Source organism: Numida meleagris, chromosome 1 (assembly GCF_002078875.1).
Source record: "Numida meleagris isolate 19003 breed g44 Domestic line chromosome 1, NumMel1.0, whole genome shotgun sequence".
NCBI lineage: Eukaryota > Metazoa > Chordata > Aves > Galliformes > Numididae > Numida > Numida meleagris.
The window spans coordinates 39,001,936-39,074,024 of record NC_034409.1 but is presented as its reverse complement, the minus strand read 5'-3'; the positions used below and the strand labels follow the sequence as shown (position 1 = coordinate 39,074,024).

The following is a 72,089-nucleotide window of genomic DNA, read 5'->3' as shown; positions in this document are numbered from 1 at the left end:
GACTTGGACAGATTTTTGGTAGGACAAAAATTTCATGTTTGACACATGGCTATCATATTTTAAATTCCTTAAAATGAAACAACATTAGGGTTATTTTAACATCCAAAACAATATGATTTTCCCTCATTTCTCAACTGTAACTTTTAAGAAACATCCTAAGCTAGAATTTGGCTAAATTATACCTCAATAGTGTTTAACTGTTTCTTGAGTATCTGGATGCCTGGTGGCTTGATAACATGTAAAGCTACCTGCCTCACTGCTCTAATGAGGAGTATTCTGCCTTCAGTGTCTTGTCAATTTTTCCTTTTTCCCCCTACTCATTTAAAGTTCAAAAGAGAAGATATGCTGTCCGCAGCAGGAAACATGTTGAACCAGCTATTAGATTCTAAGTAGGAATGTAAAGATGTTATACTAGTTTCACACATTCGTTTATCAATATCTGTCTAGCAGCAACAGCTGTAAGGGAAGAGCACAAACATCAACAGTTTAAAAAGCTGAAATCTCACTATTTCAGTATACATATATATGTATAGATATAATTCACATCAAACAAACTTGGAAACGAAGGCCTTGTATTTTGGTGTATTTAAAATACATACGCCTTTCAGACTATTGCTAGTAAAAATGACAAGTGAGATACTCTTTTAAACAGAAACCCAACAACAGATGAAAACCTAACAACAACAACAACCACAGGTGAAGGACATCTTAGTGGTTCTTGAATCCCAAAAGACTTCACATTTGAATGTATTGGTGTACTGAAAGTTTAATCATTCTGTATTTACAAAGAGTATTTAAAAACAGTTCCACTTTCCCAAATTTTTATGTGAAGAAATACCTTGTGATGAATATCTAAATAGGCAAGCAGAAAACAGGAAACTGAAAGGTGCTGTATTTCAACACTAAGTCAGAAATCAAGCTATTCAAAAATTAAATTGAACTGACTAAACATGCTGAGACTGACATGAGGAGGAGATATTGCATGAAATTACCGAGCTAAGAAATGCATGGATTTTATTCTGGTGGTTATCAGATTCATAGAGCTTTCATGATGAAGAATCATTTACTGGTGAATGAAGGGAAATGAAAAAGACATGTCCTGTACATTTGTTCCAATGGCCTACATTTGTTTTAAAATCTTACTGAATCACCAAATCATTGAAGGGTCCTCTGTTGATCATCTGTTCTATTTCCCTGCCCAAAGCAGGATGACTTACAGCAAAGTTGTTCAGGGCCGTGTGCAGCTGGATTTTGAAGATCTCTGAGGATGAAGACTCCAAAACCTCTTTGGACAACCTGTTCTATTGCTGGATGCTCACACTATAAAATGTTACTTTATATTTATATGGAGTTAAAAGAAGTGTAACTGATGCAATTTATCGTGGTTATTGACTGTGTTTTGGACATCTTCATATCTACCAGAAGCAAAGACTCTTAAAATAGCAGAATTTCAGACAATTATTGGACAACGCCAAAAGCCACTGTTGTTATATACTCACATAGGATATGTGCACATACAATTAACAGCAAATGATCTTTTGGACTCGGATCATACCAATAAAAATGAAGATTTTCTGAATAAATTTTATTCTGTTTAATGGATTTTCTTTTTGGCAGCAAAAAAATCCAGTAGCTCCTCATTGGCAGTAGTTTTTCCTATGACTAGAATTGATGTAGCAGTCTAGTGAACTTCCAAGGTTTCATTCCTTTCATTCCAGCCTTTGTAGAAGTGAACTTAAAATTTTACATAACAGTAAAAACCAAACAAACAACAACAACAAAAAATGGTAAGACTGAATTTTAAACAAACAAACAAAATATCATGTGAATTTAGTGCAGGAATTGAATTTTAACTGAATGCTGCGTATAAATAAAACAAGAGGGGGACATTTCATTAACATCCAGGGGATATACCGTGGCTAAACTTCATCTTTCCTTATCCAAAGGCAAAGTAATTGCTCCATAATCAACTCTGAGGCCACATTTTCAGTTCAGTTTTTTGCTGCCTGTAGACTGTAATAGTGGCTGTTACCGCTCAGTAGGCAAACCGTATCAACATATTCTTGTTAACAACTAGGCATGTCTGTAATTTTTCCCAGCATGCTGGCTAAATCAAAGCCAGCACGGACCCACAGGTTGCCATACTCCTATGGATGCAGATGTTCCTTTCAGAATAAACCATGCTCAGTTCAGAAAATTCTGTGTGCAGGGAAAGCTGATGAAAACATTTTCTCTACTAAAGCTTTAACATCTGAAAATATAGTTTTATTTAAGTCAAAATTTTAAGGATGATATAATTGTTGCTGAAAATATTTGATTTTATGAGAAATGCATTTGATTTATGAGAAATGCAGCTTCGTTTCACACTTTCAGTTAAAATGCAAAATCATTGTATGGAAGGTAAATTCAAAATAACTAATTATATTCTTAATGAAAAATGAGGCAAGCTGTGTTTTAAAAAATAGTAAAACAAAATCCAAGATTATTTGAATGAAAAAAAATTCAAGTATTCTCTCCAGGACAAAGAAACTCAACCCTACAGTTAAGTACTAAGGTGTAAAAGCTATGAAGAGCACCATGTAAAACTGAAGTGAGAAAATAATTTCGAGAACCCTCCCAACATGATCTGAACGTTAGATTAGCGAAAGTTGCTGCCTGGAAGTGTCCTTGAAACAGTCCTTGACTGTTTCTTGACCTGTGATCCACCAGATTTTGCTAGATGCAGTGTTTCCTGGACCCAGTTCTAAGGTATCACACTCCTCTCCATGTAGCACATTGGATGTGCGTCTGTCAGGCAACCCAACACAAAGTCCTCTCCTCTGATAAAAGAACATCAGCCAGGGACCTGAAACCACTTTTATGTCCAAAAGAGAAACTGGTTCCAAAAGAGAGACCTGCCTGGTTAGCTGCGTGAAAAGACAATGTGATTGGAAAAAAAGTTGGGGTACCAGAACCAGAAGCATCCTGCTCAGAACCTGCCCCCTGCCAATGCTGGTGGGCAGTGAGATGGACCCAATCTGCAAGTCAGGACAGCAGTGTCTCTTGCCGATTTGGCAGTTAGGCTGCTGCGGGACTGAAGACATTATTGTTCTCTTACCATTTGTCTGCTGCATTTTACTGGGATTTTTTGTGCTTTTTTTTCTTTTTGATTCTGATTCTAGAGATAAAATTGAGCTACAGTTTTCTCTTCATGCAATAATACTCTGTCTGGGACAAGTAGCACTGATCAACTGGAGCTTCCTGTGTCTGTAATACCAAATAATAAAAACTGTAAAAAGTGAAGGTTGAGACAGAAAAATCAGATGGATTTTAGCAAATCTCATAAATAGTGGCTTTGAATTCACTAGAAATAATCATTATAAAAATAAGGCAAAAGCTTCAGGGCAGCCTGTTAAACATAATGTGCTAATTAGAATTCACAGAGAAACGTAGCTGAAACCTGTTATAGCTGACAAACATTTCTAATTTCAAAGGAATGGGATGATATTCTGCCAGTAATGACAACGTATGTGGCTGCATACAAGAACAGTTTTGATAGTTATTTTATTTAAACCATATCCCTATAAAAATAAGTGTGGAAACAGCTTGGATACTCTTCAAAGAACTCAATAGGCTGCATAATAATATAAATTAAGGCCACTTCAACCAAACTGAAGGAGAGTATTTTCATTTTATTCCATTTCTGTAATTTTTGATGTAATTTGAGTACTGTTGGAGACTTAAAGTAAATCTCATTAAGTCTAATCAAAACCTAATGTAATGCATCATTAATATAAAATATGTATCAGATATTTAGTGTAATCAGCAAAAAGTTTGTTACAGTCTATCATATCAGACTCCTACATCTCCTCATGTAAATTCCATTAATTAGAGGTTTCTATTTATTTACAGCCCAATCACATATCAATTACATTAAAATATGTAATTAGCTAAAACAAAGTTACGTTCACATAGGTGAGGTCAAGAATTTGTTGTGAAATTTCCCTATTGAAAATCAACCTATTTTTTTATCTAAAAGCAATTGAAAATATATTTGCAGATAAATTATTCCCATGCCTGCATAATCTATCCTCTGACTCTCCCCAGACAGTAATAGTAGTGGCATCACTGAAACTGATAGAGTGACAAAACAAAACTGGCGTGAATCAAATTTTGTCTTGACATCTTGCAGTTTAAATTAGATGTATATACATGTTTCCAGCAATTTAGAAAAAACTAAATTACTACAAAAGGTGAGATGAAGACTTTCTATCTGTCAGGGTGCTCTGGTTGGACTCATCAAATAAATTTTGCAATGGAGAGGGATGGTCTACAGTCAAAGTGCTAGAGATGACTGGAGGTATCAACCTCAAATGGAATAGCTGTCACAGCAGTCAGTTAATGCATAACAGGAACCAAATGGTATCCTTTCAATTAAATCAGTACAAAATAGGCTCCTATATATTCCGTCAGAAAGTTCAGATGCTCAGGAGTCTAAAAACGTGGTTGTAGCTTCTCTATAATTTTTATGAGAATTTACAGCAGAGTTCTTATTTTACTGATCTTATCTTTGGTAAACCATGCATAAAAATCATGTTCTCCTCACCATGTTTCTCAGTCAGATATTTCTTAACACAAGATATGTATGCAGAGGTCACATCACAAAGATTTCATCCCATCTGACTATCTACATTGGTTCCTACCACACTTTGGAATTGTCAAAGAAATAACATCACAGATTTAAAAGAAATGTAAATAAAATATGTTTTGCAATATAATATTTATTTGTTTAAAACCAAGTTTTCCCTGATTTGCTGGTTTGTTCATCTTGGTCTTGCAGACATTTATGAAATGGCTGTGATTCAGCATTGCAACAGACATATACCTTATGTCTTATCTCTGAATTTATTGAATTTATTGTCTAAGAGAAAGCTGACATTTTTTCTTTTAATAAAGCAGTTTAAAGCCCTAAACCATTTGGTTTATCACATTTATAAGCCTCAGTATTTTCATGTGACCATACAAATTGGGGATAAAACCTTCTCTTCTTTTTGTAATTACATAAAAATGAATATTACCAGTTTATAGTACAGAGAATTACTTTAGTTCCTGGCAGACATCTTTTTACTTCTAAATGGTTTGGCTCAGTTTTCTAAGCAGTGGCTTGCAACAGCAAGTCCATGAAACTCAGGGGAACTCTGCCTTACTTCTGAAGGGCCTTGAAGTGGCAACAAAGTAAGATAAACATATTGCACAGAGGTTTGTATCACCACAGAAAAGAATCAAGTGTTTCAAAATGCAAGATTAAAACCAGCATTCTAAAGCTGTTCTATAAAACACCATAAATACTTGTTAAAGTTATATCTTATGAATAGCCATAACTTTATTCTCCCTAAACTTCGTACTATTTTCTTACAGATATTCTGCTTTATAGGGATTGAACTAGGTCCTGTAAAACAAAAGTTGTTTGGTATAACTGTGCCTTGTCAGGATGTAAACAAGCTGAGGCCTCCAGGAACATGTTATTTCATTCTCAGCAGAATTGGCACAATGGCTGTTAACAAAAATACTTGAATTGAATATAACCATGTCAGCAAATATGAGATATTCAAACCATATGTTCTGAGCTTGGTTAATGATATACCCTGAGGTATATTAACAAAAGCTAATGGAAAAATGAATGTCATCTCAAAACTCATCAATAATTTGTACTTAAAAAAAAAAATCTTTTCCTGACAATGGCAGCTTTTATTTCCATTATTAAAATATTCATATTTTTTTTTCTGTACTGTAATACAGTTCCTTTCCCTTTTAGTAAGGAAAGAAACATTGCTCTTTATACTCTCTTATTCAACTCTTGATCAAGGCAAGGTTGTGATGCTTCCATGACGACAGATCACATTCATTAACCTGCTCATCAATTTTAAATATACAATACAGAGAAATGTTTTTTCAAGATCTGTCATGTGTCGATACATTCACACTCACCTTAACATAAGATATATTTATTTATTTATTTTAAAGTTCATGACGTTTATCTCCATGCTTGCTATTGTGATATTATAACTGCAGAGTAAAACTTTCCTATATTTTTTATTCATTATGATGATTTGATTAATTAATTTGATTAATTAGGATAATTATTATAGAATGGCTGCAGCTCTACAGAAGTGTTTCTGCCCTTTTTCTGCCTCATTGTGGATGACTCTGGTAAAAATTATTTTTTTAATTATTCGTTTGCAATGCCTAATTTCTACTACAGCCTTTGATTACCACTAAAATGATAGTTGCTGTCTTGAATTTACACTTTCTCTTACAACTAGCATGCATACACAGAAAACATGGAAAGCTGAAGGTGACTGACAAATGACATGAAATACAGTCATTCCATATCCTTCCTCAAACATACTGACCCACAGACAGTGACAAAGTCATCATCAGTCACTAGGTTATAGAAAAATCATGTGAGTTCATTAGAGAAGAGGCTACCAGATTCTAAGCTGTATTTTCAGCTGAAAGGTTATGTTATTTGAGACATCTAAACTAAGACAACACTTAGAGATGCTTTCAGGGCACACTTTCAGTTGCTTCTAGATTTCTGTCATTCACTCAGGGAAATATAAACAACATAAAGGAGAAAAAATATCTAATGCAAACAAAGTGCCAATAAACTCACACCTACCTGTAGCACTAGACATTAGAAAGTATTATGTTTTTCAGGAAACCAGCATATTTTAAAAAATGAACAACAGTTAAAATGCAAACATACAGAACACGTACCATAACTGTCATATTTTCACTTCTATCATTATTCTTCACTGCCACTAATCCCATAATGTTCTGAGAAACTCATATAAGACTGTAAAACACAACATAATGGTATAGAGGGTTTTTAAGGTAAATTGGCTTTTTAAAAGTTGGAAAAATTGCATGCAATAGCTATTTCTATGTGTGGGTTTTTTCATTTTCATTTTGTGTCACATCCAAATACTGTTAGCAATACTCAGCTCAGACTGCTATATGTTGGCCAGCCTGGATGCATTCTGCAAAGCTTTTATGCCTATATTTAACACTAAAAATACTAACGGTTTCAATACCTTCAAAAATGCATATAATAAGGTCATAAAATGCTTTGTTATATTAGCTAATAATTTAAGAACACAGAGAGGAAAAAATTTACACATGATTTTTTAAAATTTCAACTAAACTACAAGGCAGTCTCTGACTTTTTTTTTATGGCAAACATCAGGAAAATGGTCAAAGGAAATTTCAGAGGCAGGACATTTGTGTTCACTGGCCATAAGAGTACATGGACACATTACATCCTAATCTAAAAAAAAAATAACCAAAACCAACAAACATCTGGGCAACAGTTTAGGCCAGTTGGGTGATAAATACAGCAATTATACTGCAGTCAGTTCTGGATTCTACTCTTTATATACCTGCTGATTCTCAAGAGAATATGTTTCAAGAGGACAAGGGCCTCTCTCCAACCCTCGTTTCCTTCCTGTCAGGGCTTACCTAGACAAGCACAAGTGCCTTCAGTCACTCAAAAAGATTCCTCAAAACAAATATGGTCAAGTCTGTGGGTAAATGACTCATCCCTGAAGTAGAGAGGTCTAGAATTTAGATGTATTTGCATAGCAATGAAATTAGGTCTCCTGCAACAGAGGATTATTCTTAATTAACTAGGCCACCAGCAATGCTGAAACTGATAGCACTCTCTTCTTCCAGTGCAGCTGTGCATCGCGTCTGTGCAGTCAAAAACTCTGTGATCAGCTGAAGGCAGATGAAATAAAACCTAACCTAGTGACGAAGACACTCAACTATGAGAACAGACCCACTGTTGCTGACCCAGCTCCCTGGAAAGTGCATGTATTTTACATTAGGTTTTCATCAGGAGATAACAGAAAAAAAGATAACATAAAAAGGGCCCAGAGAGCAAAGGCCAGCAATCCTGCACCTCTCTTCTGAGTGTCCTATCTTCACGGCATTGTTCATACTCTTTCTTATCTATACTGCAGTTTCTCCTGCTGGGATTTGGATGAGTGTAAGACGCAATTGAACCACTAGTACTGGCTATCCTCAGCTTCGCGTTTAAACTGTTAAGAAGCAATAATACTCAGACACTGATAACATACTTCAGTGGGAAGAACTCTGACAACTTCTAGGCTCTTCAGAAGCAGTCTCATTGGGAAAATCAGTGTTATCTGGATACCAGAGCTTTCCTTCCAAACCAGAATAACCCCAGGAAGCTGAGTTTGCTGCCATACAAGTTTTTGACAGATGATGCTTACTTAGAAATATCCAGCGTTCCAATAATTTTACTTGGCTTTATAGTAATTATTGTGAAAAAAAACAATTATTCAAAAAATAAAGGAGTTTCCAGAAATGGTAATTATGCTGATTTTAAATTTTGTTGTGGAGTACAAAGTAGCGCAGCATTATAAAAGTACTTTGGTTATTTCATAAGCCATTTGATTTGGAAATCATCTAACCAGTATAGTAGTGCAATATTCATGCCAGAACAGAAAATCTAAATAAGAATGAAGCCAAGATATTTCAAATAAGATGGAAATAGCTGCCAGAAATATCCACATCAATACAAAACAAAATTCCACTAAGCCTACACTTATCCATTCATTCTGAATTAGGACAGGGGAGGAAATAGAGCAGGGTGGGAGGGCAGGACAGTGCACAGGCAGGAGCAAAGCACACTGGCATGGGGTAGCACTGGAATGCAGTACTAATGGCCCTGAAAAATAAGTAATTAAGGTTTAGGGGTAACACAAACAACTGATGACTCTTATTGGAACCACTACTCAAAGATTTTAAGGGAATGTATCAGTTTCATTTGTAGCTTGGCCTAATGCTTCAAATATGTATTAGCTGCAACAGGGTGGTCGAAACAGTAAACCTGCTTGTAGCTTAACTGATGACCTTACTTTGCGATCCCCCCTTCTTGCAACATTTTGTTATGAGTCACTTCTGTTTAGCTATCTCAGTGCTTACATTGTTATGAATATTTACTGTGTGGAAATGTATTCTGTAATACCATAAAAATTCGTGGATAAGGGAAAGGAAGAGAATGGTATGGAAAAAATCAGGATTCCATTGAAAAATAAGGTGGTGTTCTTTCACTTCCTCAGGACTAACTGTTCCTTCTCCACATTTTATGTTAAAGATATTTTCACTGGAGTTTTACATGACTCAATGATGGTGAATTCTCAGTTCCCTGGTGTTTACCTATCTTGTTTTTCCTTCTTTCACCCTATCACTGTCAACCTTTTCCTAGGACAACAGAAAATAACTCCATTCTCTTCTTGGTGTTTATACTCTTCATCAGTGTCAGCATTTAGGACAGTTTTTGAGTTGAACAAACAGGATTATGGACATATGTACAATTCCAGAAAAAGAAATCTGGCAACATTTTAATAATCCATGTGGAAGCTCATTTGCATACATTAGTATACATATAGACCTACTGAAAGAATCAAATAAAAGAATTTGGGGGGGAAATATATCTAACAATGATTTAAGAGAATAGGCATTTGACTTCCTTTTTTGTTAGGTGGGTACCATGTAGGTCCTTCCATTCAGTCTTATTACAGTATCACAGTAAATTACATCTTATAATTCCCATTATAGATTTCCACCATATCGTATTTTTCTCCCCAAGCACCTGAACTTGAAAACCATTCCATAACATCATTTCCCTGATGGTTCTAATTTCTATCTCTAATGTCGTTCAGGGTCATCTTAAGCAGTTCAGTTTTTTTTTTTTTTTTTTTTTTTGTGGCAGCATTGTCATTTGACTTTTCTTCCCTACTGCTCATTCCTCTCATCATATCCAATGCATTCATAACATTCATAAAAATGAATTATATCCCTTCTCAACTTCAGATTCACTTGGCTAAGCAGGCTTTCCTGTAATACCTAAGGTAAACGGATCTTTCGACTGACCATCCTAGTAATCCTGTATTTGTATGTCAATATGTTCACAGTCATTTTTCTACAATACGGAGGCCAGAACAGAGGATACAATTTTAGGTGAGATCCTACCAATAACTGTACATAGTGGCATGAAAACTTCCCTTCCCTGGATATACTTTGTCCAACACATCTATGATCGAATTTGGCTTTTCATTCCACTTAGAACTCATCATATTCATCTTGTGATCAACAAGTATCATTTTTTCTTCTGTGATTTTTAGATGAAGCATCACATATATTATAAGCAAGCTGATTTATAATATCTTCTCCACAATTTATTTTACTCTATAGACTTCAAAGATACTCTTTCATGATGTTCTGATCCTCTTTTGATGATGCATCTCAGCGTTGTGATCTACAAATGCCATTGGCAAAAACCTTGTTGTGCTGCAGTCATTAATGAGTGTTAAGCAAGATCCACCCCCAAAGTAATCCTAGAGCAAGTCCTCCAGCAACTTGCTTCCAGCCCTAGTTTAATATATCCTCATTCACGTTCTTTATAAATATTTCTAATCATGTTACAATTTTAAGTTTCTCTGCCTTAAAAAAATAGTTCCCAAGTTTGATATTATCAAATTAACATCTTTATCGGCAACATGGATAATAGGATTGAGTGCACTCTCAGCAAGTTTTCAGACGATGTCGAGCTCAGTGGGGCAGTTGACAAGCTGGAGGGAAGGGATGCCATCCAGAAGGACCTTGATGGGCTTGAGAGGTGGGCCTTCGCAAAGCTCATGAAGTTCAACAAGGCCAAGTGCAAGGTCCTGCCCCTGGGCTAGGGCAATCCTAAACATGAATACAGGCAGGATGACAAGTGGATCAAGACCAGCCCAGCAGAGATGGATTTGATGGCAATGGTGGATGAAAAGTTTGACATGAGCCAGCAAAATGCATCTGCAGCCCAGAAAGCCAATCATATCCTGGACTGCATCAAAATAAGCATGGCCAACAGGGCAAGAGAGGTGATTGTTCCCCTCTACTCCACTCTCATGAGAACTCACCGGCAGTACTGCATCTAGGTCTGGGGCCTCCAGCACAAGAAAGACATGGACCTGTTGGAGCAGGTCTAGACAAGGGCCAAGAGGATGATCAGATGGCTGGAGCACCTCTCCTATGAAGAAAGGCTGAGAAAGTTGAGGTTATTTAGCCTAGAGAACAGAAAGCTTGGGGGAGACCTTGGAGCAGCCTTTCAGTACCTAAGGGAAGCTTACAGGAAAGAGGGGGAAAGTCTCCATTAAGGAGAGTAGTGATGGAAAAAGAGGTAACAGTTTTAACTAAAAGAGGGTAGGTTTAGATTAGATATAGGGAGGAAATTCTTCATTATGAGGGTGATGAGGTACTGCTGCAGGTTGCCCAGAGAAGTTGTGGATGGCTCACCCCTGGAAGAGTTCAAGGCCAGGCTGAGTGGGGCTTTGGGCAACCTGATCTTATGGGAGGTGTCCCTACCCCATGGCAGTGGGTTGGAACTAGATGATCTCCAAGGCCAACTCAAGCCATTATATGATTCTATGTATTTTTGTCATCTACTATATTTTCTTTTGCAAGGAGCAAAACTGCCTTGTCAAGACAAGAAGTTATAAACTACCACATCACTTTCTATCTCATCATTAACTTACCTCCACATTTTTTTCTTCCAAAGTATACCATGAACCATCATAAAAAGTTTTGTAGCTCCTTGGATTATTTTTTCCTTTAAATATTTATAAAACACTTGCTACTCTTTCTTCCCCCCAGTGTCATCCACAACAGTCAAGTCATGACTTGATAGTCATTAAAACTCCTGCTCTATGGCTTCATATGAATGACTTCTTCTTTCCCCATCTAGTACCCTAGGATCAAAAAAACTAGTTCTCATTTACTAAGATTACAGTCCTTTTTGCCTCTTAGATATGGTAATTTCTGTTTTATGCAGTCATTCGAAATATTTAGTTACCTAGCCTGTGGCTCCACACTAATAGAATCACAGAGCCATAGAATCATTACAGTTGGGAAAGACCTCTACGATCGTCCAGTCCAACCATTTACCTACCACCAATTTTGCCCACTAAACCACGTCCCTAAGTACCACATCTAGCCTTTCCCTAAACAACTCTAGAGATGGTGACTCCACCATTTCCCTGGGCAACCCGTTCCACCACTCCTGAGAAGAAATTTTTCCTAATATCCAACCTGAATCTCCCCTGGCGCAAATTGTGGCCATTGCCTCCTGGCTTTGTTCTACCATTGTTAGTAACACTTCTCAAATTTGTAACTGGAGACATCTATACTGGCTGGCATTTTTCTCCCTATGAAATTTAAAGATACTACATTCTACATTAAAATTTCTATCTCGACATTATCTCAATTTAATCTCTTTCCTGAAAGTGATATTGATTCAAATAAAAATGCTTTATCTACACTCTTTGTTGTAATATGGAATATACTGAACACTTCACTATCTGTGCCACTATTATTAGTTCCTCAACCACGTATCTATTAGTGCAACAATACCCAGCTTGAAAGTGTACAGTAATTCACACCATTATTCACATTTAGGTAATAATCTTTGAGCTGTGTTTTGTGGAGCATGGCCAGTTCCAGGCCATGTTCACTATAGTCCTTTCATTATCTGTATCATTTACAAATGTTTGTTGTTTTTTTTTTCTATCTTTGCAACTTGCTGTCACACCTACTACTGATCTTTCATCTGATAGTTACGTTTCCACTAATTAAAAATAGCTAAGGAGACAGGATCAGTTCTTCTGCTCACTTTATTTGAAAGCTCTTCATTACAGAGCCAGTATTCTAGTCAATCCACAGTGAAGAGACACATTTCTGTGAATGAAGCGTAAGCTTACATAACTGGTAGTTGTGTGGATACCACACTCACTACCTATGTTTTAATTGACATTGCCTTGATAGTTTTATCTGAGCTACCTCAGATACAATCTAACCCTCCAATGTTGCATCTAATTCAGATGAAGCAAAACTAAATAGCCAGTTTCAGCAACTCATGCTTGCACTTGTCCAGCAAAATAGTTCTAGGTCTTATCATTAATTTGACTCCCAGTGCCCATTTCACAGAAAAAATCATAACAGCTCCTTCCACCAATTCATTTAATAAGAAAGACCTATTTTGCAAAGGCTTACTACACTGAAGTTAGTTGCAAATACATCTTTATGTGATACTGGGATCTGAATCAAACCTCATTTTGTCACCGAGTTTTGTGTTTGTAACATGGAAGAAAGAGTTGAAATAGAAACTAGTATGAACTTCTTTAACTTTTACAGGGTAAGAGGGAAATCATTCCCATTAAAGCAAATACCATTTAAATATAACATGAAAGTGAACCTAATTCCATATGTTTGCTTTGATGTGGTACATAAAAAATGTTAATGGCAAGTGTGTTGACTGTATATAAAAATATATTTACTGGCTACTCCTCTGAGAACAGGTTTTGGATGTGTATTTTTTTTTTCTGAAGTTGCTTTCCTATTTCAGAGGATTTCAAAATACAACCCTGAGTGATTGCTTCACCACCCCCCTGAGATGGGAAGACTATTTATGTGGTTTGGGAATTGACATGTTGCTGGTTTCTCCCCCTAACTTCTAGGTTTTAAATTGTTTGTATTTCATGGTAGTGCATCTCTTGGCTAACAATGCCTTGGATGAAGACTGTTTTGCATTTGATTGAAGAATACAACTGTACCTCCTGAGAAATGTACATCCGACCCAACTGTAGAATTTGAGAAGCAGACACATAATTGAATGGCATGTTAGAGAGAGAGGATGTGCTTCAGACTTTTCTATTCAATTGACTGAGGTTGTTTTACATTCTAGTTGGCTTAAAGCCTAAGGAACCTACACAAAGACTGAGGAGGGAAGTTCTCTATGACCACATCTTTGAAGTTGCGTTGCAGAAACTGAAGGGATTATTTCACCTATGATGGGCTTTGTAAGCTGACTTGAATACTGTTTTGCCTTACGATATTTACTTCAATTCTGTGTTCATGGAACAATGCTTAATTTTCTCACTGATTCAGTTTATAACCTCCTCAAGTACAGCAGCTCTGCCTGCATGGCCTAAAATGAACTGCTGAATATTGGGAGAGGCTTTTCATATAGTTACTTGTTCTGCTCCAATTACACACCAATCATTTTAAAGCTACTACTCTCTATATTTTTTCATCTTTTTTCTTCCATCTCATGCTTCATTCAGAATGTATATCTAGAAGCTTTAAAAGGTTATTCTAACAGAGACACACATAGCGTGGCTTTAAGGCACTTGCTCTTTCATTAGGATTCTATTTTGCATTTTAAAAAAATTTAAGCTGAGTTCACTTAGACAAATCTCAAGGGCAGAAGTTTTTTTCATTCTTTTGCAGCTAATAGGGTGTAAAAATCCTTTAGCTCATCATCCAGCACGCTGCCATCAGGGAATTGAGGAAAAAAAACAGTTTGCCTTTCTGAACTGGAAGCTGACATTCCCCAGGGAAAACATATTTTGGAAAAGATTTAAAAGAAGTAATTGCTGGCTGCCATGAGGACTTTGACAGCCTGCAGAGAGCATCACTTGAAGAGAAACAGCAGTTGCAGAAATATCTGAAGGGAAAGATTTGAGATTTGACATCATTTTCATGCATTTCTACTTGAACTTTCTCTTGTGTCATGTCAAAATGCAAGCTCTGCTATAACCTCCAGACTTCCCTTAAGCATCATCAGGCCTGAAGAAGATCATCTTCCGATTATCTTGAAGCTTGCGTATAATTCATGCATAAAATCTAAAATCCTATTTAGAACTCAAATCTCATTAAAGAGAACACCTCATAATGGAAAAGACAAAAGATCAAATTAAGCCTGCTGATAATAACAAACAAAAATAAGCAAAAAGCTGGAATAGCAAGATATATCATTTACATAAGGTAAAATACTGATGGTGTTCTCTGCACTAGGAAGGATGGAATTTTATTTTTCTACTGCAAGCTGTAATTAAACAGCAGCTCAATTTCAAAAACAGGTTCAAGTATTCTTGCACATATCAAATCATTCTTAGTTGACATTTTAAGCCAACAAAGCAGCATATGGTCATTTTCTTAGGTTTCAGACTGAGCTGCAGAGTGAGAGTAGCAAGACTTGAGCATCAAGAGAGGATTTTGAAGTCAAGGGAAGTGTACAAGGCTAGGTGTACTTCCATTTGGGAAAAGGTTATTGCACATTAATGCATTTAGAAGAGAGACTGAATTGTGACAGGGACTAAAGGGCACTGAAATTATGGGGCCTTGACAGGGCTCATAACTCATTTTTAGGGTCAATAACTCAAACTTCACTTCCCTTCATGTCATCAGATACCCATAACATCTGAGCACAGTTTTTCTAGACTATTTAACTGCTTGAAATTACTAGCTTCAAAAACATTATGTCACATCTCTGATTCTTCTGTAATGCGTACATTTCTCCCATCTAAACAACTCTGCGTATGTTTCTCAATTTTTAACTTTATTTATTTATTTTGGTAGCTTACTGTTTTTATTCATTGTGTTGCTTTTCATGGCCTAGTCAAATCGCAAAACTATTTTAAAGCAAAAATCTATTAGTTAAAATGATGTAGGACACTGCTTAAGACTTTACCAGACCATAAAATAAAAGTAATGTACGCCACCACAATGACTGGCTAAGAAATGAAGGCTACTTCCCCTGATACATTAACCTGTATGTAGACAGCAATTGTACTCATTTTCCTCAATAGATACATAGACGATGAAAGCACACTCCCAGTATTTTAAAGCTCATTTAAGCAACAGGCAATTCCGACAAAATCCAGAAGATGGCAGATGCCACATGCAGTACAAGGGACTCGTGTAAATGCACAAAGGCCACCTGCAAAATACTGGAAGTATTTAAGAAAAGTTAATGTGTCCTCATATATCATTCCAAGTTATGTAAAGTACTGAAGGAAAAATCTCAAAATAGTCAATGTGCAAAGCTGAAACACAAAACTAAAACACAAAACTAAAAGTTGCTGCAAACAATAGAAGCCATTTTCTTTATACAGTCTTAAAAAAGAATTGCCTTCAGTATAAATCACAATTCATTATATGCCTTCCTTATATTGGAGAATTATTTAAGTAAGAAAATATTTCAAAATATAATGCTTTCATAACTCATTTTCAGGGTTTTGTAAAATAAAATGTCACACATTACTTAAAACAAATAATAATAGTAATACTGAAATATCACTAGAATTATAAATGTATTTATTTTCAAGTATAAATTGGTATAAAGCTTTTCCTTTTTACTTTATGCACCTGGTTCTTTAAGTATAGACACTGACCCTCATGGAACATACCAAAATGTAACGTCTGTCACAATATTTTTCCATATGATGTGGAAACGTAATCATTCTTTAATAGCTGGCAATGTAAACTCTGCTAACATGTGCGGAAGTAACCGATGAAATTAGAAGGGGAAGGTCACGGGCAGTAACTGAATTGTCCAACCATGATTCATGACATCAACTGAGTTTTTAATGGCCTTGTGTGGTCAGGCTTCATAATTCTCAAATCCCACTTGAGTCTCCTTACCACCTGTGTCTATTCACAACTGAAAAGACAGGAGAAAGCCCCTCTTCCTAAATTTAAGAACGTTCCAAAAGCTTTTTTGAATGATGAACTTCTGGCAACATATCTAAGTATCAGTCTACCATAGATGATTTGGCAATGTTTCTTATTCTGAACTAATATAAGCACAATTATTATTGGGGTTAAAAATATATTACTAGTCACTACCTAGAGAACAACATTCCTACTTTTTAGTTCAGTTAAGGTACTTTTATTGTTTCTATTTGCACTAATAGAATTATTCTGATTTAACGTATGTTTCTGAGCCTGTTATCTATCACCATAACAAAACTGCTTGTTAAACTATGAATCTGCATAGCACAGATTACAAGTATGGTTTCTAATACTATCTTCATCAAGATTCTTCAAAGAGCTACTTTTATATTACAGATACAAATCTGTAGCTCTTAACCGGGCTTGAAATCAGAAATTATGTGCTACTCTAGAAGCTTACCTCTGGACCTGTTTATGAAATGAAATACTGCTGTGAGTACAGGTGATGAAAGCATAAAATGCATTCGACTTGCTTAAGTCTAAAGGATTTTGTAGGGGTGGTCTAAAAATAATGGTCTGAATCTTCTTTTTTCTTCCCTCTTTCTACTTCTAAACATGCTTCCAGACCTACATACATTTTTTTCTTTTTTTAAAGAAACAGCTCTTCTAGTTTCATGAACAGCGCTTTTGATGTTTCTTAGCTGCTACAGGCTAATAAAAGTCAAGTTTGAATAAAGCATGCTTTCTTCAGTGAAAAATACAATAATACTATCTCTTTGCTCAGCAAACAGAAGTCAGTGATGAAACTGATTTATTTTTTATAAGTAAGACTCCTTGTTTTCAAAATGACTGTAAATAATTAGCCCAGCAACAAAGTAGTGTAGTGTCTTCAGGGGAACTGACATTTCATAAACATCAAGTATGGCATACAGAAACAATTTTTTTGAACAAATAAGAGTAGTCCAGGAATATAATCAAGATTGATTAAGAAATTATGAAAACTAGGAAGCTCTTCACTGATCAGTTCAAAAAGATCAAGAAAGAGCAACAGCTGAGAATTCCTCAACAACATCTTCTATCTTCTCTGCTGAGTACAGATGACAAACAGCAGTGTTGTGGTAAAATAAATTCTTTCCCTATGCTTCATCTTCTCTGAGAATCCAAAATATATTGGCAATTTGTACACACTGTCATCGTGATATGTGTCATGGGGATACCTGGTCACTGAGAACTGCGGTGCAATTGCCAACTCTTTCATCCAGGGCTAACAGTTGGCAAGGTATATTAATTTTCAATTGCTAACAGCTTGGTGTTCCTTCCAACAAGAGGATACAATCACAATTTAATTACACTTCTCCAAGCCTTACACCTCCTCTCTATTTCTGAACTCTGTGAGCTGTGAAAGGAGTGACATGCGACATTTTTAAAGTAAATATCTGCATCGAGAGTTATTCCTTTGAAAATGCAGCACACAGCTCATTACCTATCAGTAACATCAATCTCAGACATGAGACTAAGAACATACTTTTCCAAGGTCAGACTCCTTGTAACATTGTCTTACAAACTGCAGCTCAGACAGATAGCTGCACATGCTTCTCTCTGAAAGAAAGGAATTAATTTACATCTTGTGAGCTGCTGCTCTCGCTATAGTAATCTACAGTAAAGTAGACTGAAAATGAAAAATAAAGGCCTGGGCAACATATAAGCAAAATAAAAATGTTAGATAAAAGCAGTAGGGGAGCGTTCTGATTGTCCGCACAGCGCTGTTCCATGAGTCCAGTCCCATCCCTGAAAGGCCCCGCAGGGCTCAGCATCAACAGACCCTGCAAGGAAGAGCTAATCTTGCATCAAGGCTTCTCAGAGCAATGTCATCACTTTGTGTGCCCCCAGGAGTTCAGAAGGAAGGGGCTATGACTCAAGGCACTCAGCTGATAGAGAGGCTCTCATTCTGCTGCAATTAGAAGAACTTAAATACACACTGAAATGCTCTGGTGATGTGGTGTCCAGAGATGACATTATATAGACATCCCTCATACTTGTTCTGCAGTGTACAGACTGACAAACACCCTAAATGCAGGTGCTATGTTTGACCCACACAGAGGGGCATGACTTTACCTTCCTTCCTAGCAGTATGGGAGCTCCACTGGTAGAAATGATGTATTTGAGTAACCGGCCAGGGTAACTAGAAACAGGGGTTGAAAACATTCCTTTATTTGCCTAATGCAATATTTAAATCATCAGAATTTGATGGGTGTACCTATGTTATTCTCTTCTCATAACATACTATGAGGGCTGCTCCAAAAGTAATGCCTCCCGTTTTATTATGTTGGCCCATGACGTCAGAGGTGGATGTTGGTGGTATGGCAGTAGAGGTTGAACCTTCCCAACAATATTCCACTACATTCTGTTGCCATGTGACAGCGGGCAGCAGAGGGGCAGTCTGACAGAATGGCAACTGACAGGGAAGGGTGGATGGATCAAAGGTGTGTCACCGAATTCCTTCAGGAGGAAAAAACAGCACCCACTGACATCGAGTGATGCTTGCTGAATGGTCCTGGAGACCAAAGAGTGAATTTGAATGCAGTGAAGCAGTGGGTGGTGCCATTCAGCAGCGGTGACAGTGACAGTGCATCACCTCTGCTGGTGCAGCAGCATGCAGCCCCTTGTGCATCACTGGTTAAAGTGCAGAGCTAAGAGTGGTGACTGTTGAAAAATAGTGTTTTACAGCTGAGAATGCAGCAGTCTGTACACTCAGGAGCAGTGTAAGGTGCTAGTTATTCCTGGTATTATAAAAATGCCTAGAAGCAATGTGCAAATTATGAGCACACATAAGATGGAATGAGAGAGAAAAATCAGCATTCAATTCTAAATTGTTTGTACTCATCTCAGTTAAACAAATCGTAATTCATAAGCTTGTAATGTAACGTGTAAATTATTACTGTGCAATAGATCAATGAAAAAAAAAACTATACTTGGTGCTGAATTATTTCAAAATATTTCCAAAATACCTATGTGAACCATAGAAGTGTCAGAGACATGTTTTAAATGGCCTAGCAGAATATAGGAAGACAATATTTTCTGGGCCTTAAGGGTCTTAAGTCTGCTAAAAGTTGGGACACAGCGGCAGAGATGGGGACGTTTTATTGGCAGAGAATAAATCTGACTAAAAATGCCCATTTTAGACATTGCTAAATTACCCATGCTTTCAAGTCAAATTTGGCAAAGAATTCTGACTGGATGAAAATCCTGGAATACGTTTTACAGTTTTTTAAAAATAGCATTTTGTAGTTGAAAATTTGCTCTATCAAATACTGTTATTGTGTTCTTTGTATCTGTTGCAGTTTCAATGGAAATAAATAAGAGGCAGTACTTTTGCAGTAACCTTTAAATCAGTGTTCTTCAGTATAACCCTTCCAAAGAAAAAGTTAAATATAATCCTCCTTATATACGTACACAATGTTTTTTTTTTTTTTTTTCTGGAAAAACACGCTTTTTTGTATAATAGTGGAATTATGATAGAAAGTAAGAAATTAGGAAATGCCTGAATAAAGTTGAAATGTAGCACCTGTTCTCAAGCTGAACAAAATGGATCTGTTTCAGAAAATGAAAGACTTGCTTGAATGTCAACAAACATATGGTACATTTTACTTAAATTACTGTTTACATCTCAAAATTAAGACCAAATTTGTCTCTTGTGGGTTTAATTTGACCTCCTGTTCAAGAGGAAGGTTCATGCCTCACATGCAGAACTGTTTTCTAACAACTTCCAAACGCTTTCTAATTATATATTTTTTAATTGTTTTGAGTTCATAACATAACATCCCAAAGGCTAAAATAATACGAAGTATCACAGTTGCAAGGACAAACTCAAAATTTTGGGAAATGTCAGAATTATGCATTTTTTGCCTCACCTCATGTTAACTTGGTTATGTGTACTTTAAGCAATATCCTGGATAAAATAGACAGCATTCTGTTTCTTTGTGAGGTGGTAAACTAAATTATTGGTAAAAGCAAAGACAGTAGAAAATGGATTCCTAGATTCTGATTGTCCAACTTGGGATATTCATGTCCTATTCTTTTTTTTAAATGTTAAGATTTAATGTCCACCATATCTCTGGGCAACTTAATTTGCAGATTTAAGTGTTTGGCACTTCCACAAGTGAGCCCTGTCTGTATTAAATGTATCAAAAAATATCAAAGATGAAAATCAAAGCTATATGCAGTGAGGCAGTTCTCAGTCATATTATGCAGTCCACTAGATGAAAGATGTAAAGTTTCCTTATGATTCTTTGTCTAATGGCTGTAGTCTACACCTGCTGCATGATTTCACTGCATCACTTATGTGATGGTTGCTTCCTACTCTCTGCCTTCTGCAGACTTTCTGCAATTAATATCTGTCTAAGCGAAATAAGGAGGTCTCTGTTCCTGTTGTGTAGCAACAAAGAGGGTATCTGAGCAAGGTATTTGAACAAGAAAGTGGTAGAAAGAAGATGATAAAAACAAGTCCTACTTGAACAACTCCCAGTGATCTCTCTATGGTCATTGGAAAGAAGGACATTCTTCTGCAGGCTGCCTTAAAGATCTGCAGTCCACCTGAAGCTGGTGTCTGTTTCTACAGGAATCTAATGCATTATACTAAAGATCCATGTCTTCTACTCAAGATCCAACTCATCTTTCCTGCTTCAAAAAGTAGATGGGTGAGTTGGATAACTGGACAGGTTGTTTACCATTTATGCAGACATTTCTGCACAATGAGATTGCAGAGCATTCTGGGATGCTATGTCATTAAAAGAACTATAAAAATGCAAAGCAGAATTGTTCTAAATAGTGGATATTTATGGGGCTGCAAAAATAGCAGTATATATTAATATATATTGTTGTTGTGTAATACAGTAGACAGAGGTTTAATGTGCTCTGTAGTGAAAAGCATGCTAAGTGATTTTGAGGTACTGTAACAAAGATTACTTGATCATTTCAGTTACAGACAAGTATAGATAAAACTTTCTGACACCAATGGAAATCAGCATTAAATTTTTGAAAAACGCACCTTGTCTCCACCCCTTTGGTCTGCCATACTTAATGTGCGACTGATTTTGCTAATCAGTGGTGATCACACGTGATTCCGAGTGCTCTGCAGAGGTCTGCAAGCAACAGTTTCTGAGGGGTTAGGGACTACAGGTCCTTCATCTCACAATTTAAAGAGAAATATGATTCATTCTTAACTTACACTACAATTATTCTGAATAAAAAGGTACAAAATGTAAGTAGCTACACTGACATTCCTAAATTCAAATGTATATTACCCACCCATTGATTTAGAAACTTACGACCTGCACATTCCATTACTACAATAATAATGCTAATCACACTTGAAACAGTCTAATGAAAACATCAGAACATTAAATGATATTAAAACCTAACCTGTTCTTGCTTAGTGGTATATAGCTTTCTTAAATGAAAACAGCTTTTAAAGGGTGCCTGTATTAGGATTATATAAACTGAAAACAAAAAGGAAGATTTTAAGTACAAGTAACAGACAATAACTGCAACAACAAAACTTAATGAAGCTTTTGAATGTGAAGATAATTTTAAAAAGTGAATAAATATTTCCAAATGGAAATAAATTAATAATATAATCTCTCAAGGAACAATGCGATTTTTCATTCATAATTAAAATGTTCATGGGAACCTTAATTAAGAAAAACTATTCCACTAGCTTACTGCTGAATTAAAAGCTATTTTGAAGTCCTTGGGTCATAACGTTTACAAAATATCAGCCTCCCTTAATAACTGTTATTTCTATGAGCTATTTTGATTCGTCCAATTGCTATTAAAAATATTTGTCTTCCCAGAAATTCAGAAGTACTACACAAAATAAGAAAGTACAATAGAAGAAAGGCTTTATAGGGAAGTCATATGACTTTATATGATTTACATTTGGTCCACGGAGTATCTCAGTCTGTGTGAGCTGGCAACTACACTGGATTGTGCTGTGGGTGCTGCACTAGCACACTATTTGGATCAGTCAAAGAAAGGAAAAAAAACAAGCAATGTGTTCTTCAAGCACAATAAATGTAAGATACAAGAGACAATTTTTCACATGACAACTGCACATAGATTTTGGAACCAACTACATTCATGAAAAACGACTGCATGAAAAACGTGCTTAGTACTCACCACTAATGTTTACTAATGTGATCTCCTTCAATGATTCATAAGAAATTACGAAGGTAGCTATTAAGATCTACTGAATCATTCATGGAACATGCTAAGCACAATTCTCTGGTAATGCAAGCTGATTTGAACAGATTAAATTTTAAATTCAAAGTGCATGTGAGCTGTAAAATAAATTAGTCAATGTCAGCGAAGCTTAACTTTCTATAGAAAACACCAGAAGCTCATCCTTTATTTATTTTTACCATTTGGGGGAGGAGAGATGGGAGGGAAGAAAACAAGTGAAGAGGGCAAGAGACAATTGAGAAACTAGTAAGCTGATGAACATGTTTTCAGTAATTAAATACTGCTTACAGAAAGAAATACAGAATAAAATCCATCTGTGTATGGAAAAATATGTTGCATTTAATTTTAACAGGAAGACATCTTCAGACAGAAATTATGTTTCTCAAGCTTGTGTATTGGAAACATGCACATTACATTATATAGACCATATAGTACATGTTTATTTAATTTACTACCAACTCTTAAGATTTTCCTTTAAATATGCGTACATAATATAGGATTGCATACTGCAGGAATACAAAATAGACAGGGAAACTGGCATTATTTAATGGAGATGTCCCCAAGAGACAGAAAAAAACCAGCATAGTTTCTGAATTGTCCATGTACAACCAGTTGAGATATCTGAAATGAGAATAATAAGAGAATTTATATGCTACTAAATTTCCTAGCCTTGGTAATCCATTCCTTTTTTTTTTTTTTTTAAACCTGAAGTTGCTCTTGAGATCTCAAATTCATTTGTGACCTTACCACTTTGTACTACAAAGACATAAAATGCTGAACTCATCCAGGTAATATTTCCATCATGAAGAATTCCTGTTACCCTACAATAACAAGATTTTATTTCATAATTCCAGATAATACCCTAAGCAGTAAACGTAAAAACTTATACACTGACCAGTTAATTACACTACAGTCTGAGAATTCATTTGCAGGAGCATGCTAAATTGTGACTACCATCAAAGTCTTTCTGTGGGCCATTTTATCTAATTAGTAATACGTCTGACAGTTGACACAGAATTTTATAGTCAACTGGTCAAACTACAGCATTCACATCTTTAAATTAAGGAATAATTTCCCTGCAGTTCAATCAATACTCATGGTTAGTGACTGGTACACAGTAAATGATGTGTTTCTAGCACTGCCATGCATTCTAAAGTGGAAATGTGCATCATTTTTTATTTTGCAGTATAAGGGAAAATATTATCAAAAGAACAATGCAATATGATGAATAATAATAACTAAGAAAACTAGCTCAGAAGAACTTATATAAGAGAAAAGAAAAAAAGCTGCTTTTGTTTCCTCATTGCCTGTTCTTAATCTTTAGCATTATGCTTTATGAGTCTTGAGGAAATATCTTCACATATTACTTTGAAAAAAAGAAAAAGAGAGATTGAAATTCTTAATTAGCCTTCAAGTTTTCTACCTGTATTTTCACATGATACCCTACCGGAGAGCTTGTGTGCTTTTTCAATAAGACCATGGAGTGAGAGTCTAGGCCAACAATAAGAGAACTGCAAAACTTATGACATGATTTAGTGGTGGATTGTTAGAGTTAGAGCAGTATGGTTAGGTTGCGGTTGGACTTGATGATCTTGAAGGTCCTTTCCAACCTGAGCAATTCTATGATTCTATGACAAGTGTGGGACAGCTGTTTGCTAGCTAAATTAAGATGTTGGAAGAAAAGCCTGTTGATCTACATTCAGTCTAGACTAGACTCAGACTATATTAGTTTTATGAAAAAAATGTGCATGGAAGATTACATTGATTTTATTTACTTTTTGGTGTCCCCTTTAAGTCACGAGTATTCAATCTTTTGGCTGAGTGAAGAACTGTCTTGGGCCACATATGAACTATATAATATAGTTAATGCATGTAAGTAACAAAACTTCTTTTTAATATATTTTTTATTAAAACATTAATAAAAAAGAAGGCAACAGCAACATAAAACTTGTAAGATATTTGACCTCGTTTTTGTGAAACTAATGAACATGCTAACTTGTTATTAAATTATTTTTAAAAAATAACACAAGCCCAAGTTTAAATAAGAAAATATACATGTCTGCTTAATAACAAAAAACACGTGCCTTCACAGGCACATAGATGTGTAGGTAGGTCAAAGTATTCCTCTTAGCAATCACAGTGTTTTACTCTCCAGGTGGCACAAGCGCATGTAACATGTAATACAAGCAGGGTTTGGTTCAACGGACTGAGTGTGGCGAGTGTGAGAGGTGGAGTTAGCACTGCACTGAGCCCTCCCTTCCACAGCGTTCTGTTACTGCCTTCGCAGTCCGAGCTCAAGCTGTATGCAACTGACTCTAGAAAAATATCATTAAAAAACACATTGTAGCATTAAAGTTTGTGATCGTGTGGGACCACAATGCTAGCTGTCCAGGGCCGCAGGCTGGACACTCCTGCTTTAAGTCCTTCCTCCCTTTGGAAGTTCATACTCCCAAAGCACCTCCCAGCCTGGAAAGCCCTTTCTACTTTAGTTCTGCTTGCCTTTAGCCTTGTTATCTCTTTCTTTTGATTATGGATCTTCCAAAGATCCCACTAACCCACTGTTCCCGTATTTTTAGACTGGATTTCTGCCTTCTTTCTGGACGCTTCTACTAACCCAATTTGAGTTTAACTTGGAACTCATTTTTTGAATTTGAGGACACTAAATATGTTGTCACTACTTTGCCTAGTTGAATACATTTTTACTGTGAATCAGTAAAATAGTTTTATCCATATTAACCACAGTAACTAGGAAAGCACAAGATACTCATAACCTTATTTTCTTCGTAAGCACATCTATCTATTGTGATGCAAGACATAACTTAAATTTTTTATGAGAAATAATTTCACAAACAAAGAGCTTAGGCATTTATGTGGTCTTAAATTATAACAATGGGTATTTTAAGTGATATATTTTTGGCCAATATCTGTTCAGTGAAATTTAGGTTCTAATATTTATTTACAGTTTTCAGTATTTAACGTGGTTCTCCACTTATCCAAGCGCAGCTTTGCAGATTTGGCTGGAAATTGCAGGCAACAAAAAATCACTTCATCATGTATTCATGTATGAGTACAGCAGCAATGTATGCTGCTATACCCCCACATAATGTCCCTCAGTCAGAATGAGATTTATCAGTTTCGGTGGGTTCAATAAGAAAAAGACAAATATACTGTCAAAGAAAAATGAGTTTTTCTGGTCTGTAAAGTTATTTTTTCCTCATCTCTGTTTTGTCATCAGTTGAGCACATGGCCATCTACTTTTTTTCTGAAGTATGTTTTTGGAGTATGTGGAAAGATCATATAAGCAACTACATTTCTATCAACTGCAAGATCTAAAGATTATCTTATTTTTTCTCATCCTTTGTTTCATTCATATCAGTTGACACAGATAGTAGGAAAGATGTCAAAGATATTTTATGTAGTACAAACACTAAATTATTTGTTAGGAAACAGAAAGTGGAGGACAGCCTGACTGAACACTCAGGGTACAGTTCAAACATGCAGACACTTGCAACAAAGTAGAGCACCTCTTTACTCAGAGGTTTATATTTGAATGCTACAATGTTTCATTAATGAGTCTAGCTCATTACAATGTCTCAACCTTTGAAAGAGTAAATTTTCACTCAAAGACGAGAGAAATAAAGCTTGGAAAACATACACGGCTGACAACCTAAAAATGAAGTTATACATTTATAAATTAATTAATGCAGTCTTCATAAAAAGAAAGACACTACAGCAACTCTACCTCAGTGAGGTCTTTTATGGTAGAATATAACGAGCTTGGATAAAGGGAGCCCCTTATCCTAATTATCCTTATCTTGGAGGGACGGTTTCTCCACAATCACATCTAAAATCTCAAGCCACAGTTAAAGAGAGCTACTTTCTATGCAATTTCTTCATTACAGATGAAGATTTATAACAAAAAAAATGGCTTGCTACCCTGATTTTTCAAGTATGCCACACTATCTTAGTTTTCAGCTTCTATAACATTTAGCACTGTTGGCTTGTTATCTGAGGCTGGGCCTATTCAACAACGACAACAACAAGCTACTAAAAGATAATAAACATTATCTCCTCTCTTTCATGAACGTCTTAACTCAATCTAGCCACTGGCCAGGTGGAATTCACTCTTCCAGTCTTATAGTTCAAAGTGAACGTGGTGACTGTCGACAATTAAGCCGTGCCTGAGGTAATGGTAAATTGTGACAGATGTTGGAACAGCATATAAGAAAAGGAAATGAAACGACTACAAAATAAAGTAAATAATTGAATGGAAGAAGCTAAAATGAGTATGTTTCCAGAAGTTCAACATTCAAATGTGGTGCTTGAGTTTTGTTCAGCATTGCTGTATTTCTTCTTTAAATATAAGGGGACAGTCTGAACAAATGGTAAAAATAAAGAGGAGGAAAATATAAACACAGAGTTACCAATATAAAGCAGAAATGGATAAAGGGGGGAACCGTGAAAGTAAAATACAGGAGGTACCCAATAAACAAGGAAAGTCTTCAGAGAGAGGAAGCATTTAAAAATAATATTAAATTGAATAGATCTAACAGATCTAAACATTATTTCTATATCTGTCAAGTGTATCCTACCACCTACCATCCAAGTTTTCAGTTACAGGCATATGAGAGTACCATGACCAACCGTGTGCTGTAATGAAATTCAACCTCCTCTGAATCAGCTAAAGCAATACAGAGGCTAAGAATTGACAATATAAAGTATCAGGACATCTTAATCACAGGTCACTAAGTATTCCGATTTGAACATATGAAAATCATTTTCTACCAGGGTCCCTATGTTTAGGAACTGTGCTTCAAGATAGAGTCTGACACAGACTTATACTTAAAGGCATGTGAAGTCTGGGAGCAGCTTTGAGACACACATTTCTTTAAAGAGTACACTGTCAGTACTGAAAGAAGGGTGAGAAGACATGTCCCTAGAAGAACAAAGTACCTGAAATTTGTTGCAAGAGTCATTAAGTTCCCTGTCCCTGTTTCTTACACAAGGAATTGCAGTCTATAGAGATGGTAAGAAGAGAGGCTACATAAATTTCCAAGTTTTCAAATTATACCACATACAAAGCTAAATTATTTTAACCTTTAACTCCACATAGAGAATATAAAGTGTACTGCACAGAACTTCCACTTGGCATACCTGCTATTTAGTACTGTAAATTTCTGAAGAACAGCCCTTTCATTAGCCTGAACTGTCAACTATATATTCAAATTCTATAGATATCTTCTTAAGGATAAGATGTTGGACTTGTAAATTCCCTCACTGTTGTGACCTTATTGTTTTTTCTTTTACAGCTAATATAATGATATTATGAGCTTATTTACAGCAATGGCTACAGAGTATTTCGCATCACTTGTATTTCGTTTTTAAATTTGCAGGCTATTAAAACAATATTCATCTTCTGTGTCTCAGAAACACTTTCTAGCTAGTCAAATTGTCTCTTTTATCATCTAAAGCAGATGCTGTAGATAGATCAAGTTCTCCTAGTCTATTTAAGATGCAGCTCACACTGACAGCTAAGCACTGATCTGGAGATCAAAAGACTCAGAAACCAGGATTATTTGTTAGTTTTTCACTCTTTCACAAAGTGAATTTGATATTAAGGTTTTAATCGTGTGTATACTCAGTACTACTGGATTGTTGGATTTGGAAGTGGAGGCTTCTTTGTCTTTATGAAATTGTAAGAGGCCAAAAGGAAGCAAGTCTTCAAGTGTAATTTATGATCTCTTTTTGATTCATCTCTCCAAAACACCACTACTTCAAATCACTGGAAGATGGTTTTGTATTGCTATACATTGCCAACAGAGTTTCCAGAGCTTTACACAAATGAAGAACTGCACAATATGAGTACATAATAAGTGGATTTCCAGAGATACTAGTGGCATGAATGACTATCATAACAGCCAGAAAATCCAAAATTCAGAGTACCTTGCAGACCCATGTGAGAAAAAATGTCCCAAATGTCATAACTTAATCTTTTTATTTAAATGGACTTTGATATTATTTTAACTGTAATTTGGTGAGGACTTGCTGAATGGATTATCTTGGTCAGATTAAAAAAAAATAATACAGTAAACCATGTCTAGCAGGAGGATTTTTAAAGGTTATTTCTTCTGTTGTTTGAACCATTTGAACATTTAGCCCACTCATCACTGTTAGCATTCTAAAATTTTCCTTGCTATTTCATGCACGTCTTTCACCTTATTATAGTTTCAGCTCTCTCTTTCATGCTTTAACTCACTTAACCAGTAAAAACTGGATTGTTCCATGCTCCTGTTATAGCTCTTCATTGGCTTTTGTTTTCCAGTCATGCCTGTTTTCATGGATATCCGCAGTGCTCAAGAGGGAAGTTAGTATCTGCACACAGGCTTTTCCTAATATGTTATTGGGAATCTCTGTAAAACAGCTAGGACTTGAGCTCTTTCTTCATTACATTTTTAAATCTTTTTTTTTTTTTTTTTTTGTTTATCATTAAGTTCAATGTTTGAGATTTTTCACTTTCCCACGCTGTTTTAGTATCATTTTCTTACAGTACTTACTTGATATTCAGTTAAGTGAAAACATAACAGCTTTCCTTCTCACCAAATAAGCAAAGTATCCCGCCTAAAGAGTGCTGACTTGAGGAACACATTTTAAAATTCTAAGCTACGTGCTACGCTTATGACTGAGAATTTCATAGTGCACAGGATGCCATCTGAAACAATGAAATAATCTAAGAATTAGATTTATTAAGTGCTCAGAAGACATACTAGGAAACACAGACCTAAAATATTTAGACCTTCCTTATGCGTACAAACACATATATAGGTTTTCATCTACTTAAAATAAAAGGCAAAAAAATAATGACTTATCAATAAAGGTATCTTCAATGTTAGCTTGAAGGGAATTGTGCCAGTGACACAACACAAACTTCTGAAGATAATGGTAAGAAGTCTGTCCAGATGCATGAAATGAATCCTAATGGCAGCTTCTGGGCCTCAGCATCTCTTATAAGAATCTCTCTAAATTAAGCAGTAGCCTATTGTCAGAAACAGGGAAACTTCCATTACTATTCACACATAAGGTGAACAAAACAAGCTCAGTAAAGCTATTATACCGTCATAAAAATGGTATTTATTGATTACTGATTTCACCAGATCCTTAATATCAGAGGACAAGAATTCTCACTTGTATATGTTCCTGCCCGATATTTCACTGATTTTGAAACCAAAGTATGACTGTGATGAATATAATCACATTCTGACACCCTGAACATGCAATATTCTGCTGTCACTCTCATTCTGCATACAAAAACAAACAGAAACATGTGTACAGAATTTTTCTGCATCTTAAAACAACTCTGTATCAGCTGCTCATTAGTGGTCTAATTTTTAAGTACCAATTAATCTCATACAGACCAAAAGATGATCAGTTTAAATGGCAGTAGGGACAGGAGGGAAGCACGCAAACCAGAAGTCCCTGAGAAATCATTCAACTGTCAAACAATTTTTCTGCCCAGGAGTTAATTATAGATTCAATTAATACACAGATCCAAGTATGATCAACATAACCACACTGTTTCTCTGCACCTCTGAGCAACTACACAGTATTATATATGTGAAAATACTTGCAAGTGTAAGACATTCTTAACAGAAATTACTCCCAGTCATTTCTCACAGCGAAAATGCCTAGAAAATACAAACTTACGGCTCAGCAATTTCAGAGTGCTGAGCAGAAATAAAGATACACATTCCTATTATGACCACTGAAGTTGGTCATGCATACTACATGCACAAATCTTAGTACACACATAAATACGCTGTCTTAAGTTTCAATTATAGCCATTACCAATGGCATAAGACATTGCCTTACCAAAGCTAAGACATTTTGTATCAGCACAGATAGCTAGGCTAGTGATCCACTGTCACGGTTTTATGATTTTTGTTATCAGTATTTCACATCATAACACCATGTAGTGCACTGGGATTTAAAGAGTTAATGCTCCAATTCCATGGATCATGGATAGTTCTGGGTACCTGGTTCTCAGAAGAAAAGAAGAACTACATACTCCAGGGGACTTTGCATTGTTCAGTTTCTGTTTTCCCACTCACAGGGAAATATTTTATTTATTAGCCTCAATCCCAATTCTATTCTATTCTATTGCGTTATCTTGCATTCTGATATCTTTATTTAGTAAATTAGCTTTCTCCTCAGATCGTTGCCACTGTTCTGTTTTTAGGCCTATCTCTCTACTCTTTCCCATTTTCTCCTTTCCCCTTTCCTGGGGCATGAGTCCATGGGTCCTATCGCCCCATTCGTCACTGAACCGGGCCAAACCAGCCCTGAAAACAAAACAAAAAATTTCTTAGAAACTAAAAGACAGTCATCAATTTTGATTAAGTAGTATGGAAAAAGCAACTTGATTTGCTGAATGAGGCAACATATATATCTTGAAATAATGACAGAGAACCCCTCAGAGGTATACAGTTCATTTGCAGGTGGGGAAATTCCTAGACTGAAAGAATAGGATGTCGCTAGAGAAAAAAATCGAGTGTGTAAGAGCAAAACCCATAGGGCCTTACATGTATTTTCTGCAGGCTCTTCCTGACAGAAGCAGATACTGTTCTCTCATTTTCTGAGCATGTGATTGCACTATTACTTTCAAGATTCCATGTATTTGGGCTAATCCACCAAAAACCAGCACAAGCACTCAAAGCTTCTGAGTACTCAGACACCTAATCAGAATCAAGTCCTGTTATGCTAGAGATGTTTAACAACTGCACAGAGCAATTCCTTTTTTTGCTTTCCTGACCAAGAGCTGCAAGGTTTGATGGACTCCACCTTCCACATTCCCACTGATTGCTTAAAACTCTACTAACTCAACTGTCTAGTCATTTGATGGCTCGGAAGCACACAGTGGGCAATCACAGCGTACGCTGAATGGCTAATTTGCCATCAGGTTCACTCAAAATTTGGAAGAGAAGTGTAAAAAAGCAATTGGAACGAGAACACAGTTATACATTAACTAACAATAATCTGATCATATAACATTGACAAGGACACTGCCTGCTACAAATCATACTGTCCTCCAGCATGCAATTTCTATAGACTACCAAAGCAAAGGTTTAGTACATGGTACTATTTATTTATCTATTTATGAGCAGGAATTAGCTTTCTCCTGTGAGAATAATTCTCCACTGGCATTCTGTTATTTCATCATCTAGACAAATTCTATATAATTAGCTTTTAATATGTCTTTGTGAAATCTAAATCTTTAATCACCACTGACAGATTTCTCTGAATTCCTTCCAGCCTTCTGGTGCCAGTCCGTCCTGAACTCAAGTCTACTCCCCACAGCACCGGAAACAAAAGGAAAATTTGCTCCTGAGATTCCTCTTCATAGTTATATAGTGTGCTTCTCCGAGAAAAAAATGTTAGCTTCGGTATCATTTTTGAAGAACTGGCCTTCAAAACTTGGACCGTAACAGATCTGAATTCTAATGCGTAGAGTCTCTAATTAGAGCATGAGGCTTTTCCAGGCTTCAGTCAAATTAATACTCATAAAGGACATCCACAGCCTAGAAAGGCTAACATTACTTCTAGTATGAATACATCTTAAGCATTCAAATGCTAAACGTTATAAGAATAACAATGGTAAATGAAAAGTAGAAAATAAGTTAACAAACAAGGACTATCAATAGGTAATATTGTATCACATTATATTCCCCTACCTCATTGTCTTTTGGAGACTTTAATGAAATACCTTGACAGAAATCAATATGACTATGAACTCCCATGCTCTGTGGGGAGCCAACTAACGCAACATCTCAGGTGGATCCTAAGGAAAAATGCAGCAGTTGACCTGGAGCAGCAGTAGACTTAGTCAGTATAGGCTTGGCTCTTGTTAATATGAATTTTGAGTCAATAATGGAAGCAGCAGGTTCTATCCTACAAAAATCAAAAAAAGGAAATGGACAGGCACTAGGGTGATTAACTGGGAACTTGTGGAGGAGAAAAGACAGGTACAGTACGGAGATGTAACATTTTCCAAGGGGAGAACGGAAACAGGGTGACTCAAACAGCAGAGCAGGTGGGTATTTACAGACTTCCTTCCACAGACATAAACCTTTCCTCTCCACCTCTCTTTGGCAACATCAAGGGGAAAGAGACAGAGCAACATGGGAATGACCATGTCAGAATGCCAGCTACCTTGTGGAGGGAGACAGGTTGGGGCAGAAAGGCAGTTGCAGGTGCCCTTCCTCGTCCTGATGGAGCAGCCAGGATGTGGAATTACGTGGGTAGTTTTCAGAGAGAGGTAAGAGCTTGCTTGCTTTCCTTTACTAACTGCATGATTGCAAAGGAAGCATCGTGGTTTTGATGTGAGTGCTCCTAAGCTGAAGAAAGATCCCTTTGATGTTGGTACAGATGCAGGCATCCACAGATATCTACCTCACCAGGATAATCTATTTTTCCTTCCTGTAATCCCAATCGAGCAAACCACTCTTACTGATAATGGCAAGCGAGTGCTGAAGTTAAGTGTGTGTAAAAGTCCTACTGAATTTACTGTAAGTCACACAATTGAATGCTTTGCTGAAACTAGATGTAAGCATTCCTGCAAGCCTTTGGCTGACCTGAGGCCACAGGAAGAGGTGCAGAAGCTCCCAGAGCATAATAGCAATGACAGAACAGATTTTCTTGCTGCAGACAGCATTTGGGACAGCTCCTTTCCCTTTATCTGCAAAGCAAAGCCATGCTGAAAGCCAGTTTACTGCAGCTTTACAAAGAAGAGAGGATTAGGTATTGTATCTGTAACTTAGCTAACCAGTATTTTCAGCAGTGGGAACAAGATTCAATTTAAAATCACATGTTAAAACTAGGTTATTAGGCTGAATTATTTGGGAGTAAGAGTAATTCTTCCATTTGGTAAACAAAATCTATGGCCATAATCACAGGTCAGCCTCCTCCAAAGCAAAAATGAGCAAGAATTCTGAAATTATCTCCCATAAATACAGCAAGTGAAGACAATTAATGTTAGATGCAACTTGCTGTCCCGCTTGTGACCATAACTTGTCTCAAGTTATAGAATAGATGTCATGTATTATCTCCCTAATCATGTAAACGTGACTAAACATCTCCATTATCGTAAAAAATGTTTAAATGTCAACACTCCTCCACTCTTTACATCTGAGAGTAACCATAACAACTGTTCTTTAAGAGAATGAATAAAGCATACGACTTATTTAAGTGACACAGGGACAGACTGTCTCAAGCAATCAAGTGAAAAGATGACCAGCATAAGAAAAATGGACGGCACATTAATGGATTAGTAACTCCCTCGTGAGTACTTTGCTAGCAGTCATCCTAACCTTCCTATCGTCAATGCAGAATTTTTCTCTTAATTATCCCAAAACAGAACAACAACAAATGCTCATGATTTTCTTACTGTTTCTTTAGAACAGATTTAAATACTTCCAATTTCTGACACACGTTCTTATTATATCGCACCAGCTACAATGGTGAGGCTCACTTTCTTTACAAAGATGCAACTAAGCCTAACCAACCTGTCATACAAATGCAATACGATTTGGTGCAGGGCTTTTTTTTTTTTTTTTTTCAACTTATATTATTTGATTCTGTAGAACACGAATATAGACTATTAGTATGATTTAACTAAACTCAAAACCTATTAGTATTGCAATACATTTTTAAACCCAATAGGGCAATTTCAAAAGATAATTTATTTTGCATGGGAAACCCTTGTCTATGTTTTTTTCCAGAGCAGTCAAAGAGGAAACCATACTATGCAGAGAAGATGGAGTTTGTTGCTGTTGTTGTTTGTTTTTTTCCTTTTTAGAGGCATTTACCGTCTTTTATTAGATATCTGACATTTAACGTTTTCGTTTTTTTTTCTTCTAATTACATTAGGCATCTCCCTCCATAGTTATTTTTCCCTGCAGAAAGCTCATCTTTTGTCCTTGACCATTCCCAGTTACAAAACATTGAGTAACTATGCCAGTGAAACTGATTTGATGCTGCAGCATCTTCAACATAGAGCTTAGGTGACAAACACCTTTCCAGCCAAGTGATACATGTTGGGAGAGTAAGACGGTGGAGCTTATCCTTACTTCTTACTCTTGGGACACAATTCAGAACCTACTAAAAAAAAAATGGTCCTGGGATCTTGATGTGTTATCTTGTTTTGTCTTTCTTTTCAACCCACAGGATGAACACAGAAATATATCACCCTAAATCAAATTATTTAAATACATTTGTAGAACTGTTGGGCAGTTCATTTCAAAAATATATATTATTTGTTACAGTGATGATTTAGAGTGCCTCAGGTTCAGCTCTCACTTATAAATGTTTTCCCGCAAGTGTACCATTTGCTGTGCGTAACATCAATTCATGAAAACTGAGAGCAAATAAGCTACCTGTGCATTAAAAGAAGAAAGATATAGTTTTTATTCAGTAAAGCATGAGGTTATAGATGGTCTGGGGAAAAGAAAAAATATCTTTAAATTACAGAGAGTTCAGAAATAGAACAGCTATTAGAGTGACTTTGAGGCCATTCACTGAGGAACAATTTCCCAAAGTGACCCTAAGGTATCCAGAAAAAAACACCTTAAGAGTAAGAAAATCTCAATATAATGAGATATAGTTCAACTGTCTGTGAAAAAGGCTAAATCTCTCTGCTTTGAGAAGAGCAACAGGGTTTGGTCTCCCTGTCCTAAAGGTAACAAGCAGCTTTCAAGTGTTAGGTAACAATTTTCTTGGCAGAGCTTCCTATGTGAGCATTTACAATGCTGGAGCCCAAGGTGGCAACGTTACCTTCAGGGACTGCTCCCTGCAACCCAAAGGACGCAGAAGAAGCACCAGAGGGTACTCAGTAATCTCACACCAACTGTTTCAGACAGGACACTTTTTCAGTGAACTGACTTGTCCCTTCCATACAGCAAGATAAATATTTTCTCAGGAAGAACTTCTGTCTCAATAATGCTTTTTTCAAAGGAGATGCTCACTAGGAAATATCTCAATCTAATTGTTAAGCCACCCAAGAGCTTCTATTTTTGTGGTCTTAACGATCCTAATAGGGAATGTGTCCTTTATTCTAGAAAGTCACACACTGTTGGGTAAGATTTTGAACCAAATCAGGGGACGAGAAAGGCAAACTCCATTTTCTCAAAAATATGCTTGGTTTGTATTTTAAAAGTCATTACTTATTTCCTTAAAAAAATGCATAGTCACCTTGTTAACAAGATTCACAGAGAGTAAAGTAGTAAAACACCCAGGCTTATAAACCACTGTGAGTTACAACAGTGAAGCAGCAGGCTATTTTTAAAAAAAAAAAGCAGCACTCTCAAGCAAATCTGCCTGTACCAAGTTATTATTTTTCCAGTTAAAAAAAAAAAGTAGGGAAAATTCAGAATCCTTAGGCATTATCTTCTTGCTCTTGTTGAGTCAACAATGTTGTTAAAATGATTTTAATAACCCACAGCATCTTTTTTATGGTGCTCATATTGATTCTAGATGAAGAAAGAAAACTGCAGCACGTAAACCATCCCAGCAGATGCCATCAGCTCTGCTACATAAGCAAAACCAGACCAAGCAAAATTCAAAATAAGGCTGAACATCGTAAGAAACGTTGAATACAGAACTTGGAAACTGTTCTGTTTGCTCCCAGATCCTCACAGGAAGTGGTCTGTTCTGGAAAGATAAAGAGCATCATGTTATTTCTACTCAAAGTTCCCTCAGGCTGAATAGGAAAAGTGGAAAATATCAATGTGGAGAGGCCAGTACTAATCACAGCATCATTTAATCAAATTTCAGCTGCCTAAAAATCTAGCATCTGTGCTTGAGCTTTTCTTAAAATTAACGGAAAGAAGGAAGGGGAGCAAACCACCCTCCAAGGACTTTCATCTTTCTCTGTTTGCAATATGGACAATGATCCTAGACAACTAAAGCAGACTAGAAGCCTAACTTTTACACACCTGAGTTTAGGTTAGCTATGTCTCTGCCAAAGTACAAAAACAATACAATAAACCTCAAGGAATTCATGGTTTAAGAGGATGGAAAGGTAAGGGGGTATTTTCTTACAAAGTGTTCTTTTTTTTTTTTTTCAAATATATATATACATGCTATTAGATGGTAGCTTGAACAGGTAAAAATCAGTGTTGAAGTTTCTCATTTTTAATTAACTTATTAGCAGCTTAAAACAGCTATACACTAAGTTTCCACCATAGGAAGAAAAACAGCAAATTTAGCACACCTGCTGTCCTTTATTCTACAAGGGAGGGATCTCCAGAACCTCCCTTTTAGCAAAATTGGTCCTCCAGTAGCTCAGAAAAATGGACAGATGCTGCTATGAAAATACTCTTCAGACTACTTGTAGGGAAAATGCATATGGATCACAGAATTACATAAACTTTATAGTACAATTTCCCATGGTTTATGCATTAATTATGATGCTGATAATATTTTCTTTTCTCCCTGAAATACTCAACTTCCTGCATTTCTCTAATCCACTAAGAAGGAATTATTGTTTAATTGAATTAGCTCTGTGAATACCACTTTCTGCCACTTTGGTTAAAAGAAAATGTTAAAGAGCACATTAAATCACCTAATAGAAACAAAATAATTTATTATCTCAGTTGCAAGAAAATCTTCTCTATCATATTCATACTGAGAAGATCTTTGAACACGTAATTCTAAGAATTTCCATTTCCTCTTTTTCCGTGTTTTGCAAGCATACATTCTTTTGTCAACAATGTTCTTCAATTTAAAACATTGCTGTTAGGACTAAGAGAAAGTTAACAAATAGTTCTGCCTGGAAGTGTTTCTCACAACATTTTTGGTTGTTTTCAGTTTCTGTTTGTAAATCAGGTGCTTTTAGAGAACTCTACTATCATTTCTGAAGTCAAAATTATAAATAAGTGTTTCAACTTTCAGTTGCAGGAGGGTGCTCAAAACACTTGAATTCCATCCTCTAAGCTGAAAAACTTGAACAGGCACCTACAGTGCATTTCTCAATGTATTGCCAGCACAAGCTGACTAGCAGCAATTTTGCCAACAGCCGCATATGAGCCAGAGGCTGGCATGTTGTATTTCTTTAAAATATTTTTAACAGTGACAGACATGAAGAAGAGCTAATATTCCAAAGCCCTCGACACCTACAAAACTGATGGAAAAAAAGATAATTGCTACGAATACGTTATCAGCAAAAATGCATTCCAGCTCGAAAAGGAGCAAACATTGTCTACATTCAGCAGGCCATGTGCTAATGAGATTGCCCCTCACAGTTACAGTTGGTATGGGAGCAGAATAACCCCTCTAATTAAGCTTACTGACAGCAGGCACGTATTATCTTCCCAGCACTAGCAAGTTGGGAATGCAACAATCTTTTATGACAAAAAGAAATGAGATGTCTTCCTTACTTCCCACAAAATCAAAACCATTATGTGTCAAGAGCACCACGATCCCTTCTTCTTATTCTTGGAGACAAGGTAGATACTTCATTTACAGCTTTCTTACAAGCCCTGAAGATAAGTCTCAGGTAATTCAGATATATATCATTGATAATAGAAATCTACTTGATAACATTTTTTATTACTTTTTCCTCTTGCAAGTGGTCCAAATTCTTCTTGTTAGGGCATCATAAGCAAAACTATCTCCTATTTCAACCTACATACGGATAAACTGTTTCCAGAGAGATCATATTTTCCACTATTATTTCAACCTCTTCTCTGTAAGAGCATAATAAAATTAAAATGACAATTTCTGTACATTTTTAGCAAGAAATCATGTTGGTAGTGTATAGTGCTATACCGTATCGTCCCTGCAGCCTATGACCAGATTGGTGTGTCTTAATACTTGAACTTAAGTAGAAATTCTCTGGTTCCCAGGTGCTTCTGTACAGGCAGCATCAGCACATACCAGTAAGCAGTTGATTCTGGGTTATTCCTTCTGCCTCTGATTCAAAGGGCACAGCACTACATTTTGGGTCAATACATCTGGTTATAACAACTCAAATTGGGTCGTCCTCTCTTCAGACCTAATCTTGCTCACAGGAGTTTCTGCCTGAAATTAAGCTTGATTAAAACCATGGGGATGGTATCATATAGTAATATTGCCTGCACTTTGCTAGAAAATCTCAATCTCAGCAGTTTCTACTTTCACCAAAATTCAGCTATTTGGATTAAAGATTTCCTTGCTAGTTTCTACATTAAGTGACAGAATTGCTATCCTTGATTTTAAAAAGTTGAGGTTTCATTTAGAAAAACATTTCAGGAAAAATCTCCATAGTATTCACAGTTGTGCATGAATATAAAAACATCTTTTGTTTTCTGTGTGAAAATTTGCCCAAATTTATTATTATAATTTGATGAGGTAAATTTGATTTTGAACACTAACTAAAACCAAGGTTGAAACTGCCAGCAGAGCTCCAATTCTCACTGAGCAGTTTCACGCCTTGAGAGATCCAAACACTGCACAGAATCTTCTGCTGAGCTCTCAAACTTTCTGAAATGCACCAGCCCTACCAAGACCCATCTTTTCAGAATACCAGCACAAGAGAAAACAGCACACTGCCTACTAAACAAAAATGTGCACTATACTAGGATGTTAGAGGTTAACATTGACTCTAAATTGAAATCAACGTTTAGGTATATGGGGTAGGGGGGAAAAGGGTTGTACTTTCATATTGTGTTAAGCTGCCACATACAAACTAATTAATGATGAGTGTAGCATGTGGAGGGTATGTGGGAGCTCCAAGAAATGCAAGCACTGAGACAGAATTGAAATTGCTTAATGCATGGTCAAGGATGAAGTGCACGGCACACACACACTGAGATAAACTGATTTTCACTTTCCCTAGCAGCATCCAATGACTAAATTGGACTCTGGTAGCAAATAAAGCACCGAGCTGCAAGAAGAGTAAATGCAGTGTTGTGATTACAGGAGTTCAGCGTTGGCTGGAGAACTGCTTTCTATTCCTTTCTTTGCCACAAAGTTCCTGTATGTTGCTTGTTATGTAAGATAAAACCAAAGCCTTTGCACATGTTCATTAATACCCTGTTCCTCATTTTTTGGATGTATACAGGAAGCCCTAAGGTCTGGTGTGCAGACGTGCTAAGCTGGTACATGTGCAGTGGAAGCCAGTGAGATCTGTGCTCTAAATTTATAAAATCCTATGTAACTCTAAATACTGAGAAAATCAGGGCCAAAGCATCTCTAGATGGGCTTCTAAATTTACCAAAAATCAACCTTAAAGACTTCTGGGTGCTAATCCATAAAACAGTAAAAACAAATAAACCAATAAAAACACAAAACAATTGCCTCACTAGAAATACTATGAAAGTACTTTGTAAGGGGAAATGTTCCACTGCTGTAAAGATAAATGTCAGAGAATAAATCACAAGAAAAGTAGTAAATACATCCTGTGCCTTGAGGGATACAGGATGCTGGAGAAACAAGTACGCAATCAGGTTCTCAACACAGTCTCATGCATGGAAGCCTAGGCAATGGATTTCAGATGAATCACCAGCTTGTGCTGTTTTCTTTTCTAACTTCTGATGACTTGATAATGTAGGTCTTTTAATCTGACAGCATATGTGTAAACATATAATTTTATATAAAAATTGTATGACAACTAGATTTCTACTGGTTTATATATAGATATACATACGTACTCTGTCACACCGAAAGAGCCATTTTGGTTGCTTTCTCATCTTCAAGGCTGCAAGGTACTGAAGAGCAGAAATCTGACACCATGCTGAAGACTTAATCCATGCATCTATATTGGAGTATGCATACAGCAGAGCATTTCAAATATTTAAAAATTTAGCAGGAGAAAGAGAATGTACTGCTGCTCATTTTTGCAAAATTATTATTCACTTGTAAACTGATACAGGATACTATCTCTCCCTACGGATTTTAGAGGGAGCCTCACAGACACACTGTGTCTACACTACCTTCCAAAGCTAGACACATTCAAGATGCCTATGTAGATTTAATTTTAAGTATTTATTATTAGAATAAAACAATCAGTCATTATGTTGCAATTAAAACAGATTAAGAATTATGCAAATCAGGTCTAGGAATAGTTTTGTTAGGATGGAAAATCAGCAAGGACAGTTTTATAGTCTAAAGCTTGTAATGCAGTATGACCAAAAATAATTATATTAGTATTCTTATATTTTAATAGAGCAATAATATTCTTTTTAAAAAAATCAATAATAGCATAATAGCTAATGAAAAAAAAAAGCATTCCAAACTGACATTTAAAAATAAATCTATGTTCACAATGCAGTCGGTTATGTATGACTTCACCAAAACCAAGAGATTAATTTCGTTCACAAGGATTATCTGAAATGAGTTTTTCAATTAACGGTCACTAGCTGAATAAATCCCTGAGGAGATCTTAGCCTATATGACACAATAACACACAAATAAACTTGGAAAAAGCTGAAAAAGCACTGAGACAAAGGTTCTCCTTGGTTTTATGACAGGAAACCCATTATCTGAGAAAATCTTTTATTTACTAATTGTATTTTAAAATTACTGTACAAGTTTTTCAATAAAAAGATAATTATCTATAGGACACATGCTGCAACCTAATACATTAATTTAAAATGTTACAAGCTCATCTCAATATTCAATTTGAGGTTGAAAATAAGAGACTTATGTAAAAATAAGTCAGTTTTAAGGAGAGGTATTCCCTTTAACTAGGGAGCTCTAAACCCAGACTCAGGTATAAAAAGTGGCCAGGGAAGAGCTGAGTACTGTCTCATGGAAGAGGTGTTCATATGATTTCTCAGATTCAATACAATTCACTTATCACTTCCCCCCTTTACAGCCTCAAGTTCACCAAGTCATAGGTTGGCTACCACAGAGCAGGTGTTGGTTGGGGTGTTGTTATTGCCACCTCATATAAAAACCTTCAGGATTAGTCACGTATAGATCATAATGGGTACGCTATAAGAAAGACATTGAGGCCCTGAAGCGTGTCCAGAGAAGGTCAATGAAGCTCATGAGGGGTCTGGAGCACAAGACTCATTAGGAACAGCTGAGGGAACTGGAATTGTTTACTCTGGAGAAGAGGAGGCTCAGGGCAGACGTTATCACTCTCTCTAACTACCTGAAGGAAGGTTGTGGTGAGGTATGGGTTGGCCAGTTCTCCCACTTAACTAGCAATAGGACGAGAGGGAATGGCCTCAGGTTGTGCCAGGGGAGGTTCAGGTTGGACATTAGGAAAAATTTATTCTTGGAAAGAATGATCAGGCACTGGAACGGGCTGCCCAGGAGGTGGAGTTATTGTCCCTGGATGTGTTCAAGAAACATGCAGATGTCATACTGAGGGACATGGTTTAGTGGGGAAATATTGGCAGTAGGTGGACAGTTGGACTGGATGATCTTGGAGGTCCTTTACAATCTTGGTGATTCTATGATTCTACGCAATTTATTGGATTAAGTGCAAAGTTCTTTTTGAACTTTTCACACTGACAGCTCCATACCGTCTTACCCATTCCTTGCTGTCTTACCCTATCTCCCAGTCTCAATCTGTATATTGTCCTGTCTTGCTCTCCTCAATCCTCTGCATAATATTTAATGCAAATAGTTTTGAAGTGCTTAGAATTAACTGGAAGTTTTTTTTCCATCATTTTTTCGATAATATAAAGTATCAAGAGCAGGAGAAAAATAATGTGCTGCTGAAACAGACAAATACTCCATTTAAATTATTGAAAAGTGTTATTGATGGGCATTAAGGTAATTTGGAATAATTTTCATGAAAAATAAATGCTATTTCGAAAAAGAACTTTAACTGTTTCCTGAGGATGGCCTGAATCCACTGATCATATTAACTGATGAGAACAGTCCCTGAAAGTGGTCATGCTTTTTGTTGTGCTTTTCTGTGCAACAACCTTGTTTAGCTCCTACTGAGGATAACATACATATTATGAAGAAAAATGAGTGCAGCAATGATCCTCATAAAAAAATCTACATATGTAAATGATTTGTTAGCTTTCTGTAACAAATAAAGCAGTAATTCAATGGAAATACAATTCATAGATGTCAACTCATCACTGAGAGTATTTGAAACAAATTAAATATATGTATATTTGCTTTTATTATTCTGTAAGTCTTTTTTTGTTGTTGTTGGCTTTTTTTTTTTAAATCCACAACTACTCATTTTAAATCACATCAAATAGAAACAATTCTCACCTTTTCTCAATAGACAACCACGTGCAGGAAATGAAACACTGTCTGTAAAAGAAATGTTAAATAGAGCACGAATCTCTTCTAAAACCTATGAATTTATCACCAGTAATTCCCTTATTTGATAGTACTCATAGCATTTTTTAAAGAACAAGCAAATGTAAAGACAAACATCGTTTTCCATGTGGAAAAAAAAGAATATACATTTATTTTAACTGGCATGCCTCTAATATAAACTTAATAACAACCATTGACAAATTATTATAATCTTTATAAGCAGCGTACTTAGATATGTATTCCCTTACTCAGAATAATATTTAATATACCAGTAAGTTTTAAAAAGGTTTTAGGTTGTATTAAGTAACTGAGAGTGTGCTAAGTTTTACTAATTTTGGGCCTCAGACATCTAGATTCAAATTCTTAATTATGCAGGTTATGTAGGAAAATTCTTGTCAAGTCTTCCACATGCTTTAAATAATTTTCTGAAATGTTTGCTAGTCAACTGCAATGCCGTTCACAAGTTTTTATATTGTGTACATTTACACAGCAGCATTTAGCACAAAACACATTATCTAAATGTTATTAATTCACTTGCCACTCTTCTGTAGTATCAGCTACTATTTAAACTTTTTTTCCCCCTCAAGGTCAATTCCAATAACTAAAATTAATAAAAGCTACAGAAAATATATATTCTTAGCAGACATTCTTGCTAACCAACTCCACAAAACTTCCAGTAATTGAAATTCTCTGGCATTTGTTACAGTATGCCCTGCTTTTCCTTCCCCTCTCACCTTTTCAACTCCAATTTACTTTCAACAACTCCTCATGTTTCCGTATTATAAACTATCTGCAGCCAAGATGTTAGCTATGAGGTCAACATGTTTCAGAAAGCCACCCAGTTAGCAGTAAAGGGCTGCTTTTTCTTTGTATAAATAATGAGTTTCCCTTTAACTTCTTTGTAATCCTTTGAAATATTTTGAATATCCATGTGTGTTCTGGAATTAAACTCTACAATTCATGCTCCAAAGTCAATAAATTTACATAAACTCATAGCTTTTTCTTTGTTAAAAAGAAATGAGCATTAATTCTCTATGTCAGCAATCATGTATGTATATCGCTATACACACAAATGTATGTGCCTGAACACACCATACATGTTCTAGTGATACGATGTGTTCTGTGCAACAAGTTTCAAAAGATATAAACACCGCTTCCTAATTATCATTGGTAAATCTATGCAGCCAGCTAAGACTCTTTGACTTTCTAATCCCATAAGCGGTGACACATTTTCACTGCGTAACCTGACAGCAAGATGTGGTTTCAAAATACTTGCTGCAATTCCTAGTTTATGAACCAAAGAAAAAAAGACCTTTCCTACATACCTGAAAACAGCTTGCCAAGGCACTGCTACCAAAATGAGCTGAACCTGCAGTCCTCCCACCCACTGCACCAGCAGGGAACACGTCCTTCAGAAATCCTTTCCATTGATACTGCCCACTACATTTTCACCAAAGCTGATCATTAGGTATATGATGACATGACAGATGGAAATTAGATAAGTCTGTATTTGAATTATATATTTGATAAAATGGTTTATTTTTTATTTGTGAACACTGTTTACTTGCGATATATCCCAAGTATATATTTTTTCAAGAAGTAGGTGAAAGCACTTTGTAAGTACAGAGGAATATCAGAGCTGAAACGAGAAGCTACGTGAGTCAGAGTTGCTGAGAAAAGGAGTCTGGCTTCAGAGGTGGGAAAGAAACTTCCTGCATCTGCAGGGAATGGGGCTGAATGTCAAAAATGGACAAAGGTATCTGAAAGGAAGTTTGGAAGCTGAACCCTGCAACAACAAAATGGTCAGATAAAAAATTATTACTTTCTTTCGTTCAATTTTCTGTCATACTGACTTTGAACTCTTTTTTTAAAATCTACATTTTCTTTAATTTATATTCCATTTAAACTTGTCTTTTTCTAGCATCCCATAGGCATCTTATGTAGAAAGTCTAGGAGCATCTACATCAAAGCTCTGGATGATTCGGGATGTTGACATAAAGGGCAAAACAAAATACAGATCCAGTTTTCATTCAGTGGTTGAAGTGATAAAAATGGATCTGTCAAACTGAGTTCAGCTGAGGTTTCTTCAAAAGGGACACGTTTTTCTGTGTTTATTTTAGTGCACAATGGAAAACCCAAAGAAGTAGAGAAGGTCCTATTTCTAGGACGGCATGGAGCCAATTAATTCTGTTGGTTTCATTAGCAGAATTACGTTTCCAAAACAAACTTTAAAAGCATTGTTAAAAGTAAGCTAATATAAATCATTAAACTATTTCTAAAATGAAATGCTTCATTTTTACTTTTTCAAAATGAATGAAGTTAAAAAAAACCCTCTTATTTAACAATGAACTTCTGACTAAAATCCATGCTGGATCCATAGCTAGTTTCAGTGTCCATGAAATTTCAAGTTTCTCTTACACTACTACTCACTGAAATAAATCTCACTTGATTCTGTCTTGAAGCATTACACATCAGCTAATCCAACAAGTCCAGACCACAGCATTTCACACAAAGTACTTTGTAAGCCCAAAGCATCCACCTGTTTCAAGTGCATTATGGTTCTCAGAGTCCAGACCGACATCCAGTTGTACAGTGTTTCTTTGGGATTCAGAAGACTCTGTCCCATAATGGTCTCCCTCAATTGCAATGTAAAACAGTACCGTGGGTAGAGAAACTAGTTGAGTAGTTTGCCATTAGCATGTTCTTCCTTCCTTTATGAAATAAGACCATTTTCATATACCCATTTTTTATATTCTCTGGTAATGATCATTATTCCACTAGTCACAGCCAACCAGCAAGAAGAATCAAGTTGGTGGCTTTCCTAACAACTTGTTGTTATTGATTTCAAAGTAATTTTGTTTTCTTCTTTTTCTCTGTCAAATGACTCCATAAAGAGAAACGTTCCTTGTGTTTCAATTTACATCTTCCCACTTGAATGAACAAAAGACCCAGAGACCCTTACCTTTCAGGACAGAAAAATAACCAGATCAGCTGGAGATCTGAGAACATTTTGCTGTGGTTCTATTTTTAAATATACAGGGGACACACACTCAATTGCAATAGGAGTTAATACTAGAAAGATGTTTTTTTTATATCTTCCAGATCCCCCTCCGCATGGAGCTAAACATCAGTCAACACTTGTTCCCTGCCTACTGTACCCTTGCTTATTCTTACACAAGATGATCGAGTTTTGTTGCTTCAGTTACTTATCCCACATTTATTGTGAAAGATTTACTGAACAGGTATCTGTTCTGGTGAAAATCAATGACTACTAAGATATTACTAATATGTGAGCATGGTTCATATTAGACTTTTAATGATGATATTGGTCATATCTGTTATCTCCCTGTAAGAATTTTAGATTGTTTTTAAAAGGTCACTTCGATTTGTTTTCCTTTATGGAAGTACCACACATATATTGAATCACATCTCATCACCAGCTCCTAGAAGTTCTTTATTTCTTCAGTACTGATACTTCAAAGTATAGTTTGTGTTTAAAGAATTATGAGCAAAATCTTTCATCCTGTATGGAAGACTAATAATGCTAGGGGGACCATCCACATATACATGTTATTATAGCCCATAATGTCTGGAGGAGTTAGTACAAGCAGCAGTACTGCAACAACCATGAAACTTCACCAAAAAAAAAAAACAAAAAAACGGCAAGAGGAATAGAGTGAGATGTATCTATTCAGATGTACTCATGACATGATAGCACACACAATCATAGAATCATAGAATGGCTTGGGTTGGAAGGGACCTTAAAGATTATTTAGTACCAACCCCCCGCTATAGGCAGGGACACCTCCCTCTAGACCAGGTTGCTCACAGCCCCATCCAGCCTGGCCTTGAATGCTTCCAGGGAGGGGGCATCCAAAACCTCTCTGGGCAACCTGTTCCTGTGTCTCACCACCCTCATAGTAAAGAATTTCTTCCTAATATCTAGTCTAAATCTACCTTCATTCAGTTGAAAGCCATTTCCCCTCATCCTGTCACTACATGCCCTTATAAAAAGTCCCTCCCCATCTTTTCTGTAGGCAATAATGCATCTTTCACTTCCATATAGAACAACCCTGAAAGGCCAACTGCTGGATTACAATGAAGCAGAAATCTTCTTTTGCAACTGAATGATTCCATGCAATTTAATAATGTACAGTAAAGGAAAATGTGAAAATGAATTCCAACTCCACTTTGGAGTTGGAATTGAGCAAGTATTTCTGCAGTAAGAATATAATTCTGAAAGGTAGCCAACATGAAAGGAGGCGCATTTCTTTTATCAGCAGTAAACTTAAACAGTTATTCTTGTTCCTTTGTATTTGCCACTGAATAGACTAATATGGCTTTTCAGAGAAAGACAGCACACCTTTGACTTCAAATTGCTTAAAATTATATATAGTCATATAATAAAGGACTGTACCATAATGCAAATGCATAGATGCAAAAAAGAATTGCATGAGCTACCTTAATTGCATCTCGAAGTGATTGGCATTGTATTTGCAATGCCATTTCCTTCATGCAATTCTTCAGCATTCAGAAGTATTCATTTTGAAAGAGCTGTCAGAGCCCTGGCTAATGAGTGGCACATGGCCACTCTGTTGGGTACTGAGCAGACAGACTGTGAGTGGAGACACATTTGCTGTTTTAGATAGAAGACTACTCCTACACTTCTGCTGATGCATTAAGACTCATCACAAAGTAAAAATTAAAAGAAGGTGCAGGAACCAAAACTGAATAGCTATAACATACAGAAATTGAATGAAAAATGTTTTTATATTGTTGTTGGTGGTTTCTTTCTGCCTATTGTACAAGAGAAAAGCATGTACAGAAACAGACAAACATTTAACCCAAAGTCACATTTGGATTCCACAAGAACTCCAAGATTTGAACCCATTACAACTCTGGATCCAGGAGCACATTCGGCACTAACAACCTAATGCAAAATGCATCTATGCCTTTGAAATGTCTCAAGTCTTGATCAAATCATGATTATAGAGCCAGTATCTACCTACATTAATAAAATAATGTGTTTGGTTTTTTTTTTTAAATGTTGTAATGCAGCACCAAGGATCTCAAAATCTAAAACACCTACTCAGTTATCATTTAAAAACGCATTAAATATCAAATTAGTTCACACTTAATTGGATATCTGCAAAACAGTATACCACTTTAACACTGCAAACCAAATCAGATTGCCCTGACTTAGCTTGCAACTCAGCTGTCGGTGCCGCACATGATGAATCACACCCTATTTCGAGCCATTTTCCACACGTTGAAACTTGCATTCATAAATTCACATTAGGCAGTTAATGGGATGGAATCAGGGTTGCTATGGCAACAGTGTGACGTGCTCTATCACTTAAGTGAGAAAACGAACGCTAGTAATTATCACCAAGCAAATGGTATTTTTGCCTTTTGTAGATGGTACCTTTTCAGTGTTTGGTTTAGCTAACGAATGACTTTGTGGCCTTTTACAAAGGAGAAAAATACTGACTAAAATGACGATTCCTGAGTCTCATACTAGAAAACAGATAGAATACCTCAATGAGCAAAGCCTGTATTACTTACATATTTGCAAACTTTATTTTTTTTTTTTACAAGATTATATTAGGAAACTACAGCCCTGATTTCAGTAGTAGCGTGCATCGTAAATGCAATACATAGGGTTAAAAAGATCACGTGTCTCAATTTTGCTTTCAATTTGGAATTAAGACTGTCCTAAGATGCATGAAGCTAAAATGGTAATAAAGAACATACCTCTACCCTTCTTGTTAGGGTTCCAACAGATAATATTCTGTATTGCAGCAAAACACACTGTTGGTGTTAATGCCAAAACCTTAGCTGTTTTTGTGCACTTGCTTTCTCCTCTTTGAAGGTCAGTCTGTCCAGTAACACCTCTTGTGATTAAAGGGACAGCAGCAAGCAGAATACAGCTGGATTGCTATTTGGCAAATATTGAGAATGTCATGAACTGTTACGTTTTATCTTATAATTTATTAAAAGCATAGTAGAGAATTTTAAATACTTAAGTTAACATGTTAAAAACAAAAAAGATCAGCTCACATTTAAACTGACTTCTGCCTTTGGTCTGATTCTCCTTTAACCTCCAGAGGTCTAAAGATCTACTCTTTTGTAAGATTTAAGCATGTTGGAAGATAATTTGAAACTGTTTTCATGGATGCTGAGCGCAGCAGCTACCATTTTTAACTTAAATGGGCCCATGAAACTGCCATTGTTCAATACAGATATGTCACTGCCTTATAGGTTAAACAAGCACAGCACTGTAACCTGCCTTCCACGTGAACAGATGATTAAGGTGTGATTATTTAAAGATTTTTTTGAAAGGTCTATCATCAAAGTACTCAAAGCCAGAACATACAGCAAATCTTTAAAAATTATGAATACACTTGATTGTATCCCAAATTTCCTTATCAATTTAGGGATAATTATTGATGGAAAAATGCAAAGAAACACATTTAACGTTGAGGCCTGACCTAACTTTAAAGCCCCTGACAGATCAAGAAGGAGATCTGCCTCTCACTGCTGGGATAGACCATAAAGTGTGCATGAAAATGTTTTTCCCCACCCTACAGAGTCCCAAGAGACCAAATTAAGGATCCTTGTCCTATGGTAACATCAGCATTCTGAAATTATGTATACAGCAAAGAGGAGTCTAAAGAAAAAAAGAGAAATGCTTGACTGATAAACAATATTCAAAGGAACAGAAAAGAAAGGAGATAGCACAAAATGAGTAAGACTCAAGGGATGTAACCATCACCTGCTACGTACCGTGCTGTAAAACAATAACAGTTAAGAAGTTCATAAATAACAGTTCTTATTTTAGCTCACTACTATGTTATTGATATATCTTTGTAAAATAATAGACTTTTAGATAGTATAAGCTGTGGATGTTGGTAATGATGCAATATGAGAAAAGGATAAAGTCTTATTGGCTATAACTCAAGAGGATGGGAAAAAAAAAAAAAAAACCTAAACCCACCAAAAACCAGAAGCACGATCAGGTAGTCAAATTTCCCAGCTTTCCTCAATATCCAGTTTGCTAAACAGTCCTATAAACCTTAGCTTTGTATACATACATTTGTAAATCCAAAGATGATTTTCCGTCTAATTGGGACTTGTTAGGTTTATTAAGTAGAGCTTTGTGGCAGCTGCTTTTTTTTCCTCACCCAAATTTTTTATCTGCAGGCTCACAGGAAATCTTTTTTCTTCAGATTTTAAATCAAAATAATGTAATTTGCAGTTCTAGAGCTGGCTGGGGAGTTAAGGAGATTTAAGGACTACACTTCAGATAAGTAATCTCTATTACATGACCTTATGATCAGTGGCATTTTGTAGCCTAGACTGCAATTCCCATGATGTCAGTGGAGACAGTTTTTTGGCTCTAAACACTCTTCATTGCAGACTCCATCCTCAGGCAAATTATAATAGTTAGTTGCTGTTCTTCTGTGTATTTAATGATTAAACCACAGCCACTCAGAAAAGCAGATGACACAAGATGAATTCTAATGTAGAACATAAGCAACATTTTGTAAACAAGCAAAAATTGGGTTCCACAATGTAAAAAAGATATAAACGTCTTTGAAAGCATTCAGACTAGGGCAATGAACTTGGTTACAGTGCTGGAAGACATGTCCTGTGAGGAGAGGCTGAGGGCACTGGGCTGCCCAGCCTGGAGGAGAGGAGGCCAAGAGGCAACCTCACCTCTGCAGCTCTTGATGTGAAGCTCCAAATTGAAAGCTCCTCCCCTGAGGAGGGGAAGCAGAGGGAGGTGCTGGGCTCTGCTCCTGGGAACCGATGGCAGAACGGGAATGGCACAGAGCTGCCAGGGTAGGGTCATGCTGGGCAGCAGGAAACATTTCTGTACCACGAGGTGATCAGACACTGGAACAGGCTTCCTAGCAAAGTGGTTGATGCCCCACGACTGTCAGTGCTCAAGGGGCATTTGGACAATGCACTCAATAAATAAGATGCTTTAATTTCTGGTTAGCCCTGAGGTAAGGCAGTTGAGCTTGAAGATCTTTGGAGGTCTCTTCCAACTGAACTTTTCTATTCTGTTCTAAGCATAGGTACTTACCAGTGCTATAAGGGGACAATTGTGCACAGAGCAAATATACACGTCTACAGTATGCCCGTATTTCAGTAGGAGTTTATCCTGCAAATTGTGTCTCTAACTGCTAAGAAAATGCCAAATATCAGTGTAGAGACAAAAGTAAAAGACGTGAAAAGCAATTTCTACATCTGTGATAGATCAATGAGCCAAGAGAAAAGAAGGAGAAAACTTGTTATCCTCTCTCCGTGGTATCGTTATCACCACATGCAAGACAAGAGGCAACAGAAATTTAAGTTACTGACTCCAGCATATGCACACAACTTTAAAGACCTTCACTAAATACTATATTTCATGGAGCACAAACAATATTCTAAACAAAAGAGAAAAGATGCTTCTCTAATGTGTGAGCGAACGTCTGCACAACTGCGCTGCATCTGAGATCTTCCCTAAGACTCCTACTACATCTACACTACACTTTCATAATCAAGGATAAGAAGTATTAACATAAAAATCTCTGAGATCAAGAGGTCAGCTGGAGACCTGTTTAAGCCCTTGCAGATTTTCTACACTACAGTATATTTTGCAGAATATGAATGCAGTAACAAGCAGAAGAGACAAATTTTGAGACATTTCTTACTCGTACTCAGTGAGGGAGGGGTTTATTTGTTTGAGGACTGTGGTCCTGCTCTGTGGGAATCCATAGAATCTCTTATGTGCTACTCATTTGGTTCTTGTCAAGGAGACTGTTGTATGAAAGCATGGGGTCAATTCAAAATGACGCTAACTGCATTAAAGCAAGAAAATAAACATTAGCTACAGATAGCACAAAAGCTTGCTCTTCAGAAACAGTAAGATATCATTTGCCTTAAGATCCTGCCTTTGAAACAGCAGTGAGCCAACTAATGTTGTGAAAGCCTCTAAATACAGCTAGCAAAGTGAGACAAAAAAACACCACAATCTTGAAGGAAAAGTGAGTTTGGGAAGGGATGATTAATTCACCAAGAATGCGAGTACTCCAAAGAAATTAACATCTACAGAGCCTTTTGTGTGTGTGTGTAAAATAAATAAATACATGCATCCTAATTATTTTTCCGAAAATGTTAGAATTAAACTGTTCTGAGGAAGTTGTCCCTCTATTTATACAGAGCACAGAACGTAGCTCCCAAAAAGGACTGTGTGCTTTATGACAGGATTTTTCAGCTGTGTTTTGTGGAAGGATGCTTAGAAGCAAACAAAAAAACTTGAGTAAGGGACAATACTGAGGAGGATAGAAAGGACAGTGCACAAAGGATGAGATCCCAGAGGTCCTCATTCCAAACATACAGTACAACAGTGACACCTTCCTCCCAGAATGACAGCTGTAACAGGAGATGGAGAAGCAAATCATACCTTAGGTTTCCATCCATCAGTTTTGAGAGGAAGGCCTGTCCTGGAGCTCTGACTCAGCACCTGACTGGCTGCTGTGCTCCTGGAGAAGATTGCATGAGTAACTCCTCCACCACCACCACCACTTCTGCAGTGGAATCTCTGCACTAGGAAATTTGCCTATCTACCTGACTGATAGTGTTAGAAAATTCCATTTCTCCACTGTCCACTTTTCAAATATAACCTGGGCTGGACTGCAAGACTTTTGGGGCAAAATACAGAATACCCCACATAGGGAAGCTGTTAGGTCATGGCTTGAACTGATGATTGAGCACCTGCTGAAGGGGAGTGGCTGGCCCAGGGAGCACAGGCAGATTGTTTGCACCTGTGTTCCCCGTGTGACCAGAAGGGGTGGACCCAATGTGGAGCCACCCTGGGCTCATATGAGGGCCAGCATCTCTCGAAGCTAGGCTAGAGTCCCTTCACCAGTTGGGTGATTTCAATTTTTCTTTCTGTATGTGACTATTGGCCTATCTGTGATTACTATGCCTGGTGTTGTCAAGAACCTGTTAGAAGCAATTTCACTTCTTCATAACCAGAACACCCTCAAGCTGATATTCACAATTTTGCAGGTCATACTCTTGACTACAAGCCTATAATGAGCCAGTGCCCCAAGAGTAGTATTACGTTACAGAGCACTGTAACAGTGCATGCTGTTTACACAGTGAGATGCAAAATAAGGCCTTTGTTACCTGTGCTCATTAAAGAACAACAGCATTTCCAAAGAGAATGGATATCACCTGCATTACTGTAGCTGCTTTTCTATATTATGGATTTAAAAAAAAAAAAAAGCAACAACCAGCTTTGGCATGAAACTCTGAACTTTCCCACACAGATGAAACCTCATTTTGGGGGATGGGACTGAAAAGACTGGGTTACCTTCTCTCTCACATAGTCCTACTGTGAGTGCTTTTCTCCCACTCCAATCACCTACTGAAGATTGTCAGTCCACAGAGCAAGTTAAATTGGCTCTGTATACAGCCTCATGTATCTGCAGCTCCATAGATTCATGTTTGGCTGTCCCTGTTGCCTCTGGTAAGAAGGCGGAATGTATGGCAGAGATATTTACATCAACTGAGTGATTCTCAACAGCAGCAGCATGTACACTTGAGGCAGTTTCAGATGTGACAGCGCTCAGCACTCCCCGCTCTCCCAATGAGATCTCTCCCTCCTGCATGAGGCAGCTCCGCACAGCCCGTGGGTTTACACTTGGCTGCACTGCCCACACCCAGACACAGACTTCTGCAGAGGACAGCATGCTGCCTGTGGACAGCAGCACTTGGTCCCAGGACATCACTGCCGTGCGTTCTGCCCCTGCTGCCAGTTCACCTGCCCAGCCATGGTAAGAACAGCTGCAATTGCTCATACAGCTGTTTGTATCGGATAGCCATTGTGATGGCATATCCCATGGATTCAAGTGATCACCACATTTCCTTAACTTGAGATTCAGAGCCCCTCTACACTAGACATGGATGTTAACTGATAACATGGGTACGTGAGAAGAAACAAGCTATATGAGTGTGTTTCTCAATACAGCAGAACACACTTCAATGACACCACTTCATATAAAGGAATATCTTATGTCAGAAGTAAATAAACCAGAAAAAAATGAAATACCAAAAATTGAATTAGAATTGTACTTGATAATATTCAGTCTGTGTAAACAGAAGTGAACACCTTCAAAACCCTCAGGGATCCTACATGCTTTCTTGCACTGCAGAAATGAGAACTCTGGAGAACAGTATAAACTGTAATTTGAGAGTATTACATCTAGCTGAAAAGGCAAAGACGAGCACTCATGTGGAACCATCCTATCGTAACAAGAACCTAAGATGGATAAGAAACATGATCCTCAATGCAGGAGCAATGAAAGCTTATTACAAAACTTTAAAATGCGCTCATACCATTAAAAAACAGGTATACCAGTAGTTACAAAAAATCACCCTGCAAGTCAGGCCCATTCTCCATACTGCCAGAGGATATCACTAGCTGCCTCAGAAGTCTATTAAAAACAATACATTAAAAAGAAGTCTGCATCACCATGCCATTACATATATATTCATAGACTTTATCGTCACTTAATGCTATTTATTGTTATTAACATATTTGTTCACAAGGGTGTTTGCAGAAGGCTATCATGAAAATATTCAGTAAGTTTGAAAGATATCTGTTAAACATTTCATCAGAAAGCAGTTGACAGCTTAGGAATTTTCACACAGTTCTAATATAGTCTCAATAATATTCTAAGAAAATGATATCTAATAAAACCTTTTTGCTGTTGTTGAAAGGCTAATTTAAGCATATGTATTTAATTTGTTTAAAACACAGAAACATTATGGACTACTGGAATAAATTCCAATGTAATATTCAAGGAAAATCACAATTAGAAGCCTTCAAACTGAAGGTAATAGCTTTGCAACAACTAAAATGAAACATTTTGGGGTTATTTGCATTAAAAAGGAAAATCAACAGAAGCCCTGGGAAATACCGGATAAGAAGTAGTACAGGAGATAAAATGGTCCTTTCATGTTCTGATTAAGGGTTTGTGGATAATGATGCATTTTTGAGGCAAAAACCAAAGCAACCTAGATAAACACAGAAAATATTCATCATATAAAAAATAAAAAATTGCAAAATTAAGAAAAAAACTTTTTTGTTTGGAGGTCTTTTTTTTATTTTTATGTGTAAAGACAGAACAGCAACATTTATACACCAATATATGAAAACTCTTTCCTCGAGTTACAAACTCTGAACATAAATTACAGAAGACCAATTGGTCTCCTTAAGCCTTAGGGGCAGAAATCAGTCTGCCAATGACAAATAGGAATGACATGGTATAATTGAAGTTTCTTTCAGCTGAAAGATATTTTGATGTTTGGAAAATACTGTGATATTTCTCATTCCTAGTATTCTATTTCAGAGTATTATCTCCTGATAGAGAATAAAAGCTTTCATAACTAAAAGTAATTACCAGGGTATCAATGCTGGATAAACATTTTATTACAGGGGTGACCATATCAGTGGGCTTTATTAATCAGAGATGTAAATTCAGATACAATGTACTATTCACCATATCATGCTCTAGAGAATTGTTAAAATGGGACTTGAATAGCTGTGCATTTCCCAATTGGAAGATGCAATTAATAGTCTAAATGAGATACCTAAAATACTAATAATGAGAAAAAGATGTCTACTGCAAATAGTACGCAGTGGGTCAGTATCAGGTGACCCATGTGAGATTGTGATGAATGTGTGTGAGCAGCTAAGAGTCAGTTAATAGGATCTTACTTAGGAGACATGACCATTTTACTTTGATATTGACCACACTTAGAATCCTTAGAGTTGGAAGGGACCTTTAAAGGTCATCTAGTCCAGCTCCCCTGCAATGAACAGGGACACCACAGCTAGATCAGGCTGCCAAGGCCTTGTCCAGCCTCACCTTGAAATTCTCCAGGGACGGGGCATCAACCACATCTCTAGGCAACCTGTTCCAGTGCCTCACCACTGGAAAAAGAAAGAAAAGACGTTTTCCTTATATCCAACCTAAATCTGCCCTCTTTGAGCTTGAAGCCATTTCCCCTTGTTCTGTCACCATGACCCTGCTAAAGAGCCTGTCTCCTTTCCTGAAGCTCCCCATTAGGTACTGAAAGAGTGCTAGCAGATCACTTCTAGGTACAAGGCTCATACCTGACAGAAGGAAAAACAGAACTTACATTTATTTTGAGAAACAATCTTCCTGTATGGTGGGATCTGCTTTGCTGAATTGATGGCATAACATTGGACCTAACCTAAGAAGAAATCCCTGTTTGAGAATCTCATCTGACTGGAGATGGTGCTATCAAAGAATAGTTGTAATGGATGAATAGTATCACATCTCTTTCCAGAATAAGACAGGAAGAACAATAATACAGGTCCAAAGGCTGCTCTCTGTGAGACTGGAAAGCTAGAATTGGTAGATGCTACAGAAATATTTGGCATACACTATTTTACTTCTTCCTTGATCCTTTAAATACTGTACTATAAAAATGAGCATTTTGGCTTTTATAGAGAGAGCTTTTCTGTGGAAAGTCAGACATTGCACCAAGACAGTGAAAAAAGCTCAGTGCTTAACTTTTTTTTTAAGGGTTTATGAAAGGGTATTAACTTTTTTTTTTTTTTTTTCAGTTGCAGCTCTTTCCAACAACAATTGTGGTTTGCATTCTATGTCCTGCAAGCTACTCAAGATCAGTGCAAAATGTACGTAGGCAGAAAATGCAGATGGCAAAATGCAGAGCCTGAAAAGATCATTGCAAGACATCGTCCATTAATTTGTATTCTCAGTGCCGATGGCTAGGGAAGGCCACAGGTACTATGTATAGTCATTGCTATAAGGAAAGAATCTACAAAAATCACTTACAATGAAATGAGGGAACTTCAACGTGCAGATTCCATTGTAATCCAGTAAGCAGGTACTTGTGTTCATCAAATAACTGATGAACCAAGTACAGTAATGAGGAATTTAGTCCTATCCAAGCAAGAAGTGCATGGGTTTTTCTTTAGTTTCTGACTTGAGAAGTCTGATCGTGCTCCTTTCACATTACTAATGAATACATCTCTTAACCATCTTCACCAAGACAAAGCTGCAACTCCTAAAAAAGAAAGCTTTCCATTCCAGGAAGTATTACATATGTTGCTCTCTCTTTAGGTGGTATGACTGTTCATTATCACCTCTGCAACTGCAACTGTAGCACGTGCAGCTCACTTCTAACAGAACAGTTGCTTTCCCTCTTTTACTAATAAACAGATCTCCCAGGTTTGCATTTACCAGTCCACAAGTACAAGTGATGGGACCCTGACCTTGCCAACTGATGCAATGCTTTAAGCTGCTTTGTGGGTAGCAGGAAGATCAGGCTGGACTTCATGGGAATGCTGGTTCAACAACACATGACTGCATATGAGATCAGCATTCCCACTAAGTTTCACAAAGAGCTGGATCTTGGTTTCTGTGACATCCCTTGTCTTCTCCTATGACCATCTTCACTGAAAATTTTTTTGTGATGAGATGAGACTGACCACACATCCTTGGTGTAGCCCTGTGAGCAACTTTCCTAGCGCTCTGTGTCTGTTTTCTTCATAGGTCCAGGACTCTGCAGTCTTTCTGTTTCTTGTTCCTCCACTCCTAACTTGCAGAGTTCCAATCAGATGAAGAAAAGACTGTAAGATAGTACATGAATTTCCTTCTTCCTTCGGGCTGACATTAATACACTATCATGGTGCTGGAAAACACCCTGGAGGAGCTCTTGTCAGATCAAATGTAGTGATCAAAGTTATTAAGGAAATAAAATGGGAGTTAAAACCGAAGGGAAAAAATCCTCTATGCAGAGCAAGGGACATGCCTGTGGAATGTCTTCAGATGTTGCAAACAGAGCTCTTCTGTTTGTTTCTCATTGTGCAAGGCTGGCAACAGGATGGAGAACTGCCCTTGAGGAGGAATGCGCTTTACAGTGTTCTGGGGATGTATGGTTCTATTCACATCCCCGCCTTCCCAAAGAGCTCTTAGTTGGTAGGTTTTTTTTGTATTGTTGTTGACTTTTCCTTTTTTTTTTTTTTTTTTAAATTTTGTTTGGTTGTGGAAACAGGACAAAGCTGTTCCATTAGTGGTGTTAAGTATCTCTTCTGGATAATCACAGAATAATTTATTCTGGAAGAGATCTCAGAGCTCCAATCCAACCTTCTTCTCTAAGCTAAGTCTGCTCTTATCACATTGTTTAGGGCTGTCCCTAGGTGAGTCTCAAAAACCTCCAAGGACAGCAATGCTATTTCTCATTCTTGAATTTCATAACACTCATTAGCCCATTGCTTCAGTCTGGCTAGGTTCTGTAGGTTGGTAGCCCTGTCCTTGATTGTTTTGACTGGTCTCATTGAATCTGGTGCAAACCCTTACAATCAACTACTTCATTACCTCCTTCAAATTATTCAGATATTGAACAAAACGAGAATAAACCCCGTAGCACTCAACTGGATACTACTCCAGGGAGAGGACAACACATGAACTATTGCTTCCTGGACATAATAATCCAAACCATTTTTTTCCCACCAGATCACAAACATCCTCACACAAGAGCGTTGTATGACACGACCTTAAAATACATTGCAAAAAATGGAGGTCAATGACAGCTACTGCTTTCCCCTCATCTGTGAATCCAGATATTTTATAATAGAAGGTAATTAGCGCTGACTTTCCATTGACCACCACCAACTTCATGTGACCTGAACTCTGTTCCAAAATGACTTACTCTATGACTTTCCTACCATCAAAAAGGGTTCAGATAAAGCATACCTACTGAAACTGAAGACGGACTTTTTCTCCAAAACTGAGACAGGGAAAAATCATAAGTCTTTCTCTGAACCAGACACGAGACCAGTATTGAGACAACAGAAGGCAGCTGTTGACTCTGTGACCTGGATTTCTTCCAGCTGTCAAAGTGGCATTTTCTGTTGTGCTATTTCAGCTGGTGCTATGGTCCAGCTTCCTTGCAGAATTCCTCCTGGCAAGTTCCAAAACAGTGAATAACCTTGGCTTTGCACACAACTGATCCCTGCATTATTAAGAGAAATAAATATCAATTTTCCTAAGCATCTAATCTCAGTGAGCAAGGATCCCTAGAGAAATGAATAAATGTTCTATTCTCATCAGTAAGAGCAATTTTAGCTTGAGAGAAATCATATTTGTAGTGTTAATGTCAGCACTGCGCATGGGTTTAGCTGAATAAAAATGCATTTGCATTGATTTCTGCATTGGTGTGAAGTTATCTGAGTTTCCAAATGGCTTCCAAAAGAGCAGAGTAGTTGGCTTCAGCTGCATCTCTGACAATCTAAATGTACTGCCTACTGAGAGAAGCCCCTGGGGCTGAAAACATGTTTCATTCCAAGACAGTTTTTTTTTTCTGCTTATGTAGATTACAAAGCTGGGCACGCACATATCCATCCAGAATAATTTCTGCTTCTCTCCGCTGAGCAACATCAGAAAGGTCCCTTTACATAAACTTTACAAAAGCTTCATTAGGAAATAACTACTAGCTATACGGATAGTTTTGTTATATAAGCAGAGAGAGTTATTTTTAAATAAGGGTGGAAAAGATTATTTATATTTCTAAAGATTCATTTCAGCACACTCCTTTCTGTTTTTCTAAATAAAGTTTTCACAAGAGAGATCTGCAAGTGAGAAAATGGTGGTTCCAATAATGTATAACGACACCTGATAAATTCAGAGATTCCCCAATAAACAAACTGTATTTCTAACTTAAAACCAAGCAATTATTTAAGTAGCACTTCCCAAATAAAGATGTTAAGCTGTGTAGCTTTTAGTTCTAGATTCTGAAAAAAGTAGTTTTGTAGTCTTCGGCCCCAAGGTCATAGGGATTAAGCAGTGTGCAGAACAATAATTTCTGTGGATTTTAAGCTTTTACTAAAAAAGATTTTATTTCTATACCTACAAAGACCTAAGTGTAGCCAGTTAGATAAATTATTTGCTTTTTCTAGTATTGCTGGTTTGGTACAGAAATAAAACATAGTTCAAAAATTGCTATTACCTAAAGCAGAGCAGTACTCATATAGGGTATTTCCTAAGCTCTACATCCAACAGAACAGCAGCACATTTATAATTCCAGGGAACTTAGACTGAAACTAAAGCCACAACCTTGCATCAAGTATAAAAACTAAGAACTAACATTTTGGGGGGCTCTTTTTTTTTCAGTTACTCTGATTCATGAAAACATTTAACATTAATCCAGTTTTCATGCCTGGTGATAATTTCTGATTTCTGTGTTTTATAGAAACTCAAACTATAGCACAGCTATTTGCATCTTAGGAGTCCTAATATTTTTCACACGTTTGCTGAAATCTGCCTACACTGTTACTTGCACTGTTTTTGGAACAAATGTCTGGTTTTTACAGGACATTGTCCACAGGCCCCTTCAGAAAACTCAGAGGTGATGAGGGACAGCATGGTCAAAAGAGGAAGGGGATGGGGACCTTACAGCAGGGGATGTACATGCACACAAAGCTCTTCACACCTACGATCAGAGGGGTGCTGATGCACTTCTGGGAGTACAGAGTCACATCATGTTGCAAAGATGGTGGGGAAGAGTAAGATCACTGCCTCTCCTCAGCCTTGGTGAGCTGCGGATTTCACTCTGTGATGCCGCCGGATCTCCCAGTACCATTAGTTGGGTAGGTGCCTGCCTTGCTTCAGTCTTAAGCACTCCTGAGCCCTGCCCAGGATGGTGGGGATCTAGAGAGGAATGCAGGTGTTCATAACGTGATGGGTCTGCTATGTTCAGTCTAAGAGCACGGGAAAATGAAGAGTGAAACAAAAGCAACCCACCTTCTCTTCATTTATGCCTCTAAACTAAGATTTCATTTTTGCTCCCTAACCATAAAGCAGCAGTGAACTGTAGCAGTCCTCTATGCTTTGAAGTAGACTTACAGCACAGATGCTGATTTTGCACTTTATTTTAAGACACGGCAAAAGCAATTCAAGTCTGAATCTCACTCCCACTCCCCCTTCTTCCTCCAGAAACATTTTATCTGTTTGAGATACAACAGTTGCTGAGAGATGATTAATTTAGACAGCTCCTTCACATTTCCCCACAGAGTTAGCTGGAAGTCACAGACATGTATATGCACGTACGTGTTCCCTAGCAAGCAGAGATATCCCGCTTATAGCAAACGATACTAAGCAAAGCATAACCTGACAGAATACCAGATAACTATGTCAAAGCTCAGATGATCTATGAATGCAGTTAAGTATTGAAATTGATTAATACACAGAATAGACGAGTGACCATCTTAGCTCGACATACTGAAGTACAGCAATTACAGCTTCAATCACTACTTTTTGGAAAACTCTGAAACTTTGTATAGAGAATAAGGCTCTTTTTAAACCAGAACTGAAATTAACTCTAAAATAACCCTTCAAATTCATGTTGTTTTTTTTAATCTCGTATTTACTCTACATATTCTAAGGCATACCTACAGAATAGCTTGAATTTTCTATTGCAAAGTCAGCATATCCTGATTGAACAGCAAGCAATAGCACCATTAACAGTGTCTATGACTGAAGCCTTTCAAAAACACAAATCAAACTAGATTACATCAAGAATATTACAGAAAAGATCCTAGTCTAATTCTTTAACATCCTTCACATTTAAGCTTCACATTATTTCCAGTATCTAACAAAGAAGACGACAATGAGTGATTTTAGACAGGAGTAAATTAATAAAACAAACGTGCAAAATCTGCCCATTAAAGCAAGTCAGAGAAGCCTGTGTTGAAAGAATAACCTTAATAGGAAAAGGAGAATTCCTTAAGTACCTTAGAAATGTTACTAGAATAATTGTAGTTAAAACAGGAATAGGGATCAAATGCAGCAGTTAAAACAAGCGCTCTGGTTCTGTGTATTAGTTAAGGAAAAGGAGAAAGAGCATGGACCTGAACTCCAGGCTGCAGAATGGAAGCGATATGGCACAGGTAAAGTACACCTCTGAACAAAATACAAGCAACTTGTAGGGAGAGTGAAAGCAGCAATTGGCAAATTTTAGTTAAACCAAAACATATGTGAAATATAACCTATTTTCAGTTAGTCATGGAAGAACTATCCAGCTTGCAAATTAACAATGATACATGCAGAGACGACCCTGAACTTTTTCCTTTTCATTTTTCAACCTATCTTCATTTCAAATTTGAATGTAAATTATGTACAGAATGTTCTTGCAACTCTTTTACATATGTTTTAAATTTTGGGGGGTTTGCTTTATTTTCCTTATCCCACCTCATTTATTACCAAGAATAGCAGAATCAACTGTAAATAAATACATGCCAAGTGTACTTCTAACTTGATTTTCTTTCCAGTGGTTTTAGCTGCTGTTACAATGAATTTCAGTTCAGTTTTCTTTAACTAGGAGATCTGAAAGGCTTTAAATGAATTATCAGCTACATTACTGTTGTGGTTTAACCCGGCAGGTGGCTGAGCACCACAGACATTCACTCACTCCTCTCCTTCCCAGTGGGATAGGGGAGAGAATCAATAAAAACTAAGTAGAACTCATGGGTTGAGATAAAACTAGCTGCTAAGAAAGAGAAAAGGAAAAGGATAACAGTTATGACTATGACTAGGTGCATGCCTACACACTAACTCAAAGCTAGTACTTAGATACTATCCAGAAGCTAAACTATGAAGTCTTTAAGGAAAATATACATATATATATGAACTACCCAATACAATTATAGAAACACAATCTAAATCACCATTTGAAAATGATGAAAATTTGAACCCATGTTTGCTTAGGAGCATAAAAGCATCCAAAACCTTGATGTCATAAATCAAAGAGCAATCTATCACATGGAATTGGATTCATATTTCTGTCTTTCAAATGCTGTATATTAAGGTGGAAATATGCATTGCATAGCTCTTATAGAGCAATTCGAACAAAGCCTTGCATGTTGGACTCATTGCAACAGAATCTGTCCACATGAAATGTCTATTTGTCCAAGATTTACAGATGTTTGGCAGCCCGGCAAAGACCTGTCCTGGAAGAGAATTTCCACAAGGGTATTAAAAAGAAAAAAAAGATGTCTGATATACCCAGACATGCAGCAATTCTATTGAGGAACAGTTTACAGAAGCTCAGCATTTTATCCTAAAGAATAGAACTGAGAACTCCCCCAAAATATTTGCATCTGATTTAAAAAAATGAAAATTGTTTATCAAACATTACAAGTTATGTGTCTTAGGAACCCACAAATTAAATCATGATATCTGCTACATAAAAAGATGAGCAATTGCAGATCCAAAGCAATTGGGCTTATAAAATTAAATACAAGCATCTCTCCATGTAAAATGTGTCTATCCAATGCCCACAGATTTTCTTTGTTAGCAGTAACACAGGGATTACATATGATTAGCTGCAGCAGTCATTGTGAGAAAAGAGGCAGCAGCCCTCCAGCACAGGCTGTCTGTGAGCAGAATAGGAAAGTGTTTCCTTTCCCTCTGAAGTAGACAGAGCTCCAACTAAAGCTATATGCAGTTCAAAGACTTCAAAAAGCACGTGCCATGGCTCATGTTTTAGATGAATCTGAAAGCACCAGCTTCAGTAGGCGCTGGAGGTTTTACGTCTTCAGGCAGCAGTACTTTCAAAACATAATTAGGAATTAAATGCATAAATCCATGTAATGACATCATTAAACTGTGAATTTAATCTCAGGAGTGAGAAATTCTAAAGTTAGGGGTTACCCCAGCTGGCTTATCATCTCACCATGCATCTATGCATAATGCTTACGTTCAGGTTGAACAACCTACTCGGTTTTCCCACACACGACAAAAAAATAGGTGAAGCACATTCACTGTGAAACATTTCGTTTTCATTGTCTGAAGGTTCTGATACAGTTGGCCCCAGAGCACTGCCAGATGGTATTTAGGAGACTATGAGTACCTGCAGGACATAACTGCACAGGCACAGTGCCATGCTTATCCAGAGCGATATCTTTCCAGATACAAGCATAAACAAATAAATACAGCCATGCCTTCAGAAAGCTGGCTGCAAAGATACAGGGAGGCCATGCCACTGATCACAATAAAACTACGTGTGTAGCTGTAGACATGAAGGAGCTGCCAGCACCGATGTGTGAAGCTGTCTTCAACATGTGAAGACCTTGAAATTTGAAAGTGAAAAATTCTTGGCTTTACTGAGGTGCACTGAGCTCACAGCCAACTGTATGCCTTGCTGTAACAAAAGCATAAACAGCTCAGCCCAGTGTTATGCACTCAGGCCCAGATGATAAACTTCAGCAACACTTCTTGCACTGTAAACACTGAATTTTAGTGGCAGAGATGTAGGAAGTAAGGGAAAAGGAATGGAGAATGTGAGAACTAAGTAAACACGAGGAAAGACTTTGAGACCGGATCAACTGAAAGACCAATGTAATCAAAAGTAATATTTTGGAAAGGTTAGAAAACTCAAAAGTAACTGAAATGTCACAATCCTGATGATGTGGAAATCCCGCTCATTTAAGCTGATTGCACTGAAAGTAATATATTAAATCATTTCCTTTTCCAGATGAAGGATACATTTTACTCTACTTTACAATGTCTGCATGAATATTTGACACTTGGCAAAGAAAAATCAATTATTTTTATTATTTAAACAGAAATCCTATGATTTAGCTATACTGTCTAAATCAACCTCTGAAACTGAAAAATCACCTCCAGTCAAACATCCATTCCAGGAGAAGAGTCTGTGAAACCTGAGTTTAGAATACATTTATATGAAGGTTCATTCACTTCTGAAAATGATTTGCAAGAAAAGTGAAACAATCTGAAGTAGAACAACTTGTATCAGAGAAAGAAACTTTTCCAGGCTAAGAAAAGTATCAGTACATAAAAGTATAGTATCACCTCTTCAACTAAAGCAAAGCACTTCTATGTTGGTTGATGAGATCTTCATCTGACACTGCCTGGCCTGTTAGAGTTCTGATTTTAACCTCTTCTTCCTTGATTGCAAGCATTTTTTTTTTTCAGAGAAAAGACAGACTCATCAAGAAGGCATGTTATACTGACACAATTTACTTCCTACAGTGCTTACAATTGTTTGGAAGCCAAGGCTTACAAGAAAATTACCCCAGGATACACATCTGGAGTTTAAAAGCATAAGGATTATCTACAAATCTTGCCTCATTTTTTTCTCAACCCCTTTCTAATTGCCTTCCCAACCTATACTGACAAAACTAAACACCTTTCAGTGTAAAATAGAGAGAACCTTTCTCTGCCCCCTTAAAGGACCAAGTGACTCAAATTTGTGCTTTTCAAGACAGGTTACAAGTTGGACTACCTTTTATTGGAGACCCTGTGAATAGAGGACAAAACTTACATAGAGTGGCCTAATTTATACATCAACTCAGCTTGCTGCTGCACTCTGCATTATTTAGTAAGGGAAGTCACTGAATTGTAAATGCTGTGACTGGCCATAAGCATCTGCAGGATATAGGCTCAAAATCAAAACTGAACTGTTCATTCTAGAGGTTAAGTACCAAAATGTTAGTTACAGTTTTCTCAGAAACAGCTTAACTATCCTTTTTGTTCCCTGTCAAAGGTAGTAAAAATCCATGGTATTTCCTTCTGGCCTGTTATTTCTGGACATGCTTTCTTGCAGTGTTTCAGAGATAGACTTCTGTACAGTGGCAGAAATTGTAAAGTTACTTCTACTACAGAGTAAGATAAATTACCGAGGTTTTAATATCTGGTGTATCCCCCCCACACACCTTCAGGCAGACAGAGGAGCTCACAGACAGTGGTGCAATCCATTCAAGCAAGGCCTTTCTCCACAAGATTCCAAGCAGAAAGAGACAACCTGAGAAGCTCAGGTCAGTCAAGGATGTTCCCAATATTTACAGCATCTCATGGATGTTAAACAGTAACAATCCTGAACATCTCTAATCCTATTTGCGTGTCTATTAAAATACAGTATTTTGTTTGAATGGCATAATTCTTGAGCCTCATCATATTTATGAATTTTATGAGTGCACTGTGAATAAACTTAATGTGATATGCCTGTATAAATTTCCCACAGTATCAGCTGCTTGCCTGAAAGTTATTAAAAAAAATAACATCAGAATAGCAATAATGCATCAGCAAATTGATTCATTCTCCTTCAGTCCCTTCCAAATGTCTTTTCCTGTCAGTTCTTGTTCTGTATGTGCACTTATTTATTTTTGAGGTCTGACAGAATTGTTTCTGAAGAATACATTTAAATTAAATCATAAAACTTGTGCTCTATTAAGCACATCATCCACAATCAGTGGAAGCGTGGTTACATTGAAAGACTTTTGACTTCCATATCTTACTGCAGTATTAAAAAAAAAATCATGGATTTATATTTATATACAAAAATCTGATAATGTGCACGGACAACAGAACATAGTAAATAGCACAAAAGCACCAACGTTCAGTTACTATCTTTATTATAATTTTAGTGGATTCTTTGGTCAGTGCTATAGTAACTGCTGCATTTATAAAGCATTTTAAAGCTATAAATGAATTTTTCAGAAAGATTAAAATAATAATTGCATGGTTGCAATTTTAATCTATCTCTCCAAGTCTACTATTAGCTTAAAAATGAGATAAACTTTAAAATAGCAGATCAAAAAGGCTATCAGCACTGACCAAAAATAGAAAAAGAAAATCATTCTTTTTCATTGAGACTCTAGACACGCGTAACTAGATTAGGAGTATGGCAAAGAAATTGTTAACATCAGATCTTTGTTAGAAAGAGACATTCCAGAGTAATGCTCATTGAAAATACAGACAAGACCCAAATACAGCATGGAAAACTGAAAGCTGATAGCTAAATTCATTTAAAAAGCACAATTGGGCTACAGCTATCAAGCCCCAGGGAAAAAATAAACAGAGAATACGCATCTCTTCTAATTTAAAAGACTGATTTTTTTAAGGAAAGATGAAAATATGATCTCTAGCTTAAAAATACCAAGTAAACTTTAAATGTGTGGAGTCCTCTTTCACTGCTTTTTCATAAATTCATTGGGATCAAAAGAAAACCCTATCAAAAGAGATGAGCATGCACATATAGCAATACCCTGTTTTCTTTTGCTCAAAGGTCAAAAACACTATTCTAAATACTAGAGGGTTACACTAGAAGGGTAAGTGGTTAAAGCTCTCATTTTCTTTTTATTCTTTTCTTTCCTGGGATGGGAGCAAGAGGCAATTATAAAAAGTAAATACATTTTCAATTCAGTAGCCCTTTTGATTAACAACAATAAGCAATCATTATACGTGCATATGTATATATGTTTCTGGCTGCAGGAGTGGGGATAACAAGAGAAAGAAGACAAAACATCCTTCAAAAATGCTCCCCCTTTGAGCTTTATACAATACCTGGACAAGCTTTTTAACCAACAATGTCAGCACGTCTGAAATGCAAAGTTGCAGAACATATTCACTGGAAAAGGCTAGAAATAACGAAATACTGAGTTTTCCAGTCCTGTATTCAATGACAGTGCCTCTTTACTGACACTTCTGAAAGCAAAATGTAATTTTCTACAAAGTATTTTGTACTTCTGCCGTGTTTTCCACTTCAAATGTGCTTGGGGTGAAATGTTTTACACACTCCCTTGAAGCTGAAAACCAGGCATTTTTTTGTTTTAGCTTCTGTACACCAACTGCAGAAAATAACTTCTGCAGATCAAATTTTATTCTCAGTGACTTATGTGTGGCTTAAAAGTCTTCACATTTTGACTTCAGCTGTTCTCAGACAACAGCCTCTTATCTTCCACTGTAATTGCATAGATTCAGCTAAAGGCAGTTTTATCAAAGCTTAACCAGTAATTTGACAGAGCAAAATGATTTAGGAGCTACTGTATAACAATGCTTTTACTCAAATAAGTAAGGATAGTTTAATTTGGATTTGTACAACCATAAATAGTCACACAGACAGTGGTAGCACACTGCAGTAGCAAAGATGCAGACACAAGCAGGGCTCATTATAATGGCTCCTCTGTCTTTTCTTATCAGGGCAGATTCTCTTACAAGCAGTTGATCACCCAAACTGTGCTGGGATATAACCTATAGAAGTTCTTTTTGTCCTAATCAGCTCTGACCTCCTCCAAATTCAATGGCACATGACGTTTACTCAACATTATGACTTCATTTGTCTACCTTCAAAATGCTAAAAAGAAAACATGGGACAAAAACGGTGTAAGAAGCATTTGTTGACAGAATTTGCCTCTTTAAACAGAAGAAAAAATAAAATGCTGTTGGCCAAAGTGACTTAAGGATTTTGAGACTATATGCTCCATAAAGCAATGATGAGGAATCAGAAATCTTCATTAGAGATGCATGTAAATAATAACTGATGCCAAGATGATTCTCTCTTGTTACACAGATTATTATGGTGAGTACACATAACATCACTACATTTTCCTATTTACTATAAAATTTTTGTTTCAGTTAAATTTCTGTACTTGCTTCTAATTCAGGGATCATCTCACTTCAAATGCAAGAACTGCCTATTCATGCTGAGAGAAGTTCATCAAACCTGCTGATATTCTACCAGATATCACTTTAATTGTGACAAAACGCCACGAGGATACAGTACAAACATCAAACCGTATCATGTACTCCAGTGGATAAATGAAAATATCATTTTCAGTAGATTCAAATATGCTTTATCTTTGCAAGACCTGAAAGTTTTCTTTACCTCCTCTCTTCCCTGTGAGCATGTAGTTAGTGGTTACAAAGTCAGGAATGCCTAAAGCTCCCTACATCTTCATTTATCAGAAGAATTCCAACTATGGCCACTCTTTTGAATCTCCACTGCTATAAAGCATTCACTGGAAAAAAAACACAAAAGATACTGCAGAATCATAGACATTAATTGTATCTTCCCAGTCTACTCACATAGAGTTTGGCCTGGTGCACTGATTTCAGTGCAAAAATCATTTCCACACACAATTTTGTATGGTGAAAAGCACAATGCGTTCTGACTCTAGGGCAGCTAGATTTTAGTGTAGGACAGGCACTACTGGAAGACTGCAAATAATAAAGGCAGTTAAACTTTGGTATTTTACCATTTTCTCCTTCAAGAATCCTACTCCTGCCACGTAAGTCATGTTCCCTTAAGTCAGGGAAAAAAAGAAGGTAAAAATTATTTTTATGGCATCTTTACATGAATTAACATTAGTACAGTTAGCAAACATGAAAGAGGATATTTAAGTCAGACACAACATGGTACTTTAAAAAAAAAGAAAGAACATTATTCTGGATTAAATGCTAGAAAGCATCCTAAGGGAATATGCTTCCCTTAGCAGAGAGATGGGATTCATGATCAATGGATCTTCTCTGGTTTTAATGTCTGCAAGTTTCTGGGTATATCCTGTATCATATTCGTGTTTCTCCCTGGAAGGTGCTGCTGAGAGAGAAGAGTTTGTGCACTGTTCCGGTTCCCCTGAAGACAGCAGAGTGCAATAAATAAGAGCCTGAGTGATAATTAGAACTATTTGCTAATAGATAATAATATTTCTCTCATTATTAGGGGTGGGAAGAAGGAGGAAGGCAGGCAGACCTCATGCCAGAAGCTCTAAGTTACAATTAAAAGTTATGCTGCAATCTTACAGCATTTCCCTTTTATGGTGCCTGACATTTATGTCCCCAGTAAGAGTTGAGTCATCGTCCCTGGAGGTGTTCAAGAAATGTGTAGATGTGGTACTAAGGAACATGGTTTAGTGGGTAACACTGGTGCTAGGTAGACAGTTGGACTAGATGATCTTAGGGGTCTTTTCCAGCCTTAATGGTTCTGTGATTAATTGCTACTTCCATTAAGCCTTTGGGATAATCATATCAGTGAAAATGAATCTGTAAGATCATGTTCCCCAGAGAAGGACGGCATTTCTGCTGCATTACTTTGACCATGACTCTAAATGAAAGAAGGCCTACACATGCACTAACATCATCAAATTATATCATTCTACAGCATTCTATATCACTGACATAATTTTAATTGTCAATTTGTTCTAATACTAAAAATACACTGAAACATATCCCGCTTAGGGTTAGATATATATAGCCTTCAAATATCACATTTTATTCAGGATGCTTACATGCATATGTGTCCTTCTATAGTGGGAATATGTGTAACTGCAAACAAAAAGAAGGTGCCTGGTGTTGGAAAAAGCTTGAAATAGACTAGACATTCAAAAATATGTTGCTTACCTTTATTAAGACTGCAATTTTTACAATTTGGTCTATGATTTGTTTGTATATAAGGAGTATCTACCACCATGGGACTTCCCAGCCCTGATTATAACTCCAAAGACCTCCCTGAATATAAATTACTATGAAAAAAAAACTAAAAATAATGCTAGTAATTACTTATTCTTCCCTGGGGCAGCTGCCATCAAGGCCAAGCCAAAGAGAACTATTTGCATATGGCATGCAAACATGTAGCGGTACCTGCTTGCAAAATGACAGCACTAAAGGAGGTGGATCTCCACCCTTTGTTATAATGAATGAAGCCACCTGAATGCTCTTAGTAGCTTTAAAAAACGAAAACAAAAATAAATAACGACTAGAATAAAAAACAGATAACAAAATGAAGATAATTAACCTAAAAGTGAATTATTTGGTTGAAGGCTTAGTTTAACTAAGCACGGCATAGACATGTTGAAAAAATGAGTTCACTGCCTCTAATTGCTTGCAGTTTCAATTTGAGATAATATATACTGGGGAGGAAGAGAACGGGAGGGGCTAAGATAAAAAGATGAAAAAGAAAAAAAAAACTAAAGAACAGAGAAAGAATGCGGTAACAAAAAGACTAATACTCTCAAGATGTGTAAGCATCATCCAAAAATGTGACAAGTGTAGGTCACAACTATTACGCTAATTACAGCAGTTTCAAGGCTTTTGTGCTATGGTGGGAACATACAGGCATCTGTGGCTTTTCTTTTTTGTCTTTGTCCTCAATCATACAAAGTAATGTGCTGCACAGACTCACAGGAGCTATCTTTATCCCTGTTACTCCAATTTTTCATTCGTTCCGTCCTCCATTCTATGAGCAGAAAATCTGACTTCCCCTATTACATGTCTTCCCGTCCTCTGTGGTGGACAAACGCTCTATGTGACAAATAATCAGTCAAAGACCTGGGGATAATGGACATCAACAATACTAATAATTTTAGACAGTATCATCATTACTGCTTAAAGTCAGCACTGCAAGCTTCTTTTTTTATACCCAAGTATCCATCACATCTTAATATAAATTTCTTTTCATAATCTATTCATAAAGTTTAATCAAACCAGACAAACAGACATTTCTTTGATCTTTATATTCTTGGCACAAATAATGGTAAAATCTCATTTGAAAATTCCAGGATGAAGATAAAGAGATTAAACGCATGTTAAATGACACTTTTTGCAGATTTTTATTTAAGGGAGGCAATCTGTTCTGTTTCTCTGATAATTTACTCTTTCGTTTTCTTTTCAGTGGCCTTTGGAGCTATACTGTTTGAAGAATCTAATTTAATTCTTGCTAGAATTCAGCCTTATGAAACTGTAAAACGGTATTCACATGTCCTGCACTTATCTTGATATGAATGGGAGACTGGAAACTTAAAACTCTCAAGAAACAGTGAACTTCATGAAAGTAGAAAAAATAACCTGACACTTGCATATATCTGACATTGCAGGGAGGATTATCATGCCAGTGTATTTTCATCCTGAGTGGAACCTGTAGTTTCAGAAACTTTCTCCATCTGAATTGTCAAGACTAGCACGTGATGCACATGCATGTGAAAAATAAGACAGCAGCTGATCCTATGTCGGCAACATTAACTGCTTAAAAAAGTTAATTATCATTCTACACAGAAGCTAAGTTTCTACACTGCTCAAAGTGGATACACTTAGCAAAAACTAATAAATATGATACACAGCACTCACAGTATTTTAAGTACCATGGAGAGTGGGGACCAAATCAAAATACTGCACAAA

General features: G+C 36.8%; 1 long non-coding RNA gene across 1 annotated transcript; it reads right to left on the bottom strand.

Moving 5' to 3' along the window:
* LOC110392866 lies at positions 34,551-52,866 on the bottom strand. The gene is made up of 4 exons (XR_002434662.1): positions 52,523-52,866; positions 43,015-43,056; positions 40,482-40,585; positions 34,551-36,501 (listed from the first exon to the last, which is right to left on the bottom strand). It is a non-coding gene; the product is annotated as an uncharacterized LOC110392866 (long non-coding RNA).